The sequence below is a fragment of the Leptodactylus fuscus genome, chromosome 7, assembly GCF_031893055.1.
Source record: "Leptodactylus fuscus isolate aLepFus1 chromosome 7, aLepFus1.hap2, whole genome shotgun sequence".
NCBI classification, from domain to species: Eukaryota; Metazoa; Chordata; class Amphibia; order Anura; family Leptodactylidae; genus Leptodactylus; species Leptodactylus fuscus.
This window is the reverse complement of record NC_134271.1, coordinates 21,826,893-21,898,981: the sequence shown is the minus strand read 5'-3', so window position 1 is coordinate 21,898,981 and position 72,089 is coordinate 21,826,893. Positions and strand designations below refer to the sequence as shown.

The 72,089-nt window shown below is 41.1% G+C and overlaps 1 protein-coding gene across 1 annotated transcript; it reads right to left on the bottom strand.

The window, feature by feature from the left end:
* Window positions 1-30,019: 30,019 nt before the first annotated feature.
* Window positions 30,020-62,559, bottom strand: MUC5AC (mucin 5AC, oligomeric mucus/gel-forming). The gene is made up of 51 exons (XM_075281260.1): window positions 62,458-62,559; window positions 60,623-60,763; window positions 60,409-60,468; window positions 60,021-60,282; window positions 59,815-59,929; window positions 59,610-59,700; window positions 59,302-59,408; window positions 58,523-58,739; window positions 58,273-58,398; window positions 57,952-58,069; window positions 55,619-55,757; window positions 55,427-55,534; window positions 54,503-54,572; window positions 54,255-54,392; window positions 54,008-54,172; window positions 53,818-53,912; window positions 53,301-53,427; window positions 52,820-53,075; window positions 52,654-52,700; window positions 52,296-52,396; window positions 51,869-52,020; window positions 51,641-51,779; window positions 51,452-51,562; window positions 51,100-51,279; window positions 50,780-51,019; window positions 50,410-50,566; window positions 49,900-50,028; window positions 49,301-49,445; window positions 48,701-48,744; window positions 47,879-48,073; window positions 42,614-47,788; window positions 42,249-42,508; window positions 41,697-41,871; window positions 41,354-41,604; window positions 40,937-41,120; window positions 40,631-40,844; window positions 40,095-40,273; window positions 39,800-39,869; window positions 39,170-39,270; window positions 38,662-38,693; window positions 38,354-38,531; window positions 38,160-38,264; window positions 37,445-37,485; window positions 37,228-37,356; window positions 37,048-37,146; window positions 36,710-36,829; window positions 36,517-36,615; window positions 33,654-33,773; window positions 33,273-33,312; window positions 32,027-32,144; window positions 30,020-31,037 (listed from the first exon to the last, which is right to left on the bottom strand). The coding sequence occupies exons 1-51, from the start codon at window positions 62,516-62,518 to the stop codon at window positions 30,785-30,787; spliced, it is 11,979 nt and encodes a 3,992-aa protein (XP_075137361.1). The 5' UTR covers window positions 62,519-62,559; the 3' UTR covers window positions 30,020-30,784.
* Between the last annotated feature and the right edge of the window lie 9,530 nt (window positions 62,560-72,089).

Genomic DNA, 72,089 nt, shown 5'->3' with positions numbered 1-72,089 from the left:
CTACTTCACTGATTCCAGCACAGTTGGAATTTTCTCTCTAGCCCCCACCATTCCTGAGCAACAAGCGCACATAGTTTTGATGCCTGATATTCAGTTAAGGGAGAACACATCTGTAGGACTTTATAGAGAGGGACCAACAACTCTGTATAGAGTAGATCTCTCTCTATATATACAGTATATACATATATTTCTATTTTATTTACCAGTAGACTGTCTTTTCCATTCCATTGTAGATAAATATCCGTGGATGATGTGATCTTAAAATTGTTGCCGAGTTTGCTAATACGAACCCTAGACTTTTCAGCTGGAATCTCCGTTACCCTACAAGAGCATTGTCATTAGTACATTAGCTATTACTTTAAGAAACAGGTCAGTGACTATAGTAAGAATAAGAATGGCTTACTCGACTCCATCCATTGTAATAGACCCATGTCTTATTTCCAGCAGCACTCCGCCTAGCATGGCGGTGATGTGGTCTATAACAGGCATGCCATTTTCCACACGGCGTCGAATCTGAATGTTGAAGTCTTCACTGTTGCTCTTGCAATGGGAGGCAAATAAGTAATTGCAGGTGCCAGGAAAGTAGAAGATATGTCCACTAAATGTCCTATAGTAGTAATTTCCCCATGTGCTGCAAACCTGTCCACTGTGGCTTACGAATTGTTCTGCAATGATGAGATCAATAAGATAACTAACAGTTTTTCTACGATCAAGCTATAACCAATAACCAATATCTTTATGGCTGTCTAAGTTCAGCTGAACTTATGGCTATGGCTGAACTTAGACAGCCATAAAGATAAGAACCTGGGAACTGTGGAATTGTTTACACGGATATACCAATAAGCCTCTTCCCCCCTCCCTCCTAAAATTCTATCCCTATGTGTCCTGTTGTACATAAATATGCAGCCTTCAGAAATTGTTTTTAGTTATATCTGTCATCATTATGAGTTAGCCATTAAAAGAGTTATCATCTACTGAAGACTCTCAAGTTTTTTGTATTTTTTAGGTTAAACTTTAGAGCCTGTTTTCTACTAAAAAGGAAGTAAAATAGGTTAAATGTAACATCTCTGCCTGTTGAGGTCACTGCGCCACCCTCTGCTTGCATGCAGCGGTGCAGGAGGCATGTGCAGTTTAGTTCCTTGCTTAGAGTTTTTGGTTGTACTGTGTGAACACGGCTCTAGTTCTTTAATTCAATTTGCACCACACCCGTCTTCTGCCCTTTTCTGCCTCTGTCCATGAAGTAGTTAAATTTGGTCTTGCCCTGTGATTGACAGCCTGCCTTCCTGTCAGGTCCAGGGTGGGTTCATCCTCCCCTATTTAGTCTTGGCTCACATTCACACTGGTGCCTGTTATTGCCTCGTGCTTGCTGGCTTCTCTTGCTGTTTTTGTTACTTGTATTCTTTATCCTGACCATGGCTTTTCCTATTGACTATTCTTTTGGACTTCGATTTGGCACTGCTTTGCTCGACTGTTACCGAACCTTGGCTAGCTGACCTCCCTTTGTTGTTGTTTGTCTTGTCTGCGTTTTGTGTGTCACATATATAGGAAGGGATCGTCTCCAAGTTGCCGCCTATTACATAGGATAGGGCCTGGCAAGAGGAAGGGACAGTGGGGGGCTTCAGCTTAGGGCTCACTGTCTCTTGTGCCCCTTCCTCCAGGGTTCTCCAGCATCTACTGGGGAATTGTCATCTAGCAATTCCCTAACATTAATATGATAGATTGAAAAAATGTACACTAAATACCTTCCTATACAACATATTAAAAGTGAGACATTGCAAGGCGCCTCAGTTGGCAGCTATTGAGAATAATGGAATTTCAGCACCATGTTTTCTTCTAAACAAATTTTAGTCTACATCCACATTGTCATTCAGTCCCACCCTTGAATCGGTTGCCCACAGTCTAAGGTATATAACCACCAATAGATATATCTATGGAATACTTACGTATTGGAGCTGGAGTTGGCATCATTGGACCCATGGTATGTCCTGGAATACAGTACAATACATGACGTTATCCCCAGCACAGCCATATTATATAGTATATTATATTATATTATTATAGTATAGTATAGTATAGTATAGTATAGTATAGTATAGTATATTATTTGTATAACTCAAATTTCTGACAGTGATTTTAACTATTGATATATCTGGTTTCTTTATAGTTAGAGAATTGCTAGGGTAAACTTTAGAGCCTGTTTTCTACTATAAAAGGAAGTAAAATAGGTTAATATGATATATTGCAAAAATGTACACTAAACACCTCCCTATACAACAGATAAAAAGTGAGGCATTGCAAGGCTCCTCAGTTGGCAGCTATTGAGAATAATGGAATTTCAGCACCATGTTTTCTTCTAAACAAACTTTAGTCCGGCATTTACATTGTCATTAAGTCCCACCCTGGAATCGGTTGCCCATAGTCTAAGGTATATAACCACCTATAGTTATATCTATGGATTACTTACGTATTGGAGCTGGAGTTGGCATCATTGGACCCATCTCATGTGCTAGAATACAGAACAATACATGAAGTTATCCCCAGCACAGCCATATTATATTGTATTACAATCAGCCATGATCCTATGCACATTCATATTGAATTAGCTGTACTACAAGAATACACTGTATACTGTATGTACTAGTGTTAGTTATTAGCGCGGATGCTATATATGAAGATTACATATCCAAATAGGCTCTGCAACTGGAAATTAAGAAACACAGTATGTCTGCATTACGCCCAAATACCTGTTTTTGCAGTTTTCTGTAGTAAGGGATAGTGAATAATACATAAGATTATTTTCACGAGAAAATAATATGCTGTTTTATAAATTTTTTAGACATAATGCTAAAATTGACACTTTAATAGAGGCATATTTAGGAAGCTATTCCCTAGCAATATAACTACATGCTGGTGGTATACTGTAGTACTCTAACCAGTCTTTCGCCTCTCCGCCATTATGTAACAAGACCTACAGCTTTTATATTTTATGTCATGGATATAATGGATTAATTATTTTTGGTACAGACTAGAAAAAAACAGGAATGTTACCATTCATATACTATAAATTATACTCTTAACCTATGAACTGCTGCACATAAAGCTCAAATTCCTGACAGTGGGATTAACTAACTGATTTATCGGGTTTTATATTACTCCACTCTTCTGGGTGGTATAAAACAGGAAATAAAGCTATTTGAAGTGACCCCCTACCCCTTTTGGCAACTCCTTCAAATGTACACACCGGCAGTACAAATTTGCAGGGATTTTCCCTGGCAACAGCCTAGTTAGAGAATTGCTAGGTTAAACTTTAGAGCCTGTTTAATAGGTTAATATGATATATTGCAAAAATGTACACTAAACACCTCCCTACACAACACATTAAAATGTGAGGCATTGCAAGGCACCTCAGTCGGCAGCTATTGAGAATACAGGAATTTCAGCTCCATGTTTTCTTCTAAACAAACATTAGTCCGGCATCTACATTGTCATTCAGTCCCACCCTGGAATCGGTTGCCCATAGTCTAAGGTATATAGCCACCTATAGATATATCTGTGGACTACTTACGTATTGGAGCTGGAGTTGGCATCATTGGACCCATCTCATGTGCTGGAATACAGAACAATACATGAAGTTATCCCCAGCACAGCCATGTTATATTGTATCACAGCCATGATCCTATGCACATTCATGTACTAAAAGGATACACTGTATACTGTATGTACTAGTGTTAGTTGTTAGCACGGATGATATAAATGAAGATTACATATCCAAATAGGCTCTGCAACTGGAAATTGAGAAATACACTATGTCTGCATTATACCCAAATACCTGTTTTGGCAGGGTATTAAACATAAGGTTATTTCACAATAAAATATTGTCAATTTTTGTCCAAGTAAACCAATGACCCAAATTTTTCAATTTATTTGTCATTTTGAATGTTGTAACAAAAGTGAATTCACACTAAAGACCCGAGAAAAGTGATCACCTAACATGAACGTCTGCCATAAGGTGCGTCTGTAGTGAAGCAAAGCTATATCTTTGTATCGCACATATACCAGATACAGCCGGACAACCAGGACTCTTCCGTAGTCATATACATACATTATAATTTTTTTTTAGACATAATGTTAAAATTGACACTTTAATATAGACATGTTTAGGAAACTATTATCTAGCAATAGAACTACATGCTGGTGGTATAGTGCCCTATAATCTTTAGAATGGGTCTCAGACTATAAGGAATGAGGCCCACATGACAGGGGAGGATCAGGGACGGAAGGGGTTAATACATTGTTATTGAGTGGGAAGATTTAGGGGCGGAGACCGTGAGGTTAAAGCAGACAGCAGGGGTGAACCCAGGGTCAGTCTGGCTGCATCGAAACACCCACCTGCCCCTTTTTTCTTGTTGGTGGGTCACTGGTGGTGGGTTGCGGGGGGTGATTATGGGTGAGAGGCCTACGTGGTGTGGTGTTGGATCTTATCTTAGGTATGAGGATATGGTTGTGGAGTGTTAGGGCCTAGGAAAGTCCCCCTGGTTGGGCATGGTCCCTTGTGGGGGGTCGGACTCTAGGCCTTGGAAGTTGCACGGTTACCCAAGGTGGGGTTTGGCACCTGGATAATGGTCGGGGAGCCTCTTGTCCTTGAAGAGAAGTTATCTGACTTTATTAGGTTAGACATTTGGGGGTGGTATTGTTTACAGTATCCAATGACGTTTATGTTTAATGTTCAGTGTTTATCATTACCGCCCCCTATAGGGTGGTACTGTGTTAACTGTTTGATACATTGTTGTAATAAATAAATCGGCCTGACCAGCCAGTTAAAATCCCACAGGTGTCCTGCTCTTCATTGGGGGGTCGGCAGATTGGAGGTATGAATTACGTGTCTTCAAGGGGTAGCTCGGGACGGGAGTACCTACATTCCTCCTCCCTGCGTCATGGTATATTGCCCTAAAATCCAGTGACATGCTGGTAGTATAGTGCGCTAACATCTAGAGACATGTTGGTAATATAATACCATAAAATCCAGTGACACACTAGTGGTATAGTGCCCTAACATCTAGTGACATGCTGGTGCTATAATGCTCTAACCAGTCTTTCGCCTCTCCGCCATCATATAACAAGACCTGCAGCTTTTATATTTTATGTCATGGATATAATGGATTAATTATTTTTGGTACGGACTAGAAAAAACAGGAATGTTACCATTCATATACTATAAATTATACTTTGTGGCTTAACCTATGAAGTGCTGCACATAAAACTCAAAGTGGTTATAACTATTGATATATCTGGTTTCTTTATAGTTAGAACAGAGATCTTTGTAGTTAATGGACACTGTTCTGGGTGGTATAAAACAGATAATAAAGCTATGTGAAGTGACCCCCAACTCCTTCAAATGTACACACCGGCTGTACAAATTTTCAGGGATTTTCCCTGGCAACAGCCTAGTTAGAGAATCGCTAGGTTAAACTTTAGAGCCTGTTTTCTACTAAAAAAGGAAGTAAGATAGGTTAATATGATATATTGCAAAAAATGTACACTAAACACCTCCCTACACAACAGATAAAATGTGAGGCATTGTAAGGCTCCTCAGTTGGCAGCTATTGAGAATAGTGGAATTTCAGCATCATGTTTTCTTCTAAACAAACTGTACTCCGGCATCTACATTGTCATTCAGTCCCACCCTTGAATCGGTTGCCCATAGTCTAAGGTATATAGCCACCTATAGTTATATCTATGGATTACTTACGTATTGGAGCTGGAGCTGGCATCATTGGACCCATCTCATGTCCTGGAATACAGTACATATACAATACATGAAGTTATCCCCAGCACAGCCATATTATATTGTATCACAGCCATGATCCTATGGACATTCATATTGAATTAGCTGTACTAAAAATATATACTGTATACTGTATGTACTAGTGTTAATTGTTAGGGTGGATGCTATATATGAAGATTACATATCCAAATAGTCTCTGCAACTGGAAATTGAGAAATATAGTATGTCTGCATTACACCCAAATACCTATTTTTGCAGGTTTATAAATAACACATCAGGTTATTTCACAAGAAAATATTACACTAAACACCTCCCTATACAACAAATGAGACATTGCAAGGCTCCTCAGTCGGCAGCTATTGAGAATATAGGAATTTCAGCCTCATGTTTTCTTCTAAACAAACTTTAGTCTGGCATTTACATTGTCATTCAGTCCCACCCTGGAATCGGTTGCCCATAGTCTAAGGTATATAACCACCTATAGATATAGCTATGGACAACTTACGTATTGGAGCTGGAGCTGGCATCATTGGACCCATCTCATGTGCTGGAATACAGAACAATAAGTTATCCCCAGCACAGCCATGTTATATTGTATCACAATCAGCCATGATCCTATGTACATTCATATTGATTAGCTGTACTAAAAGGATACACTGTATACTGTATGTACTAGTGTTAGTTGTTAGGGTGGATGTTATATATGAAGATTACATATCCAAATAGGCTCTGCAACTGGAAATTGAGAAATACACTATGTCTGCATTATATCCAAATACTTATTTTGGCAGGGTAGTAAATAATACATAAGGTTATTTTCACAAGAAATTATTGTTAACCGCTGTCCAAGTAAACCAATGACACACAATTTTTCAATTTGTCATTTTGAGTGTTGTAACAAAAGTGAATTCACACTAAAGATCCGAGAAAAGTGATCACCTAACGTGAACGTCTGCCATAAGGTGATGAAAAGCTTTATCTTTGTATCGCACATATACCAGATGCAGCCGGACAACCAGGACTCTCCTGTAGTCATTTACATGCTGCATTATCATTTTTTTTTAAACATAATGTTAAAATTGGTATAGCGCCCTAAAACATAGTGACATGCTGGTGGTATATTATATACAATGTACACACGGCTGTACAAATTGACATGGATTTTCCCTGGCAACAGCCTACTTAGAGAATTGCTAGGGTAAACTTTAGAGCCTGTTTTCTACTAAAAATGGAAGTAAGATAGGTTAATATGATATATTGCAAAAATGTACACTAAACACCTCCCTATACAACTGATACAAAGTGAGGCATTGTAAGGCTCCTCAGTCGGCAGCTATTGAGAATAATGGAATTTCAGCCTCATGTTTTCTTCTAAACTAATTTTAGTCCGGCATCTAAATTGTCATTCAGTCCCACCCTTGAATCGGTTGCCCATAGTCTAAGGTATATAGCCACCTTCAGGTATATCTATACTTACGTATTGGAGCTGGAGCTGGCATCATTGGACCCATAGCATGTGCTGGAATACAGAACAATAAGTTATCCCCAGCACAGCCATATTATATTGTATCACAATCAGCCATGATCCTATGCACATTCATATTGAATTAGCTGCCACTAAAAGGATACACTGTATACTGTATGTACTAGTGTTAGTTATTAGTACAGATGATATATATGAAGCTTACATATCCAGATAAGCTCTGCAAACGGAAATTGAGAAATACACTATGTCTGCATTACACCCAAATACCTATTTTGGCAGTTTTCTATAGTAAGGGATATTCAATAACACATAAGGTTATTTTTTCCAAGAAAATATTGTCCAAGTAAACCAATGACACAAATGTTTTTACTGTGTAGTGCTGAACATTTTATACCTTTGTCCCTTATTTGTCATTTTGAGTGTTTTAACAAAAGTGAATTCACACTAAAGACCCAAGAAAAGTGATCACCTAACGTGAACGTCTGCCATAAGGTGATGAAAAGCTTTATCTTTGTATCGCACATATACCAGATGCAGCCGGACTCCCAGGACTCTTCTGTAGTCATTTACATGCAGCACATATAATCTAGTGCCCTAGAATCTAGTGCGATGCCGGTAATATAGAGAATTGCTAGGTTAAACTTTAGAGCCTGTTTTCTACTAAATAGGAAGTAAAATAGGTTAATATGATATATTGCAAAAATGTATAATAAACACCTCCCTATACAACAGATATAAAGTGAGGCATTGCAAGGCTCCTCAGTCGGCAGCTATTGAGAATAAAGGAATTTTAGCATCATGTTTTCTTTCAAACAAACTTTACTCCGGCATCTACTTTGTCATTCAGTCCCACTATGGAATCAGCTGCCCATAGTCTAAGATATATAACCACCTTCAGGTATATCTATGGATTACTTACGTATTGGAGCTGGAGCTGGCATCATTTGACCCATGACATGTCCTGGAATACAGAACAATAAGTTATCCCCAGCACAGCCATATTATATTGTATCACAATCAGCCATGACCCTATGCACATAGAACTACATGCTGGTGGTATAGAGCCCTAAAATCTAGTGACTCCTAAAATGCCATAGTGGGCAGCAGGTTATAGTAACATCTACACCAGTATACAGCAGCCACACAGTGTATATCTTCTGTGACAAGGATAATGTAATAATTTTCTCATGTTACTTGTGTTCTCATTGCTGTAATGATTTGGCACAAGTGTTCAGGACTGAATGGATTGTGCAGGAGTTAATGTAACATGAAACCCAGATAACAGTAATTCTATCTGAAATTTTACCGATATAAAGAACTTGATAAATGGCTGTGAATACCAGGGCAGGACATTTACTTTTCTATTCTTTTTGGAACTTGTGGTTTGGAAGTTTTAAACAATGACGTAACAAAATAGCGCAGTCGAATGTAACTTTAGTGTAAAGATTGGGTGTAAATACTTACCTCCCCCCTTATTATTCATCTCCCCCCTCTGCCATTTCCTTCACTGGCTACCCATCACCCAACAAATTCAATGAATGATATTAGTTATGAGATACAAAGACGTCCTCTGTTCCCTCCATACATTTCGGGATTGTTTCCCACTAACTCCGCACCATTTTCTGGTTTGTTGTTCACATAACCACGTCCAAGATTTCTCAAGCCAATAACCAAATTCTTAAAGTCACTACCACGAATCGTAAGACTGTCCATCACAATGGCTAACTATAACTATCTACCAAATATTGGCTATCCACTGGATGGTTGGTCAGTGTTATTGTCTAGTCCAGGGGTAGAACATTGCCTCAGTCCTGCAGCCCACTAGGGGGCGCTCTCTTTAACATCATGCCCAACCTTCCCAGAGGCCTTGGCTGCAAATGATCCTCTTCACATTGGAGCGTCTATGGCTTAATATGACTCCACATACCTAAATGGTGGTCTCTCCCTAAGGAGTGATGATATCCCCTTCACCATAGTCCAGGGGTAGTCAATCTTCAGCGCTCCAGATGTTGTAAAACTACAACTTCCATCATGCCTACTTGCTCTACTGGTCTTGGAACTGCCATGGATGTGAATGGAACATGTTGGGAGTTGTAGTTTCACAGCAGCTGGAAGGCCAAAGGTTGCTGACCCCTGGGCTAGAGGACCTCATTGATTCATGCATATGGCATATATGTGTAGGGAGCCAGAGATACCATATGCCATACGTGAATATAGCATGTATGTATAGGGAGCCAGAGATAGTGCTGCCATCTACAGTGCTATACTATCTCTGTGTGCTGCCCTAAACGTTCTGTCTGTATAAAGCTATATTCTTCTAGGGGTACATTACTCTACACGGATTACACCATTTTTGTTTTGCTCCTTTTGTACAGATCCCCCCAAAAAAAACAACCATATGAAATCAAAGCCATACAGAGGTAACGTAAAGACCCTCTACTCCCCTATGGGCGCCCTACTATATCACGGTGTTAAGGATATGTATGGGGATATTGGGTATGACTGTGTGACAAAATAGAGATATAATGCAAATGTTTAAAGAATTTTTTTCCCTGGAAGAAATCAGTTAAAGGAGTTATCTGGTTTCTATAGATGATCAACCCTCACCATAAGCCATCAGTATTAGCTCTGTGGGGTCCGGCGCCCGGGACCTGCACAGATAACTTGTACCAAGACGGTGCTGTAATAATCACATACCATGAGTTGTGCCGTTTACTTGCTGTACTAACTATACCGGCGAGTATAAGTACTGTAGTGCTGTCCCATTGAAGATTATATGGCCGCATTGTAGTATCTACACTCCCTGCAGATTAATACTAAAAACCAGATAATCCCTTTAAGGAGAAATATTCCTTTCAGTTCCATGGAGTTATCTTTCATTGACATATCACAGTATTATTTATACCCAGATAGCTGATCTGCTGTTCAGTCATTGTCATTGCAAAGTAAAATACATATTATAATTATACATTATACTTACCAATATGACTCCAGGAACAGAATATCCATATCCAAAGCCATAGCTGGGCACGACCTTCAGCAAATAGGACCATATTTGCAAGTACAGAGCAAGGCTTCCTAGTTAGCCCAGTTTATATTCCCTAGGACTTGGCCATGTCCCAGACTGTGTATACGGATGGCACATCCCATTTAGCCCAAGGTATCCAATATATTGTGCCAATTAACCCTTCAATCTTTAAGAAAAAAGAAGGCTGGGTGATATTTTTATAGCATTCAGTATCTATCTATCTATCTATCTATCTATCTATCTATCATCTATCATATCTATCTATCTATCTATCTATCTATCTCCTATCTATAGCTATCTATCTATCTATCTATCTATCTATCTATCTATCTATCTATCTCCTATCTATATCTATCTATCTATCTATCTATCTATCTATCTATCTATCTATCTATCTATCTACCTTAACTATCTATATCTATCTACCTATCACCAGGAAAAAAATAGGGTACATGTCCAAGAAGTCCGGACCATAAAATAAATCCTATAACAAAATAGACAGCCCTCTGATTAATTTATCAATCTATTTATTTATCCATAGAAAAACTTCAATTTGTTTAGAATTTGGAAATGCATAGAAATGTTTTACAGCTTTTTTTCTTGAAAATGTCAGCTTTATGGCACATTCACAAACATATGATATACGACAGTCCCGACAGTCCCACGTCTGGAACCGCTACCTATCTCCAAACAGACGTTCCTTGACTACTTTTCCTAAATTGAACAGGAATGACTGTGAGCTACTATTACTATTACTATTACTTGAATGGGAGCGGCACTGCCCGTCCATTGGAAGCTTCAGGCAATAGGACGAAGCTGCAACAGCTGATCTTTGTGGGGTGCAGGTGTTAGACCCCAAAGATCACATACTAATGACCTATCCCCAGGTTAGATTATCAGCATGAAAAATTGATCTATATCTATATAATTATATCATTAAAGTGGTTGACCACGTTCAGACCAACACTGAGAGACCAATATTATTGTTTGTATAATGAATAGTTGTAAAATTTTCCAATATAGTTTACATATCAATTCCTCACAATTTTCTAGATATCTGTTTGCTGTCATTCATTCTGATTAGTCTTAGTGGATAAAAATCAGTCCATAGTCATGTGATATGCAGTCCATGGTCATGTGATGTACACACAGGTGCACAGCTTGTTATCTGGCTGATGTCTGATTATTGTACTGTGACTATAACAAGCCGTTCACTTCTGTGTTAATCACATGACCATGGACTGATTTTTATCCACTGGGACTAAGTAGAATGACAACAAACATAAATCTACAAAACCATGAATTGATACAGACAGTATATCGAAAAAATTGTACAACTTTTTATTATAAAAACAATAACATTGTTCTCTAAATATTTGTCTGAAAAACCATTTGCCTTTGCTAGCCCCTTTAATAAATAAGTTAAATAACAGAGGACCCAACAAAAAACCCTGGGTACACCACTTATAACAGAGGACGCAGCACTGAACACTGGGGTACACCAATTATAACAGAGGACACAGCACTGAACACTGGGGTATATCACCAATAACAGAGAACCCAGCACTGAACCCTGGGGTACACCATTTATAACACAGGATACAGCACTGAACCCTGGGGTACATCATTTATAACAGAGGACCCAGCGCTGAACACTGGGGTACATCACCAATAACAGAGAACCCAGCACTGAACCATGGGGTACACCATTTATAACAGGGAACCCATCACAGGACCCTAATGGACATCACTTATAACAGAGGACCCAGCATTGGACCCTGGGCTACATAGAGGATCCAGCACTGAGCCTAGGAGTGCATCACTTATAACAGAGGACCCAGCACTGAACTCTGGGGTACACCAATTATAACAGAGGACACAGCACTGAACCCTGGGGTACACCACCTATAACAGAGGACCCAGCAATGAACCCTAGGGGACACCACTTATAACAGAGGACCCAGCACTAAACCCTGGGGTACACCACTTATAACAGAACACCCAGAACTGAATCCTGAGGTACATCACCAATAACAGAGAACCCAGCACTGAACCATGGGGTACACCATTTATAACAGGGAACCCAGCACAGGACCCTAAGGGACATCACTTATAACAGAGGACCCAGGACTGAACCCTGGGCTACATAGAGGATCCAGCACTGAGTCTAGGGGTGCATCACTTATAACAGAGGACTCAGCACTGAACTCTGGGGTACACCACTTATAACAGAGGACCCAGCACTGAACCCTGGGGTACATCACTTATAACAGAGGACACAGCACTGAACCCTGGGGTACACCACCTATAACAGAGGACCCAGCAATGAACCCTAGGGGACACCACTTATAACAGAGGACCCAGCACTAAACCCTGGGGTACACCACTTATAACAGAACACCCAGAACTGAACCCTGAGGTACATCACCAATAACAGAGAACCCAGCACTGAACCATGGGGTACACCATTTATAACAGGGAACCCAGCACAGGACCCTAAGGGACATCACTTATAACAGAGGACCCAGGACTGAACCCTGGGCTACATAGAGGATCCAGCACTGAGTCTAGGGGTGCATCACTTATAACAGAGGACTCAGCACTGAACTCTGGGGTACACCACTTATAACAGAGGACCCAGCACTGAACCCTGGGGTACATCACTTATAACAGAGGACCCAGCACTGAACCCTGGGCTACATAGAGGATCCAGCACTGAGCCCAGGGGTGCATCACCTATAATAGAGGGCCCAGCACTGAGCCCAGGGGTACACCACTTATAACAGAGGATACAGGACTGAACCCTAGGGTACACCACTTATAACAGAGGACCCAGCACTGAACCCTGGGCTACATCACTTATAACAGAGGATTTAGCACTGAACCCTGTGGTACACCACTTATAACAGAGGATCCAGCACTGAACCCTGGGGTACACCACTTATAACAGAGGACCCAGTACTGAACCCTGGGGTACATCACTTATAACAGGGAACCCAGCACTGAACCCTGGGGTACATCACTTATAACAGGGAACCCAGCACTGAACCCTGGGGTACACCACTTATAACAGAGGATCCAGCACTGAACCCTGGGGTACATCACTTATAACAGAGGATCTAGCACTGAATCCTGGGTACACCAATAATATCAGAGGACCCAGCACTGAAACCTGGAGTTCACCACTTATAACAGAGAACGTAGCACTGAAACCTGGGGTACATCACTTATAACAGAGGACACAGCACTGAACCCTGGGCTACATCACTTATAACAGAGGATTTAGCACTGAACCCTGTGGTACACCACTTATAACAGAGGATCCAGCACTGAACCCTGGGGTACACCACTTATAACAGAGGACCCAGTACTGAACCCTGGGGTACACCACTTATAACAGAGGACCCAGTACTGAACCCTGGGGTACATCACTTATAACAGGGAACCCAGCACTGAACCCTGGGGTACATCACTTATAACAGGGAACCCAGCACTGAACCCTGGGGTACACCACTTATAACAGAGGATCCAGCACTGAACCCTGGGGTACATCACTTATAACAGAGGATCTAGCACTGAATCCTGGGTACACCAATAATATCAGAGGACCCAGCACTGAAACCTGGAGTTCACCACTTATAACAGAGGACGTAGCACTGAAACCTGGGGTACATCACTTATAACAGAGGACACAGCACTGAACCCTGGGGTACATCACTTATAACAGAGGATGCAGCACTGAACCCTGGGGTACATCACTTATAACAGGGAACCCAGCACTGAACCCTGGGGTACACCACTTATAACAGAGGATCTAGCACTGAACCCTGTGGTACACCAATAATATCAGAGGACCCAGCACTGAACCCTGGGGAGCACCACTTATAACAGAGGACCCAGCACTGAAACCTGGGTACACCACTATAGGAAAAACTATATAATCGATAATATTGCTATACATTGAGGGCAAATAGTAGTCAGTAACTGGCAAGCGAACTGAGAATTGGTCAGGCACAGTCACAGACAGATACAATGATCACATCCAATAACTTGCAGATGGGAGTTGTTCACTTCTCTTTTCCATCCAGCTCAGACATCCATAACCATTTTTTTCCCAAGATATAGATATAGATTTAACTTCTGTAGTCCATCCCCAACCTTCATAGAAACACAAGATGCCCCCATCCTTTGCTAAATACCGTGCCATGTCACTGTCCACAGGGCCACCTTATTGTTTTTACAGACTGCCCAAAGACCCAAAACTATATAGCCAGTGATAGAATAACAAGCCATGAACCCAAAAAGTATTATAGACTTCAGACAAGACCTCTAAATTCAGATCCCAGATTAGACTCCAATTTTTTTTAGACCCATAAGTCCAACCCAAAATCAGATTTTATTTTCCAATTTTTTATTTTAGGGATATGTATAGAATTAGATGTTTCGGGGACAAATGACTGAGCGTAATTTCGACACGTGCTGTGAACCTAGCCATACATGATTTCATATATATATATATATATATATATATATACACACACCTTAAAACAATGTTCCTTTTATAAAAAGCGTTATTTATAAGGAAAGAAGGAACTCAGAGACGGAAGATATTTCCCATTATTTGGTTAAACCCATAACAATATTTCAAGAACAGCCCAGTCTATGAAAGGAACATTGTTTACCCATTCTCCACCTTTTGTTAAAAAAAAAATCAGGTCACCATTTCCTTCACGATCTATCAAGCTCAATGTCTTCGTTTCTAAATTCATTTCAATGCAAAACTTGACTACAGTATTTGTCCTTGTGAATAGCCCTGCATACAAAATGGAGACCTGACCATGAACAAGTCTTGTGGGCCCCGGTGCAATCTTTTGTCCGGGGCCCCCTACCTCCTCCCTACAGCGAAGTCTTGATAGTGATGGTTATGGGGGGCTAAGGAGTTTAATCCCCCTTAGTGTGGTTAGGGGAATCTGGGGGTCTCCTTGGCTTATGGACCAGATGGAAGCTGCAATCTCAATACTGATGCCAGTGCTTATGGGCCCTCCTAAGGCGCCAGGGCCCTGGTGTGACTGCACCCTCTGCACCCCCTCAAATTACGTTCCTGGCAGATGTTCTGCATCAGCTACAGATAGAACACGCATAAGCCCCCTGATACATCAATGCAAACTATAGATGTATACCATGTGTATATGGGAAGCTTTTGTCATCATGCGCTAGCGCCTTGCTGTGAAATATTGCACTATGCTAAGTGGATTCGTACATTTCCCTGGTAATATTTCCTGTTACATAACTAGGGCAATGTGAATAACACCTCTGATCACTGCCAAATATACTTCACTGTATACAGAATCCTGACAGCTACATTTACAGCAAGACTTATTCGATTTAACATCTTACCCACCATAGGGCACCTTCCTTCACTTACCATTAGGTTATGCAGAAATCCATCCCATGCATGCTGTAGAGTGTAGAAAGATCCCACTGTAGAAAGTTCTGTGGTTGAAGGTATATCTATTGATGTACTGTGGTACACGTAGGATTTGTAGAGTACAAAAATTTTGACTTTTCGGCTACTTAAGCCTTCTTCAAACAGAAATTTACGTTAGAGGATAGACTTCACCCTTGGAGTTGTATAGGGTCCAAATTGTCTTTGTTAGTCGTGTGGGTCCACGTATAATGGGGAAGCAATGGATACTCAGGTCCTGATCGAACAGTGGGACCTCCTGTGCCTTTATCAGGGTTGGGTGAAGTATCCTCCTAGTAATGTATAGAGTCCTATTGATTCTTCTGTTGTAGTAGCGCTATGGTAGCGTTGTAGTAGCGTGGCCTCTGCAGTGTCCGTTGATGGCAGTAGTGGAAATGATGACCCATTGGGAGTTGTAGGTCCCCAGCAGATGGAGTGCTGAAAGTTGCTGACCCCTGCTTTAGAACAACTAGTAATTGGTACATGCCTATTAATTTTGGTGATTTATTGAGATGGGTCCCCTTTGGCGCAGGGTGGCAATCTTAGGGAGTGGGTGAAAAAAAGAACTTGATTTCATGATAGAAACTGCTCCGTACTTGTTGTGAGATTGGATTGTACCAGTATTAAAGGATTTTCTGGCCAACAAATGTATTTTTTTATACTAATGACTTAGTCAGAGGATAGGTAACCAGTATCTGATCTATGTGGGGGTCCGACACCCAGACACTATTGCCCCTATTCAGTTAACAGTACCACTATACAGCTAATCCGACTCCCCATCTACTACTTTAACTTCTGGCACTCAGAGTCTGCCATTACAGCTGATCTGTGTGGGGTCTGGAGGTTGGACCCCCCGCAGATCATATACCGACAACCTAGGTCATTAGTATGAAAATTTAATTCAGGGTTAGAAAACCTCTTTAAAACCGAGGACCCATGTGGCGTAAACGGATCAGTTTGGGTCCGCCCAAGCCGTGACATTTATGCCATATGGGGCCCTCGGCCAAAATAGTTAAACACCAAGGGGCCACACAGTGGCTCAGTGGTTAGCACTGCAGCCTTGCAGCGCTGGGTCCTGGTGTTCAAATCCCACCAAGGGCATAAAACCATCTGCAAGGAGTTTGTATGTCCTCCCTGTGTTTGCATGGATTTCCATCCCATATTCCAAAAAGACATACTGATAGGGAAAAAATGTACATTGTGAGCTCTATGTGGGGCTCACAATCTACATTAAAAAAAAAAAAAAAAGTTAAACACCCTTGTATCTTGTCTCGACACAGATATATTCACAGTACCAAACTTTGTTATTTTGTCATATATTTTCCTCCCGGCTCATTGTTTTCCTGTAAATGTCGTGAGTAATTTTTAAGTTTGTTCTGTTATGCAGAGAAAGTTTTTACAGTATCACATATCTGTCCTAGCGAGTTAGGCTTCTATTTCATCTATTGTGTGTAGTATTAACAGAGAGGGTATCTATTACATATTTTTTCACTATAGACTCATAGTGGCGTAACTAGGAATGACTGGGCCTTGTTGTGAACTTTTGACATACCCCCCCCCACACACACACACACACACACACCTTCCCTGACCAACCCCTGCCGAAGACCCCGACCGACCAATTTTCCACCGAAGACCTCAACCGACTTACACCCCACATTCCTGCATGCACTATTATGCCCCATAGTGGCTCCTGCACACAGTATTATTTCCTACAGTGACCCTTGCACACAATATTATGCCCATAGTGGCCCCTGCACACAGAATTATGCCCCATAGTGTCCCCTGCACACAGAATTATGCCCCATAGTGGCCCCTGCACACAGAATTATGCCCCATAGTGGCCCCTGCACACAGTATTATGTCCCATAGTGGCCCCTGCACACAGTATTATGCCCCATAGTGGCCCCTGCACACAGTATTATGTCCCATAGTGGTCCCTACACACAGTATTATGCCCCATAGTGGTCCCTGCACCCAGTATTATTTTTTATAGTAGCCCCTGCACACTGTATTATGCCCATAGTGGCTCCTGCACACAGAATTATGCCCCATAGTGACTCCTGCACACAGTATTATACCCCATAGTGGCCCCTGCACACAGTATTATGCCCCATTGTGGACACCCATGAACAATTATTACACTCTGGGGTCTTTTCAGACCCCAGAATATAATAATCAGAGACCTAGGGGAGGATACAAACATAAAAAAAAAACACTATTACTTACCTATCCTGGACTCTGGCGCACTCCCTGATGTTGGCCATCTTCAATGACGTACAGGACATCATTTGAGGCGGGGCTTGCATTGCAAGTATAATGATCGGAGGGCCAGGAGAGGTGAGGGAACATAAAAAACAGCGTTACCGGGGCCACACGGTGGCTCAGTGGTTAGCACTGCAGCCTTGCAGCGCTGGAGTCCTGGTGTTCAAATCCCGCCAAGGGCAAAAAACCATCTGCAAGGAGTTTGTATGTTCTCCCCGTGTTTGCATGGATTTCCATCCCATATTTCAAAAAGACATACTGATAGGGAAAAATGTACATTGTGAGCCCTATGTGGGGCTCACAATCTACATTAAAAAAAAAAAAAAAAAGGAAAAAAAAAAAACAAAAAAAAAACCAGCGTTACTTACCTCTCCTGGCTCCAGGCAGGCTTCAAGCCCGCTTGTGTAATATCCCTGATGTCACATGGGCCAGGGCTTGCGTTCTTATGCGTCACAACACAATCCCTGTCATTGAATAGACCCCCCGAGTATAATGATAGTGTTTGTGGGGCCCACGGCCTCACTTACTGATCCCGGCTCCTGCTCACAGAGGCCTCCACAGAAAGAGAAGCAATGGCTAACCGTGAGCAGGAGCCAGGATCGGTAAGTAAATAGGGCCCGTTACCTGCTGTAGTTGGTCCCGCAGGTAACGGCCTATTAAAAAAAAAAAAAAATAGCAGTAGCGGCTGTCACTGGGCCTCCTAACGTCCCGGGCCCTGTGGCAGCCACTACCACTGCTACCCTGTTAGTTACGCCCCTAAAATAGTAATAACACCAAATTAAAAATAGCGCCAAACCTTATAAACATAATTCAGGCCATATACACATGTCTCACGACTTTCCTATACTGCATGATCCCCTCATTGAAAATGTATACACACATTACCCTAGAATATTCCTTAAAGTATATTATTTTTAGCCATCTATAGTAAATTTCAATCGTACATCTGACTGTAATACAAGACATCGAAAATGCACTTTATTGTATTTTTATACATTTCTGCGCTTATGGAATATTTCTATTGTCAGAATATTGTATAACATCCCATGTAACGCGGATCGTGTCTGACTTGGCACCCGTTCTATGCAATGTTTAGTTAGGTTAACCACAAATTATTAGTGACTAAATAACAGCATCCCCTCACATATTTGCACAGCCACACCTCAGGACGTTGCGACATTACCCGGTAATTAACTCTTTACTTCTCAATCAGCTTGGAGAAAGGTTAATCTTCTTATGGGATATGAGCCAAGGTTCGATGCAATTAAATATACATGGAGCATGTACAGAGCTGTGATACGACAGTGTAAATAATGCTTAAGGTCAGGTTTTTTCGTGCTGTTTGTAATGCATATAAAATAGGCCCCGGTTCACATCTGTGTTTGGGCTTGCGTTCTTGGAGTCCACCCGAATGGAAACCTATACGCATTAAACAGAGGCTACTTGGGAAATCCACAGGCCAAATAGACTATTGCGCTCGATTTCCGCACTGATCATGTGGAGACTAAAGCCATGTAAGCAGGACTTTCCTCTCCGCATGATTCGTGCGGAAACCACACAGAACCTTTCATAGTCAGTAACCGCTTTTTAATGGGTATACGTTTCCGTTCAGGGGGTCCCCAAGCGGACTCCCTGAATGGAAACCCGAACTCAAATGTGAACCGGGCCTTATACTTTTCGTCTCTTTTAGTCACTCTCCTGGTTTTAATACAAAACATATGCACTTTTGCCTAAGTTCACACTTGTGCCTGGTTCTCCATTGGAGAACTATTAAAACAGCGGTTACCTGCATATCACACAGACTATAATGGGGTCCACCAGGTGTATTATACTGAAACCATTTGCATAAATAGGAATGGTGCGGCCCCTTGGCAAACTTTTGACATGGGCCCCTCCCCAAACACCCCAACGGACCGCCCCCAAACACCACATTCCTGCACACAGTATTATACGCTGTAGTGGCCCCTGCACACAGTATGATGCCCCATAGTGGCCACTGCACACAGTATTATGTCCCATAGTGGCCTCTGCACATAGCATTATGCCCTATAGTGGCCCCTGCACACAGTATGATGCTTTACAGTGGCCCCTGCACACACAGTATTATGCCCCATAGTGGCCCTGCACACAGTATGATGCCCCATAGTGGCCCCTGCACACAGTATGATGCTCCATAGTGGCCCCTGCACACAATATGATGCCCCATAGTGGCCCCTGTACACATTATGATGCCCCATAGTGGCCCCTGCACACAGTATTATGCCCCATAGTGGCCCCTGCAAACAGTATTATGCCCCATAGTGGCCCCTGCAAACAGTATTATTCCACATAGTGACCCCTGCACACAGTATGATGACCCATGGTGGTCATTGCACAAAATGTGCCGCAACAGAGGTGCCCCCTTTCCCCTCATGTATATGACATTGTCCTGGTGTCCTTGGTGAAGCATTTGGAGGGATCTGACCTGTTCTGGGCATAAATCTGCATTTTGCATGACTTGGACTGATGGACTACAACGTCACGTAGTATTTCTGTGGTTACAACACCTATTTGGAAGCATTAGATCAATAGCGCATGCAAACTTCATCAAGGTTACATAAGCTTAAGGATGTTTGTAGATATTAACATGTAATCCTAATCCTTCCTCTTAACACATCAAGTTCAACAATTCCTAATCTATCATTGTAATTTTGTTTTCCTCCTTTTTTCCATAATTAAAGCTTAGCATTAGTATTGTCAACAGAGTTATTGTATTGTCAAACAGATAGATGAGATGAACGTGGTAGAAGATGATGGTGGAGGTCATGGGGAGAAAACAACTTTCCACGTGTACTAATATGTCATAGACTGGGGTCATGAATGGCTTCTTTTACTACTATACCTCTATGACAAACAGTGGCATAACTAAAGTTTTGTGGGCCCGGGTGCAATCTTTTGTCCGGGCCCCCTACCTCATCCCTACAGCGAATTCTTGATAGTAATGGTTACGGGGGCTAAGGAGGTTAATCCATCTTAGTGTGGTTAGGGGAATCTGTGGGTCTCCTTGGTTTATGGGCCAGATGGAAGCTGCAATCTCAATACTGATGCCAGTGCTTATGACCCCCCTAGGGGTCCTGGGCCCCGGTGTGACTGCATCCTCTGCACCCTCTCAAGTTACGCCCCTGATGACATACCCTACATTTCTGGTGTATACTTTTTGGGTTTTCAGGGATGATAATAGGTCATTAAGCAAAGATTGGAAGGGGCTCAGTACCCAGGACCCTCATGGATCAGCTCATTGAAAAAACTGCAGTGTTCAGATGAGCACTGCCACTGCTTTACTGAAAACCAAGCACAATGTTGTAAATTGACAAGCAATAGTGTCTGGTATTGCAACAAGACTTGTCCAAGACTGAGATGCACACAGGCCATGTGACCTATGGACATGAACTGTGAAGCGAAAGCGGGGCAGATGTAGTGCCACGGCTGCTTTATTTGATTCTGTTGGACCTCCGTTGATCTTCAATTGATGATCTGGGCAAACAACAGTCATCAATTTTATTATCCTATAGGACAAAAACCACACGGAGTGAAACGCGCCAAAAAAAAATGATGAGGAGAAAAATTCGGTGGAGCACATATTTTTTCTGCAGTGTGTTTCATTGGGTTTTTGCAGAGTTTTCCCCTGCGGACTTTCTGCCCTTTTTATACCTGTACGTAAAATGACTGCGTTTCGGTAGGTATAGTTGACGTGCTGTGATTTTCTACAATGTGTAGATGGGAATAGCCAGAATCCCGTACTATAAAATTCAGCGTTATTAGCTGCTATATTTTTGCAACATGGGGCTTCAGCCTTAAAAATCTGGCTCATGGTATAGTACCTTTATTACTAAACTGCTGGTGACTAGATGATTGGACTGGCCACCGACACCGTTCTATCATAGTCGTCATTAAAGGGGTTTCTCGGGCAAAAAAGACCAAAACTTTTTACTTATGTCAGCCGGGGGCATTGAAATAAATTTTAAAAATTCATACTCACCTGTCCCCGATGCTCCAGTGTCTGCTGGTGCATCCTGGTTCTTCAGCTGAACAGGTCTCTTCCGGAGTTCACTACCTTTGACCTCATGGGTCATTTCCTTAGGCCTGCCGAGGCTGCTGATTGGCCTCAGCAGTCATGTGACCGATGAGGCCAATCAGCGGCTTTGGCGGAACTTCGGACGAGACCCGGGAGAAGCCGCCGGAGCAGAAGAACTGGAAGGCGTGGGAGGACACTGGAGCATCGGGGACAGAGGAGTATGATTTTTTTTATTTTTTTCAATGCTTCCAGCTGAGTTAAAAGTTAAAAGGTTTGGCCTTCTTTGCATGGATAACCCCTTTAACTTTTGCAACAGTAGCAGAATTAACCCGATGAACCAATGAACTGGAAACCCAGTTAACCCAATGAACTGGAAAATGCCTCTCTGCGTCAAGCTGATGAGATGCAAATACATCGAAACAGCTGTCCTTGGCTGAGAGACTGTATCTGGTATAATCCCAACGTCATTGCAAACAAAGGCCTCTGAGAAGGTCGGCATGATGTTAAAGGTAGCGCCCTCTATAAGTTTGTTTGACTGAGACTCTGTCTTCCTAATTACATCATGGAAGATAGACTTGCACATTCTCAGTCAGCGCCCTCTATTGGTGTGTATGCCTGAGGCACTGGCATCCTAATTACATCATGGAAGTCAGATTTGCATATTCTTCCCATAGTCCTGGTATCCTAAGCCAAGGGTCCTTGAAAGAAAACCTACGAGTGGGATGATATATCGTAACAAAGTGGGTTTTGTTACTGAAAGAGACTGAGCCTCTATTTTCATTGCAAATATAACCACATCTATTATTATTCATGTTTAGGTGCTGCGGGCTGAGACACAAGATCTGGAATTTGCATCTACAAGAAGAACAGCCTGTTAACGATGACAACCAATCACAGGGCAGCTCTCATTTCTTATACAGTTTAAGGCCAGTGCCCCATGTGGCCAACCACGGAAACACTGCGGAAAAAAACAATTACTTTTACTGTCACTGTGTAGTGGATGAGTTTCTAGCGAATCCTACCCCCACAGTGCAGGAAAACATGCACTGCGGACATGATGCCTTTTCCAAAACCATCACGGTTTTGGAAATCACATTGTGTCAATTATACCCACGGCCCGGCCAGCAATTTCCCTATAGGTATGATGGATGCAGAAATTTTTTTTGCTGTGGGACACTACGTGGGACCTTAGACGGTATCAGAAATCTCCCCCTGAGTTTACTTTTTGACAATATTAGTAAATCTACCCCACTAGTCTCAAAGACTATCAGCCAGAGGCACAGTAAGGGGTTTGGCACAGGGGGAGTAAACATATTGAGCCCCCTACCCAGATTTACTTATATTATGACTTTACAGTGGCCATATAGTGGTATATACCAGGTCTACACAGGGCGCTTAAGAAATACAGTACAGAAAAATGTTGTGACTTACAGGTGACATCTCTGACTATAATCGTTCATTTCCAGTCTCTTCCATCCTGACCGCCATGACCACTTCCTCCAGCTGTGACTTCTCTCTGTAAAGTTTGTAACACAGACAACTTTAGCTCCTCACTTTTCCAGACACCTAACCAACATCTTAATTGCAAAGTCCCCATCCTCCTGCTACTCCAATTACAATTAAAAATACATGATAAAAAAAATCCCCTATAAATGAATGATATCCTCATATTTATCTTTGTGCCTCGTTGTGCCCCCTAAAGGGATTGTCGGGATCAGAAATATTAATGCGTGCAGCAGAAGAAGGCTATAAAATAAAAATGCACTGAGGCCTTGTTCACATCTGCGCCGGTAATCCGTTCGGGGGAGTCCGAATGGGGACCCTCCCCCCCCCCCCCGGAAAGGACTATCGAACGCATTGTCAAGCAGTGTACAGCAAAAGGACATGGACCCCATAAACTATAATGGGGTTCGTGTGGTCTCCGCGTGGAACATGCAGACAAAAAAGTAGTTCCTGATCTACTTTCCTGTCCACATGACTCAAGTGGAGACCGAGCAGAAAGCACATGGACTCCATTATAGTCTATGTGGTCTGTGTGCTTTCACTGTACACCGCTTGTCAATGCACAATGCATTCGGTAGTCCGAACAGGGGGGTCCCCTTGCGGACCTCTCCGAACAGATTACTGGTGCAGATGCGAACGAGGCCTTACAAATCCAAACAAATCAAATCAAAGAAGCTTTATTGGCACGTCAAAATAGATATTTGGCATTGCCAAAGCAAGTAAAGTGAGGGTGAGAGTTGGGGTTGGGGGGGAGAATGGTGGGTATGGGGGGGGGGGGTGATTTGGGGTATAATAGTCTTTGGGGTCTCATCTTCCTCTTAGTTGGTGGCAGGTGGACACCTATTGGGCAGCGATCTCCACAGTCGACTCCTCTTCTTCCAGTAGGATGTAGAATTTCATTTTATCATCATCCAATCAGATTAAGACAAGTCAGAAGAGCTTACATGCATCCTTCCATGTCTGCCTGTACTGGGCTAGCTGCCACCTTCACTGCTCTATTTGTATATGGAACGGCTGTGGCAATGATCATCGCTCTCTATAGTACAGCAGTATACAGTGTTTTGCTCTCCACGGTATTGTTGCTAGCTATGGTTATTGTTACTCCGGCAGTATCACAGATACTTGAAAGAATTACAGCTTTAGTACCCACAACTACAGTTATCAAAAATACAATGAGTTAGCAGTGCATTAATAGTAAACAATACTGGGAGCTGCATGCTTGGGGAATCTAAGAGATCATTGGGGTGCAATACCCAGGATCCCTGCTGATGAGCCATCACCCCTTTCACTATTTACACTGCACTGTGTCTGTTTCATAGTGACTGTGCAATGGTATTACACTCTGTAGTAATAGTGTATGGCAGATAACAGATGGATTGTAATGTAAATAGTGAAGGGACTCCACGCTGTATAATATGGTCCCCCACCAGTATAATGCTCCATAGTGACCCCACACAGTATTATGTTCCACAGTGACCCTATACAGTATAATATTCTCCACAGTGGCCCCCACACAGTATAATATGCTCCACAGTGGACCCCACACAGTATAATATGCTCAACAGTGGCCTTACACAGTATAATATGCTCCACAGTGGACCCCACACAGTATAATATGCTCCACAGTGGCCTCACACAGTATAATATGCTCCACAGTGGACCCCACACAGTATAATATGCTCCACAGTGGCCTCACACAGTATAATATGCTCCACAGTGGCCCCACACAGTATAATATGCTCCACAGTGGCCTCACACAGTATAATATGCTCCACAGTGGCCTCACACAGTATAATATGCTCCACAGTGGTCCCAACACAGTACAATTTGTTCCATGGTGGCCCCCACACAGTATAATATGCTCCACAGTGGCCTCACACAGTATAATATGCTCCACAGTGACCCCACACAGTATAATATGCTCAACAGTGGCCTTACACAGTATAATATGCTCCACAGTGGACCCCACACAGTATAATATGCTCCACAGTGGCCTCACACAGTATAATATGCTCCACAGTGGACCCACTCAATATAAAATGTTCCTGAAAGCCCCTCCAGCCACTTCAGGTGAACCCATGAAATTTGTTTTTCTGAATATTTGTGAGGTTCAGCCCTGCAGTCTGTTGTGGTGCCGTTATCTCCTCAGAGCATAATAAATGGAGGCCCAGGAAAGACGAATAAAAATTACAAAACACTTGCACTGCACTGACCTTGCCTCACCTGGGCATCTTCACTCGGTTCCAGCTCACTCCAGCATGTTCTTTAAGCCTTTCTGGCCTGCGACTGATTTCAGGGGGTCACCTTTGGGGCCTCAGTGGTCACATAGTCAAAAAAAAACAAACAAAAAAACATAATTTTTGCAACACGTGACCTCAGCCATAACTAGTTTTAGTTTTCTTGTTTTAAAATAAATTCAGAATAACATGTAATACTGACTGTGAGGCAATCATAGTTATCTATCGATTACAGTACAGACAGTATGTCACTGGGAGGCAGAGGCTACTAGCATCATTCATAGTAGAATATTACAATAATATTACATTATTATTATTATAGAATTGGGGGGGGGGGTTTACATAGACCCTCAACAAACTAATCAAAATATTATACATACCCCAAAATGATGCCAATGAAAGTACAAGTCATCACGCAAAAAATAAGCCCTCAAATGTTGACACAAGAAAAAAAAAAAAGTTACATTGTAGGGTTCTAGGTTGGAGTTGATGGACCTGTGTCTTCATACAACCTCTTCTACGATTGTGTAGTCAAGTTAAACTTAGCATGAAAAATCATATGGTAGTATGTTACATGAACCCTAGAGGGGGGTGTAGCACTCAACAGTCGCAACACGATTCCATTCTAACACAATGTGAACACTAGATGGTGCTGTTATACAGAATCATATGAGATAGACAGCATAATACTATGCAGATAGCATGCTATATACAGTATAACTCAGGAGATCTGTCACCAAGAGTATAAGGGGAAGATTTACAGTTAAAAAGCCAGGACATCCTGCCTACTGCATGAGTGACTACAGCTTAAAGGGGTTGTCCAGTTTTAGACAAATATTGAGAGGCAAATTTTATTGTTTGTAATTATAATTTTTGCATCAATTACTCGTGGTTTTCTTCATCTCTGCTTGCTGTCATTCATTGTTTACTTCCAGTGGATTTCAGTCCATGGTCATGTGATATACAGTCCATGGTCATGTGATATGCAGTCCATGGTCATGTGATGTACAGTCCATGGTCATTTGATCTACAGTCCATGGTCATGTGATATACAGTCCATGGTCATGTGATGTACAGTCTATGGTCATGTGATATACAGTCCATGGTCATGTGATATACAGTCTATGGTCATGTGATGTACAGTCCATGGTCATGTGATCTACAGTCCATGGTCATGTGATATACAGTCCATGGTCATGTGATCTACAGTCCATGGTCATGTGATATACAGTCCATGGTCATGTGATATACAGTCCATGGTCATGTGATATACAGTCCATGGTCATGTGATGTACAGTCCATGGTCATGTGATATACAGTCCATGGTCATGTGATATACAGTCCATGGTCATGTGATATACAGTCCATGGTCATGTGATGTACAGTCCATGGTCATATGATATACAGTCCATGGTCATGTGATATACAGTCCATGGTCATGTGATATACAGTCCATGGTCATGTGATGTACAGTCCATGGTCATGTGATGTACAGTCCATGGTCATATGATATACAGTCCATGGTCATGTGATATACAGTCCATGGTCATATGATATACAGTCCATGGTCATATGATATACAGTCCATGGTCATGTGATGTACAGTCCATGGTCATGTGATATACAGTCCATGGTCATGTGATGTACAGTCCATGGTCATATGATATACAGTCCATGGTCATGTGATATACAGTCCATGGTCATGTGATTTTCAATCCATGGTCATGAATCAGCTGCGGAATCCGTCTGAAGAAAGGGCAGCTTGCTTCTTTTTCCCGTGAGTGGGAACAAACTGCTCATGGAAAAAAGAACGTTAGCGGTCTACATAGACCTCTATTGTGAGCGGGCAGATTTTAAGGTGGATTCCGCGTCAAAATCCGCTCCTCTTGCCCCGTGTGAATTAGTCCTAATTACTGTGCTGTGCACCTGTGTAGAGCATGGATCACATGACCACTGTTCCCACTGACTCTAATGTAAACAGTATGGCGCACACTTTCTTCCCATGTTTGTTTACTTTTGCAATGGAAGAAAAAGTCCTTCGTGTAGAACGTGTTCTTCCATCAGAAAACAAATCACATGATGTAAAAAATCTTTAAAAAAATGGGTGAGTGCAGACACGAGGACGCTGTGTCTGTATCTGTCACTTAATGTCCATTGCTCTCATCCTGTGATGGATTAGAGCAACGGGCATTCAATAGCAGTAGTGAAAACCCATCCAATGCGCAGTATCATCAGCATGATATCACAATATCATACTAACATCTCATAGCAGCTATTGTCCTGGCTTCTCTATCATATACGAAGCAGTGAGACTATGGATCTCATTGCCACATGACGTGGTGATGGCTGATAACATGTACAAGATAAAGAATGGTCAGGATACTTTTACTGACAGTAAGAATATCATAGGTTATGGGAGCTACACATTTTTGGCATAGGATGTTGATCCAGGCATGTAATCCAATTCCCATATTTAGAGTTGGGAAGGTTTTTTTTCCTGTGATTGAACAATTGGCATCAGCCTTGTAGGGTTTTTTGTTTTCCTCTGGATCAACTTGGTCTTATGTCTTTATCCAACCTTATTTACTATGTTAATATGTCTACCCTTATCTTGGGTTATATTACCATGACATGATTCAAAATCTTGGACAGGAAGCAATTCATAGGATAGGCATATATAGGACATATATCTTGCGATAGAAAATTGAAATATGTTGTTTTGAAAAGCTGGTCATCTCATGGCACACATATCTATGTCCAGCCAAGAGAAAAGGTTATAAAGGACACATCTGTATGGTGTTTTACTGTGTCATAAGGTGGCATATACTGTAGGTGCTTATGTCTGTATAATAAAGAACCATGATCCATATGCAAAGTGCATGGGTTCCTAGTATTTAGACAACATATAAATAATTCTACCACTAAGGCTAAGTCTGTGTTGCAGATGTGAACCTAGCAGATTCCGTCTAAAATTGAGGAGGACTCTTCTCTCTGGTTTTATACTGACGGACACCTGGCAAACCTCATCATGGTCTATGGCAGCAGTTCTCAACCTGTGGGTCGCGACCCCGGTGGGGATCCAATGACCAAAACACAGGGGTCGCCTAAAGCATACCTCCCAACCGTCCCAGTCGGTGGGAGGTATGTCCCGGTTTCAACTTATCGGCGCCCGGAGGATGCCAATGAGTTGAACACACAGGCGATTAAAGCAGGAGCTTTCACAGCCAGCTCCTGCTTTAACGCTGTGCTGCGACTTCTGCATGTGTAGCCACGATGTGATGACGTCACATCGCGCCTACAACTATATGAGAAAGCGAGACTGCGTAGAGAGCAGCGGGGGAGTGATGGAAGGTGAGTATAAGAGGTTTTTTTTGTTTTAAACATTAAGGTGGAACATATTGAAGGGGCAGATGAAGGGGAGTGAGAACGGCATGACACTGGGGACAGAGATGGAAGGACATGAAACTGTGGGCAGATGAAGAGGGGTATGGCATGACACTGGGGGCAGAGATGGAGGGACATGAAACTGTGGGCAGATGAAGAGGGGTATGGCATGACACTGGGGGCAGAGATGGAGGGACATGAAGCTCTGGGCAGAGATGGGGGAACATGAAACTGGGGAACAGATGGGGACATGAAACTGGGGGAAGAGATGGGGGGACATGAAACTGTGGGCAGATGAAGGGGTTATATGAAACTGGGGGAGAGATGGCGAGGGGATATATAATGTACGGGTGACTGTAGGAGGATTATACTGTGTGGGAGCACATGAAAAATGAATTGCATGTTTTGTCCCTCTTTCTAATCTTCAAAAGTTGGGAGGTATGCCTAGAGCCATCAGAAAATACATATTTCCGATGGCTTTAGCCACTCAGAAGCCGCGCTACTGTCTGCAGCAGCGCTATTCAGCTGGAACGCACCCCGTTATGGACGCACATTCCAAACTGAATTGGGTCACCACAACATGAGGAACTGTATTGCGGGGTCACGGCATTAGAAAGGTTGAGAACCACTGGCTATGGGGTCCATGGGTGCCCTCAGGTAACTGCTTTTTAAGCAGCTAGGCTCTTCATCTATCGGTTCCCCATTCAGACCTGAATAACAGAGAGCTGAACGTTCGTGTAACCCTATCCATGTATCTTTTCTATATTATAGATCCTTGTACACTTGAGAAGAACATAAACCCCACGCGAAAACTTTTTAAAATGCTTAAAAGATTTTTAATAGAAATCATATTTCATACTCTGGAAATACAATAAACACATAACTCTCTAGACCCAATGGCACGGAACAAGGAAAATACACACCATACATATCAGAAATCTCCAACCAGACCAATAAATAGATCAAAGAGCTTAGCTTTAGAAAAATAGGAATCTGGCGTCAAAAACATTAAATAAAAAAAGAAACGTAACAACACAGTCCTTCATCTTTACCTATTAGCTAAATTCTGATAAATGAACTCGATTCAGCTAATTCTGTTATCCTGTAAACATGATGACACGGAGCAGCAATGGGTTTGCCTTCATTGAATGAAATGCTTATATGGACCTGAGCTGGATCCTAATGAGGGTCATGTCCCTCGTGGACATCCTACGATACAGACGCCCTCTCTACTGGCTGTCATCAATATATCGGAGCCCTGATATTATTCTAGAATTACTAAGGGGTTAAAATACGATAAACTATAAATCAAATGTTATTGTGCAAAATTCTAAGGGTTACACATGTATAGCTATAAAGGAATCCTGCGTAACAAAAAGCCCAGCAATATGTAGGAGTCCCAAAATATAAGTAGATAAAAGGTCGGAGGCTTTGCTGAGGAAATCTTGGCAGTCGTAAAGCAAAGCATTAGACGCGCATTGGTAGAGTATGTTTTACAGAGTATTTGGATGCGGTGGTCAGAGTTCTTATTAAAGTTCTGATTCCGAGTAATTCATATAGAGAAATTGATCCTGTTGTTTAGTTGGTTTGTTGTATCTGCTGCTCCTGGTTGGTCTGCTGTTCGCTCTGGACCTCTTGATGTTGCTGCGAGCTGGAGGTCTGGGTGTCATTGGCACATTCGGTGTGGGTACAGCCACACTCCTCGGCATAGAGGTAGGTGTAGACGGTGCTGGTTCCATCCCGACATTTCAGGTTCACTTGGCGTTTGCTGGTCTTGACTTCCTGACAACAGCTGCACTTGTGCTCCATTGTGTTTGCTTCAGCGGAGTACCTGCACAAAGAGGATGTGGTTTAAAAATGGTACTATGGTTCTGTCTGGGTTATGTCCCTGGCCTTAAGTTCTGCAACTCAGTATGGCACTAAGGTAGGGTTGACACTTGCGCCTTGTCTCCACTTGGGGATTCCGCTCCCCATTCCACTTTAAAAATACGGAGAAAGAAGGCCTTCAAGCGTTTTGGCCGGAAACCAGGTACACCCCATTATAGTCTATGGGTTTCTGCTTTTTTACTGTGGGGTCCCCAAGCAGGGAACCAAATGGATCTACTCCATCTTCATCATAAAACTGACTGATTGGGATGGGCTTAGTCAAGGGACAGGGCTTAAAGGGTTTCTGGGGTTATTAATTCATGACCTGTACGTGGGCAGATCGGGCATCCAGGACCCCCATCAATCAGCTGGTTAAAGAGACTGCAGTATTCACAGGCACAATGTGCGTCTCTTTACAGAAAGCCAAGCAGAGCACTGTACAATTATATGGCGGCTGCGCTTGGTATCAATGCTCAGCCCATTCACTTGATGAATGTGAAGTCACATGGCTGGGTGTGGGACCCCCATTCATCTTCAGTTGATGATATATATAATAGGTCATCATTTAATATAACCTGAAAAACCCCTTTAATGCTATTTTTGCCCTACTGAAAAAAAGAAAAGCATCAAAGAGGCTCCTTCTTCAGGACCAGGGAGGAGAGAGGCGGAAAGCGGCATAGCTCATCTAGTGATACGCACAGAGAAGGTTTAGTAATATATTTCTCTACTTTTACTGTAAAATGAGGCAAAATAGGACTAATGGAAAGGAGGAGATAAGATGAAGAAGTACTATAATTTCTTTTTTTCTGTGCATTTTATGTACAGTCTTCACATGAAGAAATTTGGCTGGGGTTAACTCAAGAAACCTGCCCAATACAGATATATGGTTTGCAAAGTAAGAGTGTCTAAAGAATAATAGAAGGAAGGTTTAAGGACGTTTTCATGGTGACTTACTTGGATGAGGTCATGCAGGCTCCTCCGCAGTAGGACAACTCCACAACCTGGTCGGATTCACAAGTGCTGGTCTTGATACGCTGGGTCTCTTTATGGAGCCCACATCCTGGCACAACAGCTGTAGTAGAAAGGGGAAAAATAAATTACATACTGGAAAGGTTTAGATCAGTATTCAGTATCTGTATAACCTCCTTATATATAGAAGGCATCTGTATAACCTCCTTATACATAGAAGGTATCTGTATAACCTACTTATATATAGAAGGTATCTGTATAACCTACTTATATATAGAAGGTATCTGTATAACCTCCTTATATATAGAAGGTATCTGTATAACCTCCTTATACATAGAAGGTATCTGTATAACCTACTTATATATAGAAGGTATCTGTATAACCTCCTTATATATAGAAGGTATCTGTATAACTTCATTACACGTTGAAGGTATCTGTATATCCTCCTTATATATAGTAGGTATCTATATAAACTCCTTATATATAGAAGGTATCTGTATAGCCTCCTTATATATAGAAGGTATCTGTATAACTTCATTACACATTGAAGGTATCTGTATATCCTCCTTATACAGTGGCATAACTAGGAATGGTGAGGACCGAAGGCAAACATTTGACATCGGCCATCTTCAATGGTGTATAGGATGTCATGTGAGCAGGGGATTGCGTCACGATGCAAGCACCAGCCCCAGGAGAGGTAAGTAACAGTGTTTATTATGTTCCCTCACCTTTCCTGGTCCTCAGATCAATATACTTGGGGGTCTGAAAAGACCACCTGAGTATTATGATAGTAGTATTTGTGGGGTTCGCAGTACCACGGGCTTACTTACCGATCCCAGCCCCTGCTAACAGCCGACTCCACAGAAGGGAAAGTGCCGGAGGCCGTGAGCAGGAGCCAGGATCGGTAAGTAGATGGGGCACTTTACCTGCTGGAGTTACTCCAACAGGTAATGGCCTATTGAAAAATAAAATTACAAAATCCTCAGCAGTAGCAGCTGCCACCGGGCCTTCTAACATCCCGGGCCCTATGGCAGCCACTCTGCGGCTACCACGGTAGTTACGCCCCTGGCCTTATATATAGAAGGTATCTGTATATCCTCCTAATAAATATCAGTGGTTCCCAGTCGTTTTATTGCATTTTTGGAGTATTCTAGTCTACCATGTGCAGAATAGCAGCTACAGTAATGTACAATGACAGAATTACAGCCATGAGACACCCAGGTGTACTTACGTTCGCAAGTTTCGCAGCAGCCATCAGATTTGATAGAACCCTGTATAACAAAGCACAGATTAGTAAAGAAGACGTACACTTTCCCAGAGAATGTTATCGCGTTTTTCATATTTATTACTATTTTTTTACTACTTATTTTACATGGAAACAGTAGAAAAATTTGAAACACTGCTAGGTTACAGATAGAATATTCTCAGGTGGTTCATTTCTTAATCTACATTTATAGCATTGAGACTCCATTTTTCCTATACAGGACTCTAAAAATTTTTACTGACAGTCGCTATCGATGTGTCAGTAAGGAATAAGTCATATCATTTAGATCTATTACAGTTTGGAAGTCTCTTCTATAGACAGAAAATATGACTATATGGGTAGACAAACCTCCAGACACTTGGAGCGATCGAGAGGTTGGCACTTCTTGTCTGTTTTCACTACGTCATAGGTGCTTGAGCAGGTGTAGGTGGAGCACTTGTCTTCTGCTGGAATGTATTGTTCTTCAGGCTGAAAAAAAATTAACATATATACTATATGGTAGGAAATGTGTATAGAACTATAAGATAGAGCTAAGTTACTATAGAATATAATATCAGTAATATTACAAGTTATGGTTATCTGATTTCTGGAGATGAGTTAGTGATCCAGGAACTTAGCCTGACTACAATACTTGGACTTGGGAAGGAATGATTCCCTAAACCAGACCTAGATCCTACATGTAGAGGAGGCTGCATCTATACACTAGACCTGGGGAAGGGGAGTGTCGGTGAGAGGGAAGTACCCATACAGTGTATGGGTCATGATAATTGAGCAAGGTGGAGGAGAGAAGAAGATGTCAAAACTGAGCAACAGCGACCTCGTATACCGACCCAGGCTGATGTAAGGAGCAAGCTTCTATATGGTCATAACACAGGACAGCCCATAGCATACATTATAAGGGACTGATGGTAGTATATCCATATACATTTCATGGGACTGGCTATAGCATTCAGTAGACTACACATACAGTGGTAGACACACTATGGTAGTGTAGAGACATATAATAACATGTACATATTGAATTTACCTTAATGATCTTTGTTGTGTTGTCACTTAGGTGGATCACACAGGCGACAGTTACGCACTGTCCACAGCATTCGCCGGGTTGTACCTCGTATTTGGAACCCTGGGGAAAAAATATCATTCATTTAGATTATAACATCTTCCGGTCAGAATTATTCTGTGTTTTAGATAAATTTTTATATTAAGTGATCGTACAAGTGGACAATCATCAATGGCACAAGTTCTTCTGACTTCCACGGGCACGTAATGATCCTCGACGATGTGGCACTCGTACTCTACGCATGGCTGGTCAGGTGGGCTGAAGGTATCGTCAGGCTGCAAATACATAGACAAAATAATATATCATGTAGACAAATACCTAAGGTTCCATGTTACTAGATGTGTATTGAAAATTAAAAATTTGGAGTGGAATCAAGGAAGTTATTCCTTTATGCCCCTAGTGGTCATCGATGAAGATAAAATACTTGAGCATAGCACAGGTACAGTCAGGGGTGCGCAAATAAATAATATGGCCTTGTGGTATATAGAGATCCCCTTCAACAAGTTAATCAAATTAAAATAAAATTAAATTGATCTATTTAAAGTGAAAGTGGATACTATATCACCTGCTTTTGCATGTTCTACTAGGAATTCTGGGAAAGTAATATTTATAAGTAATCCTTGATTGTAAAGGGAAACACACTCTAGCACAACCCTTTGCAAGATTAATGCCTCGTTTTGATCCAAACCAGAGCATATGTTTCCAAAAGGAGGAGAAACCCATCCACTGACAGCTGTTTCGGGGTTATTGCCCTTCATCAGTATGAAGCAGTGTACTGTTTTGGTTGGGCTTTCATCCACCACGATGTCTTGATGTTCCAAAAGGTGGTGCTAGAGTGAGTTTTCCTTTATTATCAAGGAAAACGTATTTAAATATTCCTTTAGCTTTAGTTGTATTGTATTGTCTGCCTTCAGTGACCGATCAGAAGAGGAGAGAAGATGGCCAAGACCTGCTGGAGAGGTTCTCTAAGTGGAAGAGACCCAACATGAACAGCACAGATAAGAGAAGCAGTCGGTCATACCTGTAAAATAGACCTACAGTTGGGGAGGTGGGGTTGTAGATGAAGGGAGAATGCTCATACAGTAGAGAGGAGGACAGGGCCATTGTTTCGGATGTGAATTAGAGCGATGAAGGGAAAGGGGTGAGTGGAAAAGCAGATGTCAACATTGAGCAATAGCGTCAGAGTGCAATGAGACCGCCATGTACCCTACAGCAGTCTGATGTAAGGATGGGGTACCACATGGTGACAAAAAAGGATGGACAGCAGCATATTTATATGCAACGATAACGGTTTAGATATGCACATATTAAATATACCTTCATAACTCTTGTTGTGTTGTCACTTAGGTGGAACACGCAGGCATCTTGCACACATTTTCCGCAACAGTCACCTTGTTGGACCTTGTATTCAGAGCCCTGGGAATAAATGATCATGCGTTAAGTTCACAAAGTCTTCTGTATCAATATGTATATTAGATATGTTTTCGTATGAATATGATCGTACAATTGGACATTCTTCGATGGCACAAGTTCTTCTGACTTCCACGGGTACATAGTGATCCTCAATGACGTGGCACTCGTACTTGAGACATGGCTCATCTGGTGGACTGTATGTATCATCCTCAGGCTGCGAATAGATATATATAAAAATTATATGTTATGTCGAAAAATATCTAAGATTTTACACTTCCATCATATCAATGTATTTCCACCGGACAATTGACATAAAAATGTTGAATATGCTGTACATTGGCACGTATCCCAACTTTTTACACTTTTTATACAAGATATGTGAGACTTTCTGATTTTTTGCCAATGTTCTACATCTAACCCAAGCTGAGCTCTCTGGCAATACCAACAAGGCAGATAGGAGAGGTGGTAACTCATACATATACACTAGGTCCAATGATGGGGTGGGAGGCATTGGATGAGGGGAGAGCTTGGGTGTAACTAAAGGCTCATGGGTCCGGGTGCAAGAAGCTAAGCAGGAGATAACCTCACTAATGTAAAACCTGAACCATCCATATTGTTTAGCAGCATCTACATTTCTCTTTCCTTCTCTACCTGAGGCCAGACCACCATAGACTTGTTCCTAAAACGTCGGTGCAGATGGTGGAAAGAACCCTAAAATAGACCTATTGAATATACCTTAATAACTTTTGTTGTGTTGTCACGTAGGTGGATCACGCAGGCAACAGTAACACATTTGCCACAACATTCACCTGGTTGTTCCTCATAGACAGAGCCCTGGCGAAAAAAAAATATCATTCATTAGTTCATAACATCTTCAGGTCAGAATTATTCTGTGGTTTAGATACATTTTTATATTAAGTGATCGTACAAGTGGACAATCTTCGATGGCACAAGTTCTTCGGACTTCCACGGGAACATAATGATCCTCAATGACGTGGCACTCGTACTCCACACATGGCTGATCTAGTGGGCTATAGGTCTCTTCAGGCTGTGAATACATTGAAAAAAAATTTGATTTATTACAAAGACAAATATCTAAGGTTTCGCACATCGAAATATGTATCCGAAAAGATGGGTTGGAAAGTTTGACCGAAACAAGGAAGTTATTTTAGTAGAGAAGGTCTATAGTAGGTCAAAAATTCGTAAAAGCAATCTAATACAAATCTCCAAACCCCCCATTATAACATAGTGATCCTAAAAAAGTACCTTCAAAATCTTGGTGGAGTTGTCTCTAAGCTTTATTGAACATGCGTTAGGTTTACATGTGCCACAACAAGAATCTTCAGAATGTACGAGCTCGGTTCCCTGCAAGATGCAGAATACATTTTAAATGTTGAAGCCACCAAAATACGTCCATATGGTATAAATTGTGAATATGGGACTGACCGGTTCACATTCTGTCTTGCATTGTATGGGTTTACATAAGACTTTGTACAGTGAGCTCTCGGAATCTTTATCGTTGGTGCAGTTGCAATTCTGACAGGATGAGCTGGTTTGTGGGATTACATTTCCAGGCTATTAAAAGAAAAATAAATGAGCACTAGAAGATAGTCCTTATCCAAGTGATAGCTTAGACTGTAATAGGTTAAATTGTTGTACTTACTTTGTATAGGGTCTCATGGTATACACAGACCTCCATTGCTCCTGTTTTAGAAAGTTGAAATACATATTAGAATATTACCAATGGCGTAACTAAAGTCTTGCAATCTTTTGTCCGGGCTCACTACCTCATCCCTACAGGGAATCCTTGGTAATGATGGTTATGGGTGCTAAGGAGTTTAATCCACCTTAGTGTGGTTCGGGTAATCTGTGGGTCTTCTTGGCTTATGGGCCAGATGGAAGCTGCAATCTCAATATTGGTGCTAGTGCTTATGGGTCTTGGGCCCCGGTGCGACTGCACCCTCTGCGCCTCCTCTGAATATTACATACAGCTTTGTATGTCATGAAAGCCAATGGATGAGTGAACTGAGTCTTATTCAGGCTGAGTTCACTCTAGCAATATGGCACATCATACCACCTAAATAATTGATCCAAAATGAATCCGTGGCCCTTCTTGTCCATGTATTGTCTGAGGTTTTTGGTTTTTTTTGTTTATCTCTTGACATATAATTGACCAAAATGTTAATAGTCAACAGTTCTCAACGCCAGGGCCAATGGCCTTGTCTCTCACCAATGGCCCCTTGTAAGAAAGTGGCTTGGACAACGTCTAAACACCAGTGGTGACAACTAGAGATGAGCGAGTAGTATTTGATCAAATACCTCCCCTGCTGGAGATACGGAAACTTGACATACTGTTAGTCACTATCTATAGTACTTACTGCAGGTAAATGTAGGACAGCAGTCATCCTCCAAAAGTGTAGGGACAACCTCAAATCCAAGAGGACAGCTCTTCTCCTTCTGCAGGCAGAAAGTGCGATTACAACCTACAGAGAGAAAGATGGTTCATATTAATACATCATCCACCATCACGAAGAAGAGCCAGCCGTCGTGAAATATTATAAAAAACACTTACTACACTCTCTCTTCAGACAGCATGGCTGATCGGGATCGGGCAAGTCCTTCACAACTAATCCTTCTTTGTCACAAGTTATGTCGACTAGTGGTGGACATGACATTGGCTGGCACTGGACAGTAAGGGAGTTCTTCTCACATGTGCACTGGTTGCAGTTGCTTGTCCATGTCTCTCCAGGCTGTGAACACAAGGCACATTATAGATTTCATGAGATGTAAAACAAAGAAGGCAATGAGTTCTCTTAAATGAGCACTCCAACCAGTTATGATAGGAGCTACATATAATAGTAATGTATAAATTTAACTCACTCCTTTGGGCATTCCTTCAGGGCCAACGCAAGCTGGAAGAAAACAAATATATTAGCATTTGTCATCAAATTCACCAATAAGGATATGATTTCAGTTTTTAGCATGCACATAGGTTATTACTAGTTTGTGCAGTGTATACGTCAGGGCTGATCTTTCTGAGAACACCAGAACAGAATTTTACAGCTATAATTATATATCCGTAGGCGTAGAGCCCTGTCTTTGGTCGCCTGGTCACCAACTCTTCCCCTTTACCTATGACAACTTTCAGCCCATGAAGCTAGAAATATAAACCTGTGGTCTTAAGATCAGGAAGAAATTGCAACAATAATATAGTAAGACCAAATTGGAAAGTTCTTCCAAATCGCCAAAGGAAATTTTGAACAAATACTTGGACACGGCCACCAATTTAATCACCATCGGACTAAGCTTTCAATTGTACACCTATAGCTTCTATAGACATTCTATACATTCTATAAACGTTATAATGAATGTACATATGGATACATACAGCAACTCGTAACGCAAACATCGGTGAAAGGGTTAAACAGCATGGATCCTTTAGGACAGTAGCAGCCTTCCGTTTGTCCATTGCTGAGGTTGTCAACTTCCCTGCAATGATAGTAACAAAAAAAACCTATATCCATATGCTTTAAGTGCAAAGTACATATACATCAATGGTTAGGGGACATATTGTTCTCAAAATCCTAAATTCAAGGAGGTTTCCCACTACAGTAACTAGTCCTCTTTCCTGGAGATAAGTTGCAAAAAGTTGGAATCTCATTGACCAAGACAACCCGAAGTTTAGTGCTCGACTCGTTCCATTGGTCTCATTGCCAAGATGAAATGGAGGAGAATCTTTCCCATCACCGTTCCATTTAGACTAGGGAGAAAAACAACCCCATTCCTACAATTGGGGGGTATCCCAGTGGAACTATCTTGGAATAGGTTGCTGAGGTCTATACACTGTGATACATGGGTGAGCTAAGTTTAGATAATAGAGCAAGGTGCCAAGCATGGAACCACCCTAGGGATTATGGAAAAAGAGTTATCATGAGACAGTCCCATTAGAAATTGGATAACCCATTTACTGAACCAGTGACCCAGGTGAAGCAATAAAGCACATAACAGGGATGCGTACTTGCTATCGCAGGTCTTAGCGTGCATTGGTCCACAGGCATCGTAGACTTTTCCGGCAGGACAATTGTATGCTGCATTTCAGACAAAAAGAGGACGTTAGATTTTTGGAGAACTTACGGATAGTATTAAATGCAATGAACTACATACTAGCAGAGCTGTAAAGGAAAACTTTAGAAAAAAAATTCCTTTAAATTTAAAGACAACTTAGAAAATGGAAACAAAGTCTCCAGTCTAATTTTTATGTTTCCTCCTTTGGCTGTAAATCACATTCAAAAAATAACCTTAGAGATACTTACGACAATGCCCTTTAGTCTTGTCTCTCCAGTCCACGCAAACGCCATTGGCAGTACACAAAGAGGCATAAATTTCCAAGCTGGAACACTGTATCGAGTCATTTCTTATACGGCAGGCATCAAAGACACAACCCTCGTGATATGGCTTGGGAGGAATGACTTTGTGGCACTCAGCAAAGACACTTTATAAGAAGAAATAAAGGGATATGAATCATGTATTTCTATACAATTACATAGAATGAATATCATTTTCTCTTCTTAAGACAACAAATCTTAAAGAAAAACACAGAAAAAGTCATAAATCGACAGATTTGTCCACGCTTACATTCGCTGAAATATTGGTAAGGACTCCAGATTCTCATGAAATATATGGAACACAATATGCAAGAAATTTCCCAACACAGACACCGAGAGGTCGGTCACATATTGGATACATAATATTACATGGTTCATGTTTTTTGGAAAATCTGATGATCTCTAGACACAGAAAGTAGGAAATATTAAGCCAAGGAGAACAGCATTAAATTATTCTAACTTACTCGCTCAAGATGATCTCACACAGTTCAGATGGTGGGCATGTTGGAGGTGGTGGGGTAGGCTTAGAAGGTGGTGTAGTTGGTGGAGGAGGTGGCACATTACAGTATGGCTTGTCCTTTACGTTGACCTTCCAATGGTAAGCCATTTTGGAGCAATCTTTCACAATCTCACCACTTGGCATTCTGCAGTCTTCGGTGCTGTTGTTAGAGCAAGTACCTGTATTGGAAGACAAAATAACAATAGGTCTCAATGCTCACGTCTGTATAGTTCAGAAAATGTCTTGAGACGTTCACATTAACGTCACGTACCGCATTGTCCTTCAGTGTTGTAACCAAATTTGCTGAATGGCAGTTTAATAACAAAGATCATTCCACTAAATGAGATGAAAGCATCAATTTCTGGGATCTCCACAATCATGTTAATGCCAGCACTGCTTATAGTTATGCCATCCTTGGTGAACCCTGGAGTTACCCAATCTTGGTTGAATCGAATCTGTAGACAAATTATTACAATTTTTAGGCAGCAGATAGATACAATCTGGTTAGTCACTAGGCTACAAAACAAATGGGGTCTGTTTTATTGGTCATCCCCAAACCTTTACTAGTGTGTAATATTACTGGTCCGATTGTGCAATTTTGGTAGGTAGACTTGTGGTCATGACTATCTTGGGAGTGGAGGGGTTTCCTTAGTGTAATGAAGTAGGACTCGTGACTCAAGTTTCTTACCCTGTTCTTCATCTTTCCTTGGTACAGCATACGTGTCAACACAATTTCATTGGATTTATAGTAGACCATGATAGACTGTGGACAGGACAACCCATCATCAGCGTCGCAGAAGTAGTTATCGACAAGGACACGGAAATTGTCAAATTTGGGAGTGATCTGCTGTACAAGAACGTATGTACAATTGTCCAGGAAAGTGTAGTAGGTTCCATCAAAGGTGATGTAATGAGGATCGCCCCATCCACTGCACACGCCTATGACACGTGAAGAACAATTAGATTAGATTTTGGGCAATGAACATTTACGTATAGTAAATGTTCCGAAACGCAACACTTCCAAAACTTACATTCGCATTCGTAGTGTTCACAGCATCCATCGGCGCTCATCTTTTTCACAGGTGGGAATCCATTAGCACAGCTCAGTGGTTTGATTTCAGGGCATTTCACTGGCTCGATGGTAACAACATTATTTCCATGGCATGTGGCCACTGTACAGTTATTGAGCATCCATGTTTCATCAGTCTGGAGAATGTAAGATATACAATCATCAAAAATTATGTAGTCTGGCACAGTTATAGGATTTCAGATAACACAAAGTCAGCCCCTCTCCATTCCCCCCATTTGTTGAGGTTCTTTCTGCCATGAAAATGTGAAGACTTAACAGCACCACACTTTCAAATGGCCTTGTCTGGTATTGCAGTTTTTAGGAGAGTTGCCTTGAATATATCTGTGTTGTCATTACTATGCATTTCATCTGTATAGTAACGACCAATGACTCAAGGATATAATGTCTTAGCCTATAGGTGAAATATATAGTAGCATGTGTTAGTCCTTGCTGCAATTAAGGCACGACCCTGCCTCACAATGGAAATTGCATTTGTTTGATGACATTTTGTTACCTTTCTAGGTGGGCAACCTTCTGTAGGTGTTGTGACAATTGAAGTTGTAGTTGTGATGGTGGTGGTGGTAGTTGTCTTTTCGGGTGTAGTTGATTCGGTTGTTGTAGGTGCTGTGGTTGTGGTGGATTTGACAGTTGTGGTTGTTGATGGAGTTGTTGTAGGTAAACAAGGTCCATTGAATCTTTCAGCTTCACAGAAATCATTGCAAACCGCGTAAAAGGAGCAACCGGCTGCATCTGTTTTGTTATAGATGATTTCACCTAAAACGATGAATGAAAAAGCAGATTGCAAGATTCAGTAAGGTCCATGACGAGGAGTTAGGGTTTAATTTATCAGTACACTTGAAGAAGGAATTGAATACCTACCTGGTAAGAAGAATTTGTTATCAACGTGGCAGAAGCATTTGGTAGTCTTTGTAGCCTCGGTTGTTGTAGGTTTTGGAGTCTCAGTTGTAGTTGATTCTGTTGTTGTCTTTTTGGTGGTTGTGGTTGTTGTTTCTGTTGTGGTCGGTGTTTCAGTTGTTGTTGTAGTGGTGGTTGTTGTAGATGTTGTTGTAGGAGCAGTTGTGCTACAATGGCTGTAGTCATCACAACATAAAACCTTTACCTGATAATTGTAACACTGCTTAACTTTTCCAGTTTGATCTTTGTTGTTGCACACTAACCCTGAAGTGATGTCACATTTAACTACCTGTCCAACATTATTAATACTAATATCTGGGAAATCTTCAGCTCTGCATTCGATTTCTTGTGGATGCTCACACACATGTTCACCTTTTGCTATTATGTTCTGAAGGGTTTCTTTATCTCCACCATCAATTCCAGAAGTAGGTCTATCGACATCAATCCAGTGTGTCCACCGGCATTGTGGCTGGCAGCCTTCTGTTGTAGATTTTGGAGTTTTAGTTGTAGGTGATTCTGTTGTTGTTGTTGTAGTTGTAGGTTTTGGGGTCTCAGTTGTAGTTGATTCTGTTGTTGTTGTTGTAGAGGTAGGTTTGGGAGTTTCAGTTGTAGTTGATTCTGTTGTGGTGGTGGTGGTGGTTGTAGGTTTTGGAGTCTCAGTTGTAGTTGATTCTGTTGTGGTGGTGGTTGTAGTTGTTTCTGTTGTAGTTGGTGTTTCAGTTGTTGTTCTTGTTGTTGTAGGTGTTGTCGGAGCAGTTGTGCTACAATGGCTGTAGTCATCACAACATAAAACTTTTACTTGATAATTGTAACATTGTTTAACTTTTCCAAGTTGATCTTTGTTGTTGCACACTAAACCTACAGTGATGTCACATTTAACTACCTGTCCAACATTATCAATACTAATATCTGGGAAATCTTCAGCTCTGCATTCGATTGCTTGTGGATGCTTACATACATGTTCACCTTTTGCTATTATGTTCTGAAGGGTTTCTTTATCTCCTCCATCAATTCCAGAAGTAGGACTATCGACATCAATCCAGTGTGTCCACCGGCATTGTGGCTGGCAGCCTTCTGTTGTAGATTTTGGAGTCTTAGTTGTAGGTGATTCTGTTGTTGTTGTTGTAGTAGTTGTAGGTTTTGAGGTCTCAGTTGTAGTTGATTCTGTTGTTGTTGTTGTTGTAGTTGTAGGTTTTGGAGTCTCAGTTGTAGTTGATTCTGTTGTTGTTGTTGTTGTTGTGGTGGTGGTTGTAGGTTTTGGAGTCTCAGTAGTAGTTGATTCTGTTGTTGTACTTGTGGTGGTTGTTTCTGTTGTAGTTGGTGTTTCAGTTGTTGTTTTTGTTGTAGTAGGTGTTGTAGGAGCAGTTGTGCTACAATGACTGTAGTCATCACAACATAAAACTTTTACCTGATAATTGTAACATTGTTTAACTTTTCCAAGTTGATCTTTGTTGTTGCACACTAAACCTACAGTGATGTCACATTTAACTACCTGTCCAACATTATCAATACTAATATCTGGGAAATCTTCAGCTCTGCATTCGATTGCTTGTGGATGCTTACACACATGTTCACCTTTCGCTATTATGTTCTCAAGGGTTTCTTTATCTCCTCCATCAATTCCAGAAGTAGGACTATCGACATCAATCCAGTGTGTCCACCGGCATTGTGGCTGGCAGCCTTCTGTTGTAGATTTTGGAGTCTTGGTTGTAGGTGATTCTGTTGTTGTTGTTGTAGTTGTAGGTTTTGGGGTCTCGGTTGTAGTTGATTCTGTTGTTGTTGTTGTTGTTGTAGGTTTTGGAGTCTCAGTTGTAGTTGATTCTGTCGTTGTTTTTGTTGTTGTAGGTTTTGGAGTCTCAGTTGTAGTTGATTCTGTTGTTGTTGTTGTTGTTGTAGGTTTTGTAGTCTCAGTTGTTGTTGATTCTGTTGTACTTATGGTGGTTGTAGTTGTTGTTTCTGTTGTAGTTGGTGTTTCAGTTGTTGTTGTTGTTGTAGTTGTTGGTGGAAGAGTTGTGCTACAATGGCTGTAGTCATCACAACATAAAACCTTTATCTGATAATTGTAACATTGTTTAACTTTTCCAGGTTGATCTTTGTTGTTGCATACTAACCCTACAGTGACATCACATTTAACTACCTGTCCAACATTATCAATACTGATATCTGGGAAGTCTTCAGCCCTGCATTCGATATTTTGTGGATGCTTACAGATTTGTTTGCCCTTTTCCATTATGTTCTGATATGTTTCCTTATCTCCTCCATCAATTCCAGAAGTAGGAGTACTAACATCAAACCAGTGTGTCCACCTGCATTGTGGTTGGCAGCCACCTGGTGTGGATGGAATTGTAGTAGTTTCTGTTGTTGTGGGTTTTGTAGTCTCAGTTGTAGTTGATTCTGTTGTTGTTGTTGTTGTTGTTGTTGTTGTTGGTTTTGTAGTCTCAGTTGTAGTTGGTTCTGTTGTAGTTATGGTGGTTGTAGTTGTTTCTGTTGTAGTTGGTGTTTCAGTTGTTGTTGCTGTTGTTGTAGTTGTTGTTTCTGTTGTAGTTGGTGTTTCAGTTGTTGTTGCTGTTGTTGTAGTTGTTGTTTCTGTTGTAGTTGGTGTTTCAGTTGTTGTTGCTGTTGTTGTAGTTGTTGTTTCTGTCGTAGTTGGTGTTTCAGTTGTTGTTGCTGTTGTAGTTGTTGTTTCTGTTGTAGTTGGTGTTTCAGTTGTTGTTGCTGTTGTTGTAGTTGTTGTTTCTGTTGTAGTTGGTGTTTCAGTTGTTGTTGCTGTTGTTGTAGTTGTTGTTTCTGTCGTAGTTGGTGTTTCAGTTGTTGTTGTTGTTGTTGTAGTTGTTGTTTCTGTCGTAGTTGGTGTTTCAGTTGTTGTTGCTGTTGTTGTAGTAGTTGTTGTTTCTGTTGTAGTTGTAGTTTCAGTTGTTGTTGCTGTTGTTGTAGGTGTTGTTACTTGAGGAGTTGTGCTACAATGGCTGTAGTCATCACAACATAATACCTTTATCTGGTAGTTGTAGCATTGTTTAACTGGTCCGGTTTGATCTTTGTTGTTGCACACTAAACCTACAGTGATGTCACACTGAACCTTCTGCCCAATACTAGTAATACTGATCCCAGGGAAATCTTGAGCTCTACATTCAATGTCTTGTGGGTTTCTGCACACATATTTATCTTTAGATATTATGTTTTCAAAGGTTTCTTTATCTCCTCCATCAATATCAGATGTAGGAATATCAACATCGATCCAATTTGTCCACTTACATTGTGGTTGACAAGATGTTGTAGTCTCAACAATTACTTTTGATGATGTTTGTTTAGGTGTTGTAAATGTTCTGGTTACAATAGGTACAGGTGTTGTGGTTGTCTCAGGGGTTGTACTAGTAGTAGTAGTAATTGTTGTGCTTGTGGTTGTTGCTGGGGTTGTGGTTGTCTCAGGTGTTTCAGTAGTAGTTGTAGTAGTAGTAGTTGGTTTTGTGGTTGTTTCAGTGGTTGTTGAAACTGTAGTTGAAGTGGTCGTAGTTGTAGGAGTAGTTGTGCTCGTTGTTGTTAAAGATGTAGTGGTCTCTGGTGTTTCTGTTGTCGTAGTGGTAGTTGTTTCTGGTGTTGTGGTTGTCTCCGGGGTGGTGGTTGTAGTAGTTGTTGTGCTTGTGGTTGTTTCTGTTGTTGTAGTTGTCTCAGGTGTTTCAGTTGTAGCTGTGGTAGTAGTAGTAGGCTTTGGTGTTGTGGTTGTTTCAGTGGTTGTTGGAACCGTAGTTGAAGTGGTTGTAGTTGTAGGAGTAGTTGTAGTAGTGGTTGTAGTTGTCTCTGGTGTTTCAGTTGTGGTTGTGGTAGTAGTAGTAGGCTTTGGTGTTGTGGTTGTTTCAGTGGTTGTTGAAGTGGTTGTAGTTGTAGGAGTAGTTGTAGTGGTTGTAGTTGTCTCTGGTGTTGTGGTGGCTGTTGTGGTGCTGTCAGGAACTGGTACTGTGGTGGTTTCAGTGGTAGTTGAAACTGTAGTTGTAGTGGTTTCAGGGGTAGTTGTTAAGGGAGTTGTTTCTGTGGTTGTAGTGGTTTCAGGGGTAGTGGTTGTAGTAGTTGTAGTAGCAGTGCTTGTAGTTGTTTCGGTTGTTGTAGTTGTCTCAGGTGTTTCAGTTGTTGTTGTGGTAGTTGTAGTTGTTACTGGAGTTGTTTGTGTAGTTGTAGTGGTTTCAGGTGTTGTTGTTGTTGAAATTGTGGTTGTAGTTGTTGAGGGAGTTGTAGTTTCAGTAGTGGTTGATAATGTAGTTGTTGGTTCTGTGGTTGTTGACTGTTCACAGTGACTGTAGTCATCACAACAGAGAACTTTAATTTGATAGTTGAGACATACTTTGAAGTCTCCTTCCTGTTCTTCATTTTTGCAAACAAGACCAAAAGTAAGATTGCACTGGACTACTTGTCCAATTTTACCAAGTGGTGTTTCTGGGTATTTCTCTGCTCTGCATTGTATGCCATCAGGCTTTGAACAAAGTTTGTACCCTGATGCTCTAATTTTATCATATGTCTCATTATCTCCTTCATCTTTACCAACTCCTGGCACGTGGACATCAATCCACTTTGTCCATGTGCATTTGGGTTGACATACTGTTGTAGATGGAACGTTGGATGTGGTTGTGCTAACAGGAGTAGTCGGAGAGGAAGTTGGCGTCACTGTGGTTGTACCTGGTGTTGTTGTTTCTTTTGTGGTAGTTGGTACCTCTGTGGTTGTAGGTGCTGGTGTTGTTGTGGGATGTGTTGTTTTTTTTGTGGTAGTTGGCTGAGTGGTTGTAGGTGTTTCCGTTGTAGTTGGAGCTTTACTTGGAGTTGTATCGCACTTCTCAAAGCTACAACACTTAACTCTGATTTCATAATTGTAGCAAATTGGTGGTAGCTGTAGTTTGTTCTGGCAAATCAGTCCATATGATACATTACACTGTACATTTTGCTCAAGCATTGCTAGTGGTGTGTCAGGGAATCTCTCTGCTCGGCATTGGATTTCTTCTGGTTTTTTACATATGGAAAATCCTTTAGCTTTTATATTCTCATATGTGTCAAAATCTCCATTTTCCATTCCAACTTCAGGGTAACTGACATCAAACCACTGTGACCATTGGCAGACCTCTTTAACGCATATTGTAGTCAGAGTCACTGTTGTTTCTATGGAACAGAATATAGGTATCAATTGAATAAAACATGTAAATAAGACAGGGTTTTTAGGTCAAATAACGGATCAACTTAAATCTATACCTTTAGTAGTGGTAGAAGGATGTGTTGATGTAAAGGTAAAGGGTGTGGTTGTAGAAATATGGCAGTCATGAATATCTCTGTAAATGGTGCCATTTTCCTTGCAGATAGCACTAATACAGCCTCCGATGCCGTCAGTGGTGTTGTAGATAACATCATTGTAATTGTACATTTTACCCTGGTATTCACACTGGCATGCTGTAAAACAGAGTACAAACATTTAGCAACACTTTACATTAAAATAGCATATGAACAGAATTGTAAGATTGATATGTCATAGATTCAGAACCATAGCTTGGGTTCTAATGCAAAATGTGTAACAGGTACAACTGTATGTCGAAGGTTGGGGTTGGGGTCCAGCAGATGGATACCCAATTGAGGTGGCTCCATCTGTATTTGTCTTTTAATGTCTATTGTTCTCATTCTGTGATGGATGAGAACAATGGACATTAAATAATGGTGGTGTGAATCTACCCTAACAATGATGTTTGTCCTGTGTGTGTGATAAATCTCATAGAGAGGTCCCATTCTACCGTTCCATAGTAGTCAATGGAGAGAGCGGTGTATTCTTTTCTCACTGTAGGTAGAACCAGCATCTATGGGATAACTTGGTGATATGCCAGAAATGTTCCATATGGGAATACCCCTTTAAATAAATTAGTATATGTTTTGACTAACACAGTCATAGTGACAGGTTCACCAAGGCTGGCATATACAATGTATACTGTATTTGTTAACAGCAAAGATAATGTATATCTTTATGACTGTTCTATAAACTTATCGTAATATCACTTGTTTATTCATATACAAAAAAAAAACATTTACCTTCTTTATGGTACTTGCATTCTACGCCTGACAAACTGCATGAGCTGTAGATAAAAAGATGCAAGAGTCAAGATTCAGGTCTATAGTGTCACAGTTGTCTCATGTTGTCATCTCTCATTTATCCATAGGATAGGTGATGGGTGGCTGATCGGTGGGGTTCTGACCACTTGAATGACCATAACTATGAAGATCCCAAGTCCCTCGTTTGAATGGAGTACAAATGCCACAACAGTCAATGTTTTATGGGCCTGGCAAAACATTTGGCAGTCCCATAAACTTTGGATGGTTCACATGCTTGGCCATTCAGACGTGGAACACAGGATACCAGTTCTCATGGTCGGTGAGGATCTCAGTGGTCAAAAGCCCACTCTTGTCATTGACTTTGCTGGTAAGTAATATGTTTTAATCCTGGGACAACCTCCTAAAGAGTAGATATGCATTGATAATACGAGGATATCGTTCCATTTACAGTAATATACTGTATAGCTCTCTATACATTGATTAAAATAAGATTAATCTCATAATATAGGTTCCAATATACTATATTTCCATAATAATATGTTATCTTGCTTTTTATTGAAGGTCAGCCAGAACACTTACCAAACCTGACAGTTCTCTGTGGTAGGTACAAGTTGTCCAACTTTATAATGATTTTCGTCATCATCATAGCAGCCACACTGGGCCACACACTCCATGTCGTCCTCATCAAAGAAGGGTTTAGCTTCTGGACAGCTAGGGTAACATCCTATTCAGGTAGAAGAAGACAAGTGTTGTGTTAGGTTACATTGAACTCAACCAAGGGGCACCAGGACTTCAACATGTATTTACTGAGTGTAGGACATAGACATTAGATTTTTCCAGACCTTGCTAATTTCTAGTGGACTCACCAATAATCTACAGTCTATCGGACCTGCCAAATAGTTCCTTGTCTTTTACGTACAGTTGAGAAATCTGTTGAACTGTATTTTAACATTGTTTGGTCTGGAAATTTTCAGTCCTAAAAGTAGGCATGTTCTATAGGCCCAAAAATGTATGATTATAGAGAAATTTAGGGTGGTTGGATTTCTCCTTGCTTAATGTAGAGCCAACAGATATCTGAGGTGAGTTTAGAAGAGTAAATCCTATTTTCATTAGTCCTTCCATGTGATCATCTTCCTATTCCAATTACATTATAATTGAAATGGAAGACATTCTCTTACCTTCCAAGCCAGATAGATCATTCAGGCACTTTCCACTTGGGTTCCTACAGGTCTTCAAGCATGGAGCTCCACAAGGTTTGTAGTGCCATTCACACACGCCATCGGGGTTGTAATAATCACAGAAAAGAGCTGGAGAACAAAGAAAAACCCATGTTATTTGATACAGACAGCAAAACTTTAATTCACATGAAAACTAGGGTTGAGCGTTCGGGATCTGAAAAGATCAGATCCCGATCCCGATCTTTTTTGGTGGGATCTAGGTCTCACGTAAGTTCCCACAATGCTAGGCTACTGGCCAATCATTGTGGGAAGAGCAAACAATGTTGTTAGCTTTTGCCACAATGATTGGCCAGTAGCCAAGCATTGCGGGAACTAACGTGAGACTTCGATCCCGCCCAAAAAGATCGGGATCAGAATCCAATCTTTTCTGATCCCGTTCGCTCAACCCTAATGAAGACGTATGACCTTAATAGGAGGTGATCTAGAACATGGTATCATTAAGTTACTCACGACAGATGCTTGGGGATCTCCAGGAAACACAGGTTCCAGATTCTCCACAGGCTTGAGCATAGGCGGCCACGGCTGTGCAGAAACATTCACAGTCTCCACCAGAATCACAAGCACAAGCGTCTTCGACACAGGCTTCGTAGTACTTGGAGGGGTCAACCTGCAAAATGAATTATGGTAAATTAAGTCATTAACAATGATATATAACCATATTATAAAACTTTTATTTGTGCTACATGTCATGTGTATCCCTTCATGAATGGACATGTCGAAAGCCAACATGCCCACTCTTTTCATCCCAACGTCAACAGGGAAGCTCCGAAACACATCACTCTAGATTGTTGGCTAATCCCACAAAGATCAAGATCCATACCTGTGCATGGCAGCCAGAGAAGACTTTACTGTTGATGATGCTACATTGTTTCTGTGCCCAGGATTTTCTGTATGGGTTGGCAATGCAGGCATCTTTGGGTTCTTTGGCATCAGGGCATGTTGGTGAAATCTTCCAGCTGTTTCCAAATTCAGTAACATCTCCGACCACAGAGAGGCTTCTCGTGGTGAAGTCATTATTACCGTTTCCATCGTAATTCCCACACAGACCGCAAACTTTACCCTGTGATATTGAGATATCATTTTTAGCTCGATGTATATTGTCATTCAAAAATAGTATAATAGTACACAGTAAAGATTTACCTCAAAGTCTTTACTGAGCTTGATGAAAATGCTGGTCTTTCTGTCCCACATGAGGATGAGCCCATCATCGGCTTCGATGACAAGATAGATACCCATATGCCTGGCTTTGTATGGAGGAACTCCTCCGATACCACGTTCTACCACCTCAATGTGCTCCTCAGAGAGGATAAGCTCATAGCTCTGCAAATGGAAAATAAAGTTCTAGATTATGGAAATACATACACATAACGTTTCGTAAAATAGGTTGTCTCATAGAGATAACCTCTTCTTCTATGATGGCTACCCTGGAAATAATCTGATTTAGACAATCCCATTTTATTATCCATATTTTAACCAAATATGAATTTCTTACCCCCAGGAAGACTTTGATGCTCTTAGAACAAGTGGTTCCAGTGGTTCCACATGGGATGTTCTCGGTGATGACTCTGAACGTGCTGCTGTTTCCTCCTTTGCCACAATGGTCCTACAATCCCACAGAATACAATGAGCTGAAATGTATAGGCGTCAACTACTGTAATTCCTGCCATCTGCTTTATCTTACCTGGGCAAGTACATATTCACAGTCTCCATTGAAGCTGTAGCGTTTTCCATCAAAGGTAATATAATGTCCATCGCCATATACAGCGCAGGTGGCCAGACAGGGCTCATTTGTACATTGCCACATACGGTCCTTGCAGGTACTGTTATAATATAGCAGAAATTAGACAACTTTCACAGGCCTTAAGGTTTTTAGGTTTGATACTGTATATGCATGGCTACATGTTCATACCAGGTATTGCATTTCATCTTGATCTTCTCGCCAGGTTGATATGCCTTATCGTTGTGAATACATGGGCATTGATCTTCTTGGATACAGCTTCCTTTACCATCTGAGACCAGCCCTGCTGGACACACACAGCCGGATATACATTTTGCGCTGTACTGTAAGACATAAGCATAAAAATGTATTAAATGAGAGTAGCAAGTAGAGTAAGGATTGAGTCCAATCTCCTGTAACCTATTGCATATAGTAATATTTTATGTGACCTAATTATATAACCAGTATGCATAAGTCTCTTTAGCGACCCCTAGTGTTGACAGTAGGTAGACAGAAAATTACGATTTAACTTTAGGTTTTCTAAGGAAATCACATCTGGATTAGGGATTATGACATCCAATTCATGTTTTTCTTAATCTCAGCTGTCCGGAGTACTCACACAAGCCATGTCCAAAGTCTGACAACTCTTCTGACATTCCGCGCCTTTGGTTCCTGCTGAAACGTTCTTGCAATCGAGATAAACCATAGGGGCAGTGCAAGCTGAAACCACAAAATAGATATAAGTATTCCAAAAGGGGAAAAAAATTCTATCACATCATCAATGAGAACGTTCATACCACCAAGCACCATTATAGCAAGGCACCTAGTGAGTGGGTCCTGGTAGGCCCTGTGCCTAAGGTACTGGGTGCCAGGGGAGCCACTAAATAGGGTAGGGCCGCTGAAAGCTATATCTTTGTCATAACTGAAGGAAAGCCTCGCTATGGTGCAGAGGTTGATACATAAAGCAATATTATTACCTGGTTCGATTGTTCCAATACAGCTGAGTTTTCCCTGAGTGCAAGTGCTGTAAGTTAAAAAGAAATAGTCAAGTTATTCAGAACAGCCGTAGATCATCTTGATACACTGTAGCAACTGTGTGATAAATAATGTCAAATTCCCATCTATGTGCTTATTCACACTCACCACATAACCCCATTGTCATGAACGACTTCTCCAGAAGGAACGGCGGAACCTTTGAAGTAACATGGGCAAGCTTCGGCTGGCACACATTTGCCACTGTCATCCATGTAGAAGTCTTTGGCACAAGTGCAACCATCCACAGGGATAAACTTAATACTACAGGTGACATCAGGCTCGCTGAGAGATCGGCAGGTGGGCTGGCAAGTGCTGGTTGAGTAGGTGTAGATCTGTGTTTTAGGGCAGTTGTTCATGTATTTAGCTGTGAAGGACACAAGAATGATTTATTTTAGAAATGCAAAATGGAAGAATAAAATTGTGCTGAAAAAAATCCTGAAACAACAACACTTTCATCTGCGGGATCAGATGCAATACCAGACACAACCTATAGAAAATTAGTGGCGCTATTCCTAGAGAAAGCTTTTTTTCTTTCTAATGGATTCTAATGTTTTATAAAGTGGTTATATTAAGTTAGTGGATCTCTTACTGCAGACATTGCTCCTCCATTCTGTCACGATGACTCCTTTGGCAGCACAGGCTCGGACGTAGGTTGATAGGGATGCGCACATGCATTCTTCACTTTTTTCACAGTTACAGGTGTCAAACATACAGTTCTGAGAATAAAAACCAAAAAAAAGTTAATGGACACTGACCATTTGTATATTACGGCATCCTTAGGATGTGCGCCACCACTTCAGACTCCAGACTCAATGTAAATCAATATACAGTAGTACATCAGATTTGTCTGGAGTGTATGTTGAAGACTAGATTCACTTTGTTCTGATATTTCACGTCTTGTGTTACACCATAGGAGCAATAGCAGATCTGTCACGTGATGGACACTAGTGACTAAAATGGGGTCTATTGAGTTTCCATCATGGTGTCCATCATATTATCGCACCCAATAGCGCAGCATGATACTCTATTTTGCCCAGCTCTCTTGACGTACTGAACAACAGAGATTCCTAGAACTTCATGTTTGCCTTAAAGAAAAAATGACTTACTTGTTGGTAAACTGTTGGATTGACTACAGCATGGCAGTCAGCAAATGGACCAGATGGATCAGATATAAGACCACACCAGTGCTGGGCGTATTTCTCTGTAGTATAGGACAAAAACCACAAATTAGACAATATCATCTCACAATACCTCTTACAAATACTCAGTTTAGACATCTTTCTGCACAAGTCTTACCATTTTCAATACTAAGAGCGCAAGGATCTTCATAGACATTCTTAATATTTGCACAGTCTGCTTGGGTCTTCCAGGTGTTGGCGAAGGATGCAGCTGTGCCTTCAATGACACCACTGATGGTCTGGAAGTCATCGGACTGTTTGTCATTGAAGTTTCCGCAGAGACCTGAGAAGATGAACATCTATAAGAAGCGAGCCTTACATGAAACGCTAAGGAAGGGACAACGTTGGTGTGAAGTCAAACCTACCGCATGCCTGACCCTTGAATGATGGATCCAAAACCACATAAACCTGCATGAATGGTGTCAACTGAGCCACCAATTGTAGTCCCAAGTTTGTCTCGACGACAATGTAGAAGGATGAAGGTCTGAACATGGTGACATTGGCTGTAATTAAATAGGGCATAATGAGAAAAACATGGCAGATGACATGAGCGACCACAACTATCACCAAGTATAAAAAATATCAGAAATATTATCCTTATAGCATATCCTACCTGCAGATACTGGCAGCCGAGTATAGACACTGTTTATGAAGACACTTCCGCAGGGCTTTATTACAATGATCTGGTAGGGCGACAAGACAGAAGAGTATGATCAGCAGGATACCGTGTTTCTCCGAAAATAAAACAGGGCCTTATATTATTTTTTCCACCAAAAAAAGGGGAAAAAATGGGGTTAAGGTAGTAACCGTAACCCAAACTTACACTCACAGTTGATGGTACTTGTTCAGGACACTTTGGAGCTACGGTATGCTTATTCTCCATCTCTGTGATGTCACGTGACATAACCTAGCACTGGAGGTTATTTTTGGAGAAGGGCCTATATTTCAAGCCTACTCCAATAACCCTGCAAAATCAATCTAGGGCTTATTTTCAGGGTAGGGCTTATTTTTGAGAAACAGCTCAAAGTTTAAGGGACCATAAATGGTCTTGAGAACAAAGGGGCAGAGACAGTAAATTGGGTTGAGTTGCAGTAAATTTACAACATGTGGATGATCAGAAAAAAACAGGGAACTCAGGAACGTAATGCAGATTTTTCTATCAATTGTTGAGGAGCTCAGTGGTAGATCCTCGCTGGAAGTGACATCACTCTGGAAATATAGCTGGGCCTTATGGTTGGCAGTGCAAGGGTCCTGGATTGGAAACCATTTAAGGACAACATCTACATGGACTTGGTTTTCTCTGACTTTGTGTGTGATTCTTCCTACACTTCATTGATAGGTGAACTTATATTGTGACCACCAATGGAGGATCTTATGAAAACTGTAATGGATGCCCACAATGAAATTTGGGAAAATGAAAGTATTGCTTAAGGAAAATGATTGGTGTGTAACCAATAATTTTATCAAATTTAGATAATATCCTATAAAAAGACACTTTAATAGTTGCCGGGAACTTAGCGGACCACCATGCACTTACTGTTTCTCCATTAAGGATAAGGGTGACGCTCTTGAGGCAAGTCTCGCTTTCGGTCAGACCACATTTACGCAGCTCTGTCAGCACAATAAAAGAGCTTTCTTTGCAATCCTGATTAGAAATTGAGAATATAAAACATTGTCAGTACATTGTCAAGTCCATACCATACGGGCGCTGACCGTTATATTGCTTTACCTTAGTCAGCACGTAGTTACAGTCTCCATGTACGCTGTAATGACTTTGGTCGTAAGTCGTAATGTGCGATCCTCCATCAATAGAGCAGGTTGAAGGACAAGGCAAGTCATTGCAGTTCCAGCGTCCTGCCGTACATACACTGTGAAAAATATAAGTAACGATATTAGGACATTGTATAGCAAAAACTTCAAAATGTCAACTTAGTAGCATAGACGTATGAATAGAATTGCCATGTGATGAAGTTTTGTATACAGCAGGTCAAGATTCAAGGGTCAGTGTTTGAGGCTTAACCTTGTGGTGACATGACATTGATGTTTCTCCATAAATCTTTGCCATGATTCCCTCCATTGCATGCCATATTATATAATGCTTCTCAGGGATAATATGGTGGGCACTGAGGTATCACATGGCAGTACAATGAGTTCCCAAAGGCCTTCATACCCATAAGAGAAAAAATAGCCACCCATACTGATTTCATAAGACCCATAAACTTATATTTTATTGGTCTCATAACTCTCCATGAAAGATTCTGCTTCAGAAGGAAGGATCGGACATGTTGTATTTCATCATGTCTGATCTTTGTCTTTCTAGGACAGGCGTACTTAACTACTTTTGGTAAAGGTCCGTTGACCAGGTTCCACCATCAAGTAAAGGTCCAAGCTGAACGCATCCAGTATTTATGGTATTTTTTGGACAGAAAGATGTTTCTGACTATTAGACGTCCCCCGGATTTAGACAAGAAAAATTTGGAAAATAAATTTGGCATTATACTGTGAGAGGGGAGACTAATATGGCATTATGTTGTGCGGGGGAGTAAGGCAAGTACGGAACAATATATTGTGGATGAGGGCACTATAGAGCATTATACTGCCGTTGGGGCAATAAGAAGCATTATACTGCCATTGGGGGTGATAAGGAGCATTATACTGTCATTGAGGGCAATAAGGAGCATTATATTGTGGGTGAGTGCACTAAGGAGCATTATACTGCCGTTGGAGCAATAAGGAGCATTATACTGCCATTGGGAGCGATAAGGAACATTATACTGCCATTGGGGGTGATAAGGAGCATTATATTGTGGGTAAGGGCAGTAAGGTTCATTGTACTTCCATTAGGGACGATAAGGAGCATTATACTGCCGTTGGGGGCAATAAGGAGAATTATACTGCCGTTGGGGCAATAAGGAGCATTATACTGCCGTTGGGGGCAATAAGGAGCATTATACTGCCGTTGGGGGCGATAAGGAGCATTATACTGCACCTGGCGACATTAAGTAACATTATACATTATACACATAGTTAACATTAACAGTGACTGGGAGAAATATTCATGTCTCAATAAGCGGCGACAGAGATTGGCAAAGGTTCCCTCCTGCTGTCTGCACAAGAGCCCTCATGTATGAAGACAACAGGGATGATCACCAATCCCTTCTGCCACCATTGCAAAGTATCAGAGGTTGGGGACAGTGGGCAGCAAAGGAAGGTTTCTCTGGGCCGCTGTCATAATGAATGACCTGCGAGACAGGCTTAAATGCGCCAAAATGTTCCAAAAATGCACCAACATTTTATTGCAAAATTGTGGCTCACAGTATGTCAACTAAAAGGTGGTATAAATGTAGACTAGACAGTATAAAGATATAGCACTGTGACAAATATGGCATCTATTCAGGCTGCCCATCTAGGTTTGCACTGCCTGTTAGTAAATCTGGGCTATGGTATTGCCCAGGGGCTTCCTCAAATCTTATTGATTCCTATTCTGAACGTCTAAAGATGGCAAGAAACAAGATACTGTTATGTTGTAGTAGCAAGCAACATCTCCGTGTAAAGTAGCATGCTCGGTGGTTAAAGGTGGCCTTCAGCCAAGATGTGGAGAGAGGGAAAGCAATGCTGATAATCTCCAAGAACCAGTTTTTATCTCTCCAAGCCAAAGTCAATACTCAAAAGATTAGAGGCGAGCTGTGAACAATGGCTATCAGGGTGGCGATATGTTACAAGCCCTCAATGTCATATCACCTATCTATTAATCAGAGAGGGGAGTTTGCACTTAATCACCCGATGTTTGACTGAAGGGAGTTACTCCCATTATTTTGAGTACAGGCTAATATTAGGATTGGCGGAGAATACATATAGTACACCACCCAGTCGGTAAGAGGGCAGCTCTCTTGCCAATTCCGCATATGTACATATTCTGTATGACTATATGGATACCAGCATTTTCAAGCTTGGTACAGTATACTAGAAACCTGTGTAGATCATCTCACTTCACACTTTTTGTTGGGTAGTATTGATTGAATACTAGGACATATTTCCATCAAGGCCATATTATATACTCACCAAGAGCTGCAGGTTGTACTATAAGCTGTTCCAGCGGCGTAGCTTTTACTGTTGAATGTACATGAGCACTTTTCAAGTGGAATACAGCCGGAGTTGTTGATGTCATCAAACACGGTTCCTAGAAGAAACGGCAAAGTTACTTGATGTCCTCTACGAGAAGTAAATGTGTCTCAACACAAGGTCCCGTAAAACTTAAGGGATTCCTTGGAACCCATCTGAGGGTTCCCGTGAATAAAGTGAGTTTGAGATGGATGAAGATACTCTAAAATGGTTTCCAGTTACTGGGTTAGTAGCTCTTAGAAAATCCAAAAAAATACCAACCTGGAGGGCAGAAGCAACCATCTAAGCAGTGGCTTTCACATAATGTACTCCTCTCTGGGTTGGTGCAAGTGTCGGCACATGGAGATCCACATTCCTTATATTCCATGTTGTGAGGACATGATTTATCTGGAAGAGAGGAAGGGTAATATTAAGGCCAAGGACGGTGAAGAGTGCAGACATGCAATATCTAGAACATCAATGTGAATAGTGAGCCCCCCCCATTGTTGGACTCACTGTAGAAGACACTTACGGCACAGATCTTTGGTTCTCCAGTTCTTTGGTTCTCCTCCAGCATGAGCGCATTGCCTTGAGTACTCAGCAAAGGTGTCACACAGAAATTCAGCAGTAGTTTCGCTAACAGACCGGCACAAGTCTTCTACACAAGCTTCGATGTATTGCTCAACAGCCACCAATTCATGACATTTTGAAAAGGATTCACTCAGAAGGATCGACTCACACATGTTCTCCTATCATAAACAAACAGAGGCCTTAAAGACTAGGACAATAAATCAATGTAGCTGTAACTATAGTATTGTACGACTATTCTTAGGGTGAGCTATGATATTATTAGAACAAAATACATAAGGGTGGTGTTAGAAACATAATCTATGACGGGAGAGCACGGAAACTTCCTATTGTGGCCCCAAGTGGTGGACATTGCTCCATGCCGTCCATATATCCTACTAGAGCCTATAGACAGAAGTTGTTTAAGAAGTTTAGGCAATGGGGTACGATATGCTTCCAGAGTCACTATGGTATAACAGTATATGAGGATTTTTATGAGTTCTGTACAGTGCCATAACTAAAGTCTTTTGGGCCCCCTACCTCATCCCTACAGTGATTTTTGATAGTTCTTAGTAGTTTTATCCACCTTAGTGTGGTTAGGGTAATCTGAGGGTCTCCTTGGTTTATGGGCCAGATGGAAGCTGCAATCTCAATACTGATGCCAGTGCTTATGGGCCCCCCTAAGGTTCCTGGGCCCCGGTGTGACTACACCCTCTCCAGTTACCCCCCTGGTTCTGTAATTACATAGTCAGTGCAGTTGCTCTTGGGTGTAGGCAGCACATCAGGACACTGTTCGGTGGGTCCATCCAACTTCTGTAGATTTCCAAACTGATTTTCAGTTATTTGGACACCTAAGGAAAAGATTTATTGTAAGAGAAATCCAAATGATTTTCTCTATAAGAAGAGATTTTTCACTCCTATGAATGACGTTGTTAGAATGTTACATCAATACATCATATGTATCGATCTACTTATCGGATAGAAATTCCGTACATACATTAATATATCATCAATGGAATACAATTATGTTGACGTAGAAGTCGAAAACTAACCATTGGAATAGAACTCATTGTGGACTGAGATGCCATTGAAGTCCCCACATAACCCACAGGTCTGGTTGGAATATTTCTCATCCAGTTCCAGCTGAACAAAAAGAAAGAAGAAAGATCTTGTTCTAAAGAGAATTCGCAACCAAGATATATTCTTTTTCTCCTAATTTCCCAATATAGTAAAGACTTGACAATTCTAGACTCTTACCAGTAGACTATCATCATCGTTCCACATGAAGACCAGCCCAAGCTTGGAGGTCAGGGAGAGATAGGCACCATGTTTCTCAATTTGGATGCCAGAACCGCTGAAGGGCAGTTGGACTCTGTACAAACACGGGAGTAGAACCGTTAATAAATGACATATCTATACCGATTTTTTATTTTACCAGTACAATGGGTAATAAAATAACTTACTCTTTTCCATTCACTAAGATGGTGTTTGGATTGATCTGTACTGCAAGTCCATCAATTTTCATAGTGATCTTGTCAATGCTTGGAACGTTGTTGACAACGGTACGACGGATTTGGATGTTGAAGTCCTCATAGGCGCTCTTACAATGAGACGCGTAGATATAATTACAAGTACCGGGGAAGTAGAATATGTCTCCATCAAAGTTCTTGTAGTGAAAGTTCCCCCAAGTACTGCAAACTCGGTTATTGTGAGCCGTGTTGATGGCTGCAAGTGAAAAACCTGATGTGACTTCGGTCATAGTTAACAGAAGGATAATGGCCAAAACTGGTATATTATATGGAATCCCTTAGACTCGATAACTTTCATAATAATAGAAGATTATGGACTTACCTCTCACGACGGTGTTTGTCACTGGGATCACTGATATTCTTGGCGGTCCGGTTAACAAAACTGTAAATAATTAGATAGGAGAGCGATCTATAATATTTCATGGCATCATCATTGATGGATTACGTGTCAATTTACATCCTCGCGTATTGTTATAGTATTGGTATAGCACAGATTTACAATATATAAGCGGACAATTTTGACTTTTAAGACTTACTTGTCGGCTGCTGTTTCACTTGTTGTTGTTGTTCTTGCTGTTGTTGTTCTTGTTGTTCTTGTTGTTGCCCTTGTCCTTGCAATGTCTCATCAATGGTGTAGTCAACGGTTTCATCGACAGTGTAATCGCCATAATCCTGAGCTATAGTTACATATAATAAGCGTATTTAGTCAAATATATATTGTAGATTGGTTTCTTACTGTTAAAGTCAACTATAGACCATGTTTATAGGATCTTTAGGTTTGGTTATCCCTATACATTGTACAAAGGTTTTCATGATTTCTTAAGTGTTTCTTTTTAACATGTTAGAATATTATCACTCTGTATATCTCAAATATCTTAAAGACGATTATACATATTTCCGGAAAAGTGAATGTCTAAATGGTGTAAGGAGCAAAACTAAATAAGCATAGGCTTGGAAAAGAAAGAACACAACATTACACCTTTCTTCCCGTAACCCATGTCTAGATAGGCAGTGATATTACGACACGCCTGTTTTCTAACCTGCTTATTGCTTCGGTGCTGAGATTTCAGCAGGTTTTCACAATGTGTACACAGACGTAGAAGAGTTCAGATTTTTAAAGATTTAGATACATGGGGGATAGAATAGATGGATATATGAGAGTGACGTAGATAGGGAACGTAGATAGATAATGGGATGATATATAAATGGATGATAGATAGATAGATAGATAGATAGGAGATAGATAAATAGATAGATAAAAGATAGATGAAATGGATAGATGATAAATAGATAGATAGATAGATAGATAGATAGATAGATAGATTGGATAAAATAGATAGATAGATAGATAGATAGATAGATAGATAGATAGATAGATAGATAGATAGATGGAATGGATAGATAGATAGATAGATAGATAGATAGATAGATAGATAGATAGATAGATAGGACATAGATAAATAGATAGATAAAAGATAGATGAAATGGATAAATGATAGATAGATAGATAGATAGATAGATAGATTGGATAAAATAGATATATAGATAGATAGATAGATAGATAGATAGATAGATAGATAGATGGAATGGATAGATAGATAGATAGATAGATAGATAGATTGGATAAAATAGATAGATAGATAGATAGATAGATAGATAGATAGATAGATAGTAGATAGATGGAATGGATAGATAGATTATAGATAGATAGATAGATAGATAGATGATAGATAGATAGATAGATAGATAGATATGAGCTAGATCGAGACAATATTTTTCTTAACACATGTGTACGCGTACTATTGTTCCATGTTTACATGGATTACACCATTTGTGTGAATCCTTGGACTGCTCTAAGTCTGGTCATACACAGCCAAATGCTCTTATGGATGAAATATATAGTACTGTCCTTATACACATGCATATATTGGCTCAGCCAAATACGTATATTGTATGTAGGGAAATCCACTGCTAGACTCTTCTAGAATTGGTTTATTTCCCTGAAAACCAATGGATTTACCATCAGGGTAGACTCTCATACATATTAGATCGAATGAATTTGCCAGCGAGAAACTAAAACAGAATATTCTACATCACCTTCCATTGGATTAGGGTTATTGGCAGTGTTACTTCTAGGTAAAGATTCTCTTCTTAAAGTTATTTTTATAGATTCTATTTTTATTCTTATTTTTAATTCAATTTCAATAGCACACAATACAATATAATGGATGGGTAAAAAAAAATTCCAACATCACATCATTTATTTTCCATATTCCATGAAACTGATGATTGGAAACTATAACATCTAATATTAGTATCTCCAGTTATTAATACTATTTTACTTTTTTACTAGAAAAGACAGAATACTCACCCTTTATTGGGCTCAAGAGGACTAGTAGGATCCACAGCGGGACCCTTTGGAAGGTTCCCATCTTCTTAGTAGCTGTGACCAGTACAGTGGATGTAGGCAAGGAACGGGATGGTCAGTCTGATGGTGATCTTTATATACACCTGTAAAAGCAACTTGGTGCCATGCCAGGATTGCTCCACACAGGTAACCTGGGAGGAGCTGCAGGTCTCTGTGCAGGTGTATAGGAGGATGCTGGAATTAGGTGTGGACTGTATGCCGAGGTGCATGCCTCGCTCACATGAAATTCATGATATGCAGGAATAGAATGTATTATATGGATTTACCCTAACATACTATATTATATATAAGATAGATAGATAGATAGATAGATAGATAGATAGATAGATAGGAGATAGATAGATAGATAGATAGATAGATAGGAGATAGATAGATAGATAGATAGATAGATAGATAGAGTGACATATAAATAGATAGATAGATAGATAGATAGATAGGAGATAGATAGATAGATAGATAGATAGAGTGACATATAAATAGATAGATAGATAGATAGATAGATGATAGATAAATAAATAGATAGATAGAGTGATTGATTGAATGATTGATTGATAGATAGATAGATAGATAGATAGATAGATAGATAGATAGAAAGAGTGTTAGATAGATAGATAGATAGATAGATAGATAGATAGATAGATAGATAGGAGATTGATAAATAAATAGATAGATAGAGTGATTGATTGAATGATTGATAGATAGATAGATAGATAGAGTGTTAGATAGATAGATAGATAGATAGATACAATCAATCGATCAATAGATAGGAAATAGATAGATAGATAGATAGATAGATAGAGTGATAGATAGAGTGATAGACAGAGTGACATATAAATAGATAGATAGGTAGATACGATAGAGTATTTCCTTATCTTTCCTTCTGAATCTAGTTATCCAGAGATAAGTATCACACATACCTATATCCAGAAGGGCAGGTAATACATGGCACATCTATAAGAGGGACAGCTCCTTATATCCGTTTTACCTTACTTTCTGTATTTTTTTTTTCTTTCAAGAAAAAGTCATCCTTTAATACAATCAGATTACGAAGCTGGTTAATAACATTCAATAGGGTTTAACAGAGGGGCTACTTTGTGGGTTCACTGATGTATTGATATCCTACATTGTTGGTCATCCAATAAGCTGTGTTTAATGGGAACCTGCCACATGGAACATGTAGTTTGATCTGCGGATTTCATGGTAAAAGATCCGATATAACTTGTATATTATTAACCCAAATCTCTCCTCATTCTGGGATTTCCTTATTCATGTGGACGGTGCTATTCGGTGACTGACAGCGATCTGTGTATGCACAGTCGTAGAGGGGAGGCTGCCAAGGCCAAGGCGAGGCCGAGAATGAGCAGAGATATATGTGAATAATATACAGATTATACTGAATCGTGTTGCACATTCGTGTGGTACTTTTATTTAGTATCTTCATTGGGATGAATATAGTAACAACGTAGGAAAGTTGAAGAAAAAATTGTAAATGTAATAAAAATTTGCAAATTTTCAGGGCCTAGCTTTAGACATTTTTTAATATAGCTTGGGCTACAAATATTTTCTCTGGCATACAATAATAAAGTTTATATTGCTTGTTTTCCTGCGCCCTGGAGGTATGACTTATCCAGAAATGCCTTCCTATATTATAGTGAATTTCATGTAATATGAGCTCTCTATAAACCCATAGGCTCCGTATTGTACTGAATGGAGACTCTCATTGCTTTACAACTAGAATTGCTTTCATAATTGCTTAGCCTAGTAACGGGAACAACAACACTAAGGAGAGGCTGCTATAGTTATGGAGGAAGGTCCTGCTTATTTATGGGGTCACGAGGCTTTCTTGTCTCCCAAAAATTGCTGAAAATATTGGCATAAATAACATGGTAGGGCACAAAGAGGACATCTTTGTGTTAAGCTCAGGCCCCATTCACATCTGCACTCAGGTTTCCATTCGAGGACCTCCCGAACAGAAACCTATACGTATTAAAAAGTGGTTACCTGGGAACCCTGTGGACCCCATAGACTATAATGGGGTCGATGTGGTTTCCGCTCAGTTTCCGCACAACAGTTTCAGCACTGTTCTCTCCGTATGTTTTGTCCATAAACCGCACCTATCTCATTACATATGGGGTCCATGTGGTTTCCTTAGGTAACCACTTTTTAATGCATATACGTTTCCCCAAACTCCCCAAATGGAAACCCTAAAGGTGATGTGAACCGGGCCTCAACTGTTTATTGGTTTCAAATAGTGGGTGGGATGGTAGAAAGTATATATATATATATATATATATATATATATATATATATATATATATATATATATATACATGATACTGCCCATTGAGTAAAACTGAAAGCAACCATTGCTAACATATCCAGTATCATCTTGTACACAATCTTCTGTTATTACCACTATTCTTTATGTTCCATTCTAGTTTAGGTATTGTGAGTGGGATTATTAGTGTTTGTTGCCTTAACTAGGGTATTTATGTACAAGGCTAGTGCCAGGGGCATAACTTGAGGGGGTGCAGAGGGTGCAGTCACATCAGGGCCCAGGAGCCTTAGAGGGCCCATAAGCACTGGTATCAGTATTGAGATTGTAGCTTCCATCTGGCCCATAAGCCAAGGAGACCCACAGATTACCCGAACCACACTAAGGTGGATTAAACTCCTTATCATCCGTAACCATCACTATCAAGAATTCACTGTAGGTAGGGGGCCCCAGACAAAAGATTGCACTGGGGCCCACAAGATTTTAGTTAGGCCACCGGCTAGGGCAATGAATGTATGTATTAGTATGATGTAATGATAGATCTTTTTTTTTAAAGGGGGTCTACCACCTCATCAAAGCATATTCACCTGTCACCACCATGTTATAGAGTGTGATAAACAACATACTGCTCACATAGGATGTGTGATGTCATAGCGATGTCAAAGCAGTGGGAAGTTCAACTTCCACTGCATGGGGTGGGTCAACAAAACATGGTCAGGGTAGGGGTCTGACCATCAAAAACAGTGCTCAGGAATCTGAACGCTTGCCCCTAGTTCACCCAGGTATGGTGTTTATTATTGTAATGTGCCCTGTCAAGGGGCGTTCACACCTGCACCCATGTCTGCCCGCCGAGTCATCGTCCTATTCTCCAGGGAAACTGGATAGGGGACGGCTTCCCGGTGGTCAGTTTTAAAACCCATTCACCAGTGTCTGTATGCAGCCTCTCCGTGGGGAAACCGTTTTTCTTGGCCGGATACAAAGTCATACACAAAGACAGGACAAAAAACGGTTTCCCTGCACAGAGGCCGCATACGGACATCGGCGGTGTGCTTTTAAAACCCATTCAAATTAATGGGTTTTAAAACTGACTGCCGGGAAGTCGTCCCCGATGTAGTTTCTCTGGGGAATAGGACGGAGACCCATTGGGAGGACGCGGGCGCAAGTGTGAACGCCCCCTTACAGGGTGGAAGCAGTTGAAGATGGTTGGGGGAGGTGGTAGACTACCATTAACTATTTGGATTGAAATGGACAGCATGCATGTTTATACTACTGTAGATGGCGATCCCAAAACTTGCCCCTAAATTCCCAGGAGTAGCTCCTATTCCTATGCCAGTTTGGAAATGGACATTGAAGATTTCTGCCTGTATTCAGTGAGCACAATCTTCTCCTTAACTACGTTCTTCTGTAATTCCTCCTAGATATGTATGAATAATTTGACTACTGGGTGTCACCATTTGTCTGGTCAATGGGAATGTGTTCTGTGTCACTGTCCAATAGGTGTTACAGAGTATACACTGACACTCCTTATTGACAAAGGGAATACTAATACACAGTTGTCAATATGATTTCATTCCCAGGGTTTGTAATAAAGGAACGTCCCAATGCAACAACATTTTTGTTACCAAAGCAGACCCTGTTTATTCTATATACCCAGAACCCAGGAATTTACTATGTATTTATTCTGTATTAAAATTTGCAAAATTAATCAATGACTTATGTTAACATAATTTATATAATCACATATTAAATCAGAAAAAAACACGAAGCTTGACTAAACCAATGGGATTCCAAATGCATAGCAGAGGAGAACATTAAACATAGTAAATCGATGGCTCCCTCCCCTTTAAACATTAACCAATCTTTGTGCCAGTAACCCTTGCTGTTTCTTTAGACTGTAGGGGACAGGATTTCGGTCTGGGCTGCAAATTATCATTGCAAATGCTTTGTTTGTTGGATCACACCGCAATGCAAAGTATCGCTACCAAAAACATATATCTATGTATCCTTACTTATATATACACACATATTAAAGCAAATATGTACTCGACTCCTTATCTGTGGACATATTCTTTTTTTGTGTATATATTGTCTTGTTGGCCTTGCAGTAGTGGAAATATTAATAAGCTCTATGTGTATCTGTGGGGTGGGGAACCAAACCCGGACATAATGTTTTTTCCACAAAATGGCATTTCTGTAAGTAGTTCCATTGTTCGCTCAGGAGGTTTACCAGGAGTAAGAAATTGATGATCTGTCCTTGACGGGTCATCGATATCAGTTTGGCCAAGGTCCAACACTCAGCACTCCTAGCAAGCAGCTGTCTAAAGTGGCCTCTTCTGAATATAGTGCCGTACATTGCATAGTAGCGGTGCTCGATATCACAGTTCAGTCCCATTCTTTTGAATAGGACTGTGCTACAGGATACAGTGATGTCACTAGAAATGGCGGACATGTGACGTCACCAAACAGGCTCGAATCGGGTCAAAGCACAGGAGAGGTAAGTGTTTTTATGTTGTCTGACCTTCCCTCTGAAAAGACCCCTGGGTATAATGATAGCAGTGTTGTAGGGTTCCCTTACCTATCCCCGCTCTTGATCACAGCCGCATCCGCAGAAGGAAAGCGCCGGCGACCATGAACAGGAGTGAGGATCAGTAAGTAAATAGGGCGACTCAAGCGGGTAATGGCCTATTAAAAAAAACCCATCAGGGGCTCATCCCTAATGTCCTGGGCCCTGTGGTAGTGGCTACTGGAGCTACCCCGGTAGTTATAACCTGGCAGTATGGTAAGTCCCTGGAAAATCACCACCACTACCATCACCATGGAACCACCACCAATTTTATATTGATGACCTATCTAAAGGCCCAGTTATTAACATCATAGTCCCAGAAAACTTCTTTAAACCCTATTGACTGCTAGTGTAGGCCATTGATGGGGCTTAAATTAATTTGCATGACCACTGAGTGAGAGGTCACTTGACCACTCCGTTTGGTTTGACTAAACCCATGACATGAGCATTGTCACTTGTCATAGCCTATTATTTATGTAATTGTGGGGGCTAGGACATCTCTAGTTATGGGCCCCTTGTTTTTCAATATCTCAACACAGAGCGCTCCCTGCTGTTAAAGGGTTTAGTGGGAGTTACATATTGATGACCTGATCAGTGGGGGTATGACCTCCAGGACCCCTATAAATTATCTATTGACGAGTCTGCATCATTTGCAGCAAGTGTCATACAAGGCAGAGGGGCTTTTCTTGGTTTTGTAGATGTTGTGATGAATGAAGGTGACCTGTGAAGTAGAGTTGACACTAAATATAGTATAGAGCTGATCTGTGGGAGTCCTGTGTATCAGACTCCCATGAGCAAATAGTGAGGACCCATATTAAGGAGAGCTCACCAATATCTAAGTCCCGGATTACCTCTCTAAGGTAACCTACTGCCCCTATGTAGCTGCACAGGTTGCACCAATGATGTGTCCGCTGCTGTTGCCAATCCCTTTAAAGAGGCAAATTATTACTGGAAGTATTGCAGATTCACTCCCATTGAAGTCAATGGATAGTGAGCTACAGTAGTGGCGCCTGGCCGCTATACAGGACATAGAGGGATCTGCTTCCAGCACTGTACAGTATACCAGATATATAGGTGACATAGGAGAAGGTTTGTAGATAAGGTTTGCTTGTTTTCCAGGTTGATACTCCTGGAGGGGATTATAGAATGGAAACAAGTTTGGCCTTGTTGGTTGAACGGTGCAAACAATGGAAACTACAGTTCAGTGTTTCCAAATGTAAGATACTGCACTTGGGGAGAAGGAACCCTGTATCTGAGTATGGTATTGACTGCTCTGTCTTAGCAAGGACTTTCAAAGAGAAGTATATATAGATCCTAATATCTGACAGGGAAAGCAAGTAGGATGCTCAGCTATATAGCTAGAATAGGAAGAGGGCGATTGTGTATAAAGCATTGGTGAGACCACATATGGAATACTATGTGAAGTTCTGGAGACCCCACATCCAAAAAAAGACAGATAAAATAGGATAGGTGGAAAAGTTGGTCGTCAAAGTGGTGGAGGATCTGAAGCGTGTAACATATCAGGAGAGGCTTAAAGAACTTTATCTGTATAGTCCTGCGGAAAGACGAGAAAGGGGAACATGACTGAAACCATTAAATATATTAAAGGTAGAAATAAGGTTCAGGATGGAAGTAGTTTAATAAAAAAAACTAGGGGTTCAAGGGGCACAATTTGAAATTGATAAGAGTAAGATCAGAACTAATATCAGGAAGTCCAATCTATTATTATACTCTGGGGGTCTCCTCAGACCCTAAAGTATGATAAGTAAAATCCAAGGGGTAACATAGCAAACACCTATACTCACCTTGCTTCACCTCTCCTGGGCATCCGTGTTGCATCTGGTAGCATCCAGCAGTTCCCTGACTTTCTCTACCTACCCCTTCCAGCCTCCTGATGAGGTCATGCACCATGGGGGCCTGTGTTTGGGCCTCAGCAGTCAAGTGGGCCAGGGTGACATCACAATTCTTGGACCTAACATCATGACCACTGACGTCCAATCACAGATCTAAGCAGGTGACGTCATACAGAGACTAGAAAAGGTCAGAAGAGGACTCTGGGGGACTACCAGACACCCACAGAATGCTGCCAGTATGTCGCCGCACTTCTCCTGGGCCTCCAACCCTTATATACCGAGTCTGCAGAGACCCCAAAGTATAATAGTTCAAGGTTTCTGTTTGAGCCTTGAACTTTTGGAACATTTGGGTCAAATTCTGTTCAATCTGAATCATTTGCTAATCTCTAGTAAGGGTGGGACCCAAAGAATGGACAGTGTGAACCCAACGTCAGTATGAAAAGACATGTTTAGATGAAGATGAAAATTGCAAGTGATAATAAGTAGTCTGAAGATGCAAAAAACATGTCATACAAAAGTCATGGTTTTTTTTTTGGCAGTCTGTCCTCCATGATCCACCCTACATGCCACCAATACCTTTGACTCATCTTCTATAAATTGTCAAGCCTAGTTCTTCCCTAAGTATATTTTAAGAAAGACCATGTTAATTCCAATCATATATCAATCTTGTCTTGTGCCACCTTGACTTGACCCTGGGGGCTGAGCTGGTTTATTGCCCTTTCTACAAATACGCTTTACATCTGACTCAGTTAGTATGACTATGTATGATATCAAATTGCAAAATTATGTATTAACCAAATGTCTCATCAGAATGAAAGAATTTTCATACATCTCACTTATACTAAGATTTCATGTGACAGAAGTAGTTATGTTTGTATATTTAGACAGCCAAAGAAAACATTGCACAATTGTGGAAATCTACATATACATTTAGACAGATACATGTATTCAGTGATGCTTAAACAATACAACGTCTGTCTTCTTTCCAAGATATATGATGGTGCTAGACACGACTATGGGATTGATAAGTTGCCTATTATTGATAAGTGGACAAAAAGTTTACAAAACATTTCATATTGTTTGTCTAAAAGATTAAACCTATGGCTGGATGTGGACCATTCACTTCAATGTAGGTGAGCTGCAATATCAGATATGAACAGGGGTCGAGCCATTTCTGGGAAAAGAGTAGACTGTGTTTGCTATTCCCAGACAACCGATTCACCCCCATATAGGGAGTCTGAAACCAGGAAAGTCACGATCAAACCAGCCATAGCACATTGTAGGGATCACTGCTCTAAGCAGTAGAGATGAGCAAACCAATTTAGAGTCTGGTTTGTTACAATTTTTGGAAGTTTGACACCCATGAATTATTGTTATACTCTTCAGAATACAGAGTATATTAGGGCCTTTTCACACAGCATAAGCGCTCGGCTCATTCCGAGCCGTACACGCAAGCGCTTCTAAACACTTCCCATTCACTTCAATGGGAGCGCTCGTAAAGCCATTGAAGTGAATGGGAAGTGTTTAGAAGCGCTCGTGTGTACGGCTCGGAATGAGCCGAGCGCTTACGCCGTGTGAAGGGGCCCTTACTTGTAGGCCCAAGCAGAGTGTAGAAAAATAATAGCAAGTCATGCTCACTTTCCCTCACCTCACTTGGTTGTCCTCACGGCACCCAGTGTTTGGATATCTTCTGGCCTCTTCAGGCCTCCTGGGTGATGTCAGCTGTCCCTGAAGACCAGTGAAGGCTGTGAGTGGGCCTAAGCAGTCACTTGGGGTGTGTCAGGTCATTGACACTTTAACACAATTGTTATTACAACGACGCACCACATATGACACATCTGCTCAAGCACAGGTCTCAGTGGTCCCAAAGGATGGCTGATATCACCCAGGAGGTCAAAAGAGGCTAGAAGACACCCTGGAAGGAACGTCTAATGTTGAGAAGATGCCCAGGAGAGGTGAGGGATGATGAGCATGACTGTGTATTATTTTTCCACCCCTACCCTGGACCTCTGATTATTTTACTTTGGGGTCTTGAGTCACCCCAAAGTATTATAGCTGGACTTCTGGTTCATACCAAAATGAAACTGGCGGCTAAACCTCACGAATATTTAGAAAACTAATCTAGCAATAGTCATATCTATAAATGGTCCTATAGATGAAACATTGAAAAAACTCACATTTTTAGAAATATGAAAATGAGGCTTAAATGCAATAGGCTTGTCAGGGCCTCATGTTCTCAAACTTGAACGCCCATTGCACTTGTACTTCCTTTGCATATTTCTAAAAACTGTACCATCTATAGTACTATCTCTTGATGGTGCTCAGTATAATGTCCCAATATTGAGTTTCCTGGTGACAGACTCACTTTAAGAACCTTGTTTGGCCTCCTGGCCGCCATGGTAACCCTTGAAAATCCAAAGATCACTTCCTTCTTTCTGTAACCCCTTAAATGCAGTGCTCAGTACTATTGACCTGGCAGAATCGGCGCTACCTTAGTCTGTGACAGTAAGTATATTACAGCTGGCCCCTATGGGCAATGACACAGGCCCAGTTACTCTTCCCACACCAGCACTGTACTACTTCATTCCATTCATTTCCTGTTCAGAATGGTGTTTTTATGCATTTTTACAATTTTTTTTGCATTAGTTTCACAATACAACAGGTATGACATTCCTCCAGATCTTTTTTCATAAATTTCTTTACAAGGAAAAAAAAAAAATTGGTTGAAACAAACAGGGTAAAAACATGTGAACAAAAAATTCATGCGAGAAACGTGTTAAAGATAAGATAAAATAAGATAATCCTTTAATAGTCCCACAGTGAGGAAATTTCAGCATGTTACAGCAGCATAGTAATACAGATACAGGATAGTACACAGTAATAT

Excerpts from the sequence above, each read along its gene's own strand:
- MUC5AC (XM_075281260.1), bottom strand. The coding sequence starts at position 62,518 with ATGGGAACCTTCCAAAGGGTCCCGCTGTGGATCCTACTAGTCCTCTTG. Across the intron at positions 52,397-52,653 it reads TATTGGAACAATCGAACCAG|CTTGCACTGCCCCTATGGTT; the intron begins GTAATAATATTG and ends TTGTGGTTTCAG. Across the intron at positions 51,780-51,868 it reads AAGATGAAATGCAATACCTG|TACCTGCAAGGACCGTATGT; the intron begins GTATGAACATGT and ends ATATTATAACAG.